The sequence below is a fragment of the Malus domestica genome, chromosome 03, assembly GCF_042453785.1.
Source record: "Malus domestica chromosome 03, GDT2T_hap1".
Taxonomy (NCBI): domain Eukaryota; kingdom Viridiplantae; phylum Streptophyta; class Magnoliopsida; order Rosales; family Rosaceae; genus Malus; species Malus domestica.
Window position 1 is genome coordinate 13,550,008 of NC_091663.1, and position 71,872 is coordinate 13,621,879.

The 71,872-nt window shown below is 36.6% G+C and overlaps 4 protein-coding genes and 1 long non-coding RNA gene across 7 annotated transcripts; 3 read left to right on the top strand and 2 right to left on the bottom strand.

The window, feature by feature from the left end:
* The first annotated feature begins 1,132 nt into the window (after nt 1–1,132).
* On the top strand, nt 1,133–5,994 carry LOC103424100 (uncharacterized). Of its 3 annotated transcripts, none has more exons than XM_008362190.4 (3): nt 1,133–3,220; nt 4,639–4,946; nt 5,166–5,994. In XM_008362190.4, the coding sequence occupies exons 1-3, from the start codon at nt 1,338–1,340 to the stop codon at nt 5,267–5,269; spliced, it is 2,295 nt and encodes a 764-aa protein (XP_008360412.3). In that variant the 5' UTR covers nt 1,133–1,337; the 3' UTR covers nt 5,270–5,994. The 3 variants fall into 3 exon arrangements, with proteins under 3 accessions (XP_008360412.3, XP_008360399.3, XP_008360407.3); XM_008362177.4 differs by having other exon boundaries at nt 5,538–5,994; XM_008362185.4 differs by having other exon boundaries at nt 5,544–5,994.
* Nucleotides 5,995–14,734: 8,740 nt separating this feature from the next.
* LOC103424124 (pleiotropic drug resistance protein 2-like) lies at nt 14,735–22,623 on the bottom strand. Its single transcript, XM_029099887.2, has 20 exons — nt 21,761–22,623; nt 21,524–21,644; nt 21,336–21,424; nt 21,038–21,122; nt 20,629–20,919; nt 20,461–20,551; nt 19,251–20,151; nt 18,970–19,130; nt 18,714–18,817; nt 18,461–18,620; nt 18,284–18,358; nt 17,943–18,049; nt 17,363–17,695; nt 16,908–17,198; nt 16,735–16,818; nt 16,418–16,551; nt 16,094–16,321; nt 15,775–15,946; nt 15,424–15,678; nt 14,735–15,236 (listed from the first exon to the last, which is right to left on the bottom strand). Exons 1-20 carry the CDS (start codon nt 22,126–22,128, stop codon nt 14,967–14,969), a joined length of 4,320 nt encoding a protein of 1,439 aa, XP_028955720.2. The 5' UTR covers nt 22,129–22,623; the 3' UTR covers nt 14,735–14,966.
* Nucleotides 22,624–32,770: 10,147 nt separating this feature from the next.
* On the top strand, nt 32,771–34,414 carry LOC108171733 (uncharacterized). Its single transcript, XR_001788277.3, has 3 exons — nt 32,771–32,858; nt 33,210–33,272; nt 34,056–34,414. It is a non-coding gene; the product is annotated as an uncharacterized lncRNA (long non-coding RNA).
* Nucleotides 34,415–37,278: 2,864 nt separating this feature from the next.
* On the top strand, nt 37,279–39,146 carry LOC103424133 (metacaspase-9). Its single transcript, XM_008362209.4, has 2 exons — nt 37,279–37,802; nt 38,399–39,146. The coding sequence occupies exons 1-2, from the start codon at nt 37,421–37,423 to the stop codon at nt 39,004–39,006; spliced, it is 990 nt and encodes a 329-aa protein (XP_008360431.3). The 5' UTR covers nt 37,279–37,420; the 3' UTR covers nt 39,007–39,146.
* A 90-nt stretch (nt 39,147–39,236) lies between these two features.
* LOC103424138 (pleiotropic drug resistance protein 2) lies at nt 39,237–46,754 on the bottom strand. Its single transcript, XM_008362216.4, has 20 exons — nt 46,035–46,754; nt 45,532–45,652; nt 45,349–45,437; nt 45,083–45,167; nt 44,686–44,976; nt 44,512–44,602; nt 43,333–44,233; nt 43,055–43,215; nt 42,799–42,902; nt 42,524–42,683; nt 42,357–42,434; nt 42,105–42,226; nt 41,665–41,997; nt 41,249–41,539; nt 41,072–41,155; nt 40,812–40,945; nt 40,480–40,707; nt 40,190–40,361; nt 39,838–40,092; nt 39,237–39,727 (listed from the first exon to the last, which is right to left on the bottom strand). The coding sequence occupies exons 1-20, from the start codon at nt 46,409–46,411 to the stop codon at nt 39,458–39,460; spliced, it is 4,347 nt and encodes a 1,448-aa protein (XP_008360438.1). The 5' UTR covers nt 46,412–46,754; the 3' UTR covers nt 39,237–39,457.
* Nucleotides 46,755–71,872: the final 25,118 nt, after the last annotated feature.

The following is a 71,872-nucleotide window of genomic DNA, read 5'->3' on the forward strand; positions in this document are numbered from 1 at the left end:
GTATCGAATTCGTCATCCACGAGATTCGAATATAAGATCTCTCATTTTCAAGCAAAGAAGAATACCACCAAACTGTAATACTGAATGACACAAGTGGACAACCTATTGAACGCCTTGTAAATCACAACCAATTACAATAGAAGGATGCAATTATATAAATATACTTGTATTAGCGCTTTAATATATATATACACTTATGCTCATTTCCTTGTTTTATGTTGTAAGAGTCAACTAATAAATCTTAAATTTGAAATCTGTCACTTAAAAAAAATTCATTGAAATCTGTTACTTAAAAAAACCCATTAAAATTCCCTGAAATCTAAATTGACTACGCCCAAAAAAATCAAATTTTAATGAACGTAGCTTAAAAAATAAAGAAAACTAATGAAAAGAGCTTGAAAACTTTGAATTTTAATAAAAATGACAAAATAAAGGATAAAGTGAATAGTATTAAAATTAATATTTTAATATAAAAATATAATTTTTCGTTAAAATAAATAATACGAGAGCTTTTTATTAATGTTCCTCCAAAAATAATCTGTCGAAAAAGGGAAAAGCTAAAAGGGCACAATCCCACTAACTCAAAAGCATGGCTGCAATCTTCTCGCCATAGGCCCACCCAAACCTCCTGGTCCCCCAACATTCACTGGACAACACTCAAGGCTGGTTTGATATTGCTGTGATTTGAAAAAAAACTGCTTCTGTTGTGCTGTGAGAATAAACAGCTGTGAAATAAAGTAGTAGAGTATTGGGTAAAATTTTTTTAAAAGTTCTTTTGAAAAATAAAAAAACAGTATTATAGTGCTCGGTAAACTTTTATGTAAAACGGATGTGAAAAAATGCTGATTTTTCAAAGCTAGGTTTTGCAGCTTTGTGTTTTTGTTTTTTTTTCATCCAAAACTATGAAAAAAAGCTGAAGCTGAATATTTACCAAACACAAAAAAGTTCTCAGCTTTTTTTATACCCATTTTTTTCCATTTTTTCAGAATCCCTCAGTACCAAACCAGGCTTCAAACTCCCCTTCAAGCAGCCAATAACCATGTGCCACGTCACCAAATCCACCAAACCATCTCCCACCAGATCACCACCTCCTCTACGCAGCCCACAAACATTTAAATCGCGGTGGCAGTCCTTTTTGTTGCCCGACAAGAAGAAAACAACCGCTGCAGCTCGCCATAGTCTCTCTCTCTCTCTCTCTCGTTTCTCTCCGAGCGCCTCTTTCTAGGGTTTCGGTCCCCCTTTTTCGGCCATCAACTGAGAAACTCAGTCGTCTCTCGCTCCGACATCGTTCCGTACGCTAAACCTTTGTCGTCTTAACATTTTAGGGTTTTGTTTTCATGAGTGGGCGGAGGCTCGGGGACTACCCGAGTCGTTCTTTGGCGAACCACTGCGCGAAAGCCGAGGAGAGTCGACGTTCGTACTCGGGTCGGGTTTCGGGTTCGGCAAGAGCAAGACCTGAACCGAATTCCCGGAGAGAGTACGATAACCGTCGTTATTATGATGGAGAAAGAGAGAGAGACAGGCGGCCGCTGGAACCGGCAGGTCTCGGCCCCGGCTTGCCCCTCTCGGAATCGACGTCGATGAAGTTCGAGTGGAACAATCTGCTAGCCCGGAGACCCGCCGTTTCGACCGCGAATCCGGGTTTGAACCGACCCGACTTCGGTTTCAGCTGCGGAAGTGGGAAACTTGGGGTTCCGGACCCTGGTGTGGACCCCACAAGGAAGCTTGCGTATTTTCATGGCGGATTCCCGGCTGCGTTGCCAAAACCCCATGTGGGTATTCAAAAAGTTGAAGACTTTAGGCTCGGTGACCACAATGCATACGTGGGTCCAGAAGATAAGGCCGTGTTTGGCAACGGACCTGCGCGCTCGAGCATTTTGGATCCGGGTTTTCACGGGGTTTCTGATGAATTCAACACAAGTCAAATAACGGGACCACATCAGTCGGTTGATGCCGGTTGGGGATGGTGGAATCCGAAATGGGACTACAATGCCCCTGCATATGGTGTTAGAGAAGTTCCGAGGCCTCCGGTTTACAATGCTTCACTCAGAGCAGGTACTCAGGAGATTAGCCAGTGGAACCAATATCCTAATTTTATGGACCAAACACAACCCACTGTTCTGAATTATCAATCTTTGAGCGAACAATCGATCTCTGGTTATGATGAAGTTTTGGGTTCTAGTCCGCGAACCCGGAGCTTCGGATTTGGAAGAGATGATGGTCTCGAAAGAGGGCGAGAAGCGTTGTCGTATGAAGGTACATTGAAGAAATTGGCTCCGCTTGAGGGTGATCAAAGTTTGGACGAGCTGACCACCCTGCAAATGTGTGCAATGAGGAAACGTGCTCTAGCTAGGAAACTACGTCGGAATGAATCAAATTCTGAATTGTCCAATGATTCGAGTGACGCTTGCGATGTACCTGACTTGAGTTTTGGGTACGATCAGTGGAGTAATGAAGATTTCAAACATTATGGAATCGTTGGTCAGGATCAATTGAACATTGACCAAGCTGTGACCTGTGGTGAGGGTCAATGGAACGTTGACCAAGATGTGAATTTTGGAGTTAATCGCGTGAACATTAACCAAAATTTGAATTTTGGAGAGGATCAATGGTACACCGACCGGGATGCTATCTATGGAGAGGATCACCGTGGTCCGAACCATGTTGTGGACCACTGGAAAGCAGAAGATGTCAACAAACTAAATTCCGACAATTTGTTACCATCTTCTAAACTGCCAGTACCTGTCCAGCAGCGTCATGGAGAACAATTCCAATCTGCCAGGTTGGATGTAAAGAGGCGTTTGGGACCTTTGAAGTCACCTGGCAGTATAAAGAAGCGCTTGGGACCGTTAAAGTCCTCTGTTAGTGTAAAAAGGCGTTTGGGACCATTGCAATCACCGGGCAGTGTAAAGAAGCATCTCAGGCCTGCTCAAGATGTTCCTAATCTCGAATTCTCAGATTACAAACCTCATGATCAGTACAAATCTCAAATAAGAGAAACCGATGATTTTAGTGGAAGCATTCATCCTCAAGGGGATGACATTCCAAAAGTTAAGGCGAAACCTGCGGAGATGGAACTTCCTGAAGATTCTGAGGAGTTCAAGAGACTGGTGGATAGTGCCTTTTTTAAGCACATTAAGCGTTTGCATGAAAACCCAGCTCTAAGAAGACAATTAACGGGAGGAGGAAGTTTTACTACAAAGTGTTGTGTATGTGCCAGGTCTGTCTTCTACGTCGTAGTATGTTTCTGAGTTTATGTTTAAATTTACTCTCTGCTGCAACAGGGGGATTAGAATGATTATAACTTATAGAAATTTAGTATCTGACATAAGTGTAGTTAGGTAAGGTTTAACTTTTAGGTCTCTTCAGATCAAGATAAGTTGATATACTTGAATTTTCCTCGTCTTGGCTGTCTTGGAGGGGCTTCACCAAATCTTGGCTGTCCCGACGCGGACTATGTGGCCCTTAATTGTTTGGGCTTTGGTGACCGAAACTTGTGTTTAGTTTAAATGTTCCTGAACTCTTCCACGGGAAGATGAGGTCAATTGGCCTAGAAGAGATTTCGGGATGTCCATATTTGGTTGAAAGATTCCATATGATTGGCGAGTGCTATTGGGGGAGAAAACCCATTTTAGTTTAGTGTTTGAATATAGGTTTATGGTACTCATGTAACATGACCAAGTGAGATTTCTCCAATCTACAACCTCCTATAATTTGAAAAGGATAAAAATTGTAGATGGAAGGAAAGAGGATGGGAACTCTTCTACCTTTCTTGTTTGTTTTGAAAGAAGTAGTGCAAATGAAATTTATGGTCATGGTGGCAGCGTGACCAGTATCAGGATGATAATTATAGTCTTGGGTAGTGGTGTGTAGTGATGTGAGGACTTGTGCTTAGGTGGCTATGATGGATGGGAGATTGCCTTTTTTTGTTTGTTCTTTTGGTATTCTTTAGTTACGTGTGATCTACTTACCACCATGCTGCTTGAAACCCAGGTGGTGAGTGCCTTGTTTATTAAAGGAATTTAGGGCCTTTCAAAGGAAGAATTTTTCAAGGAAGTAAAGCTTTGAAGTTAGTATTTGATAAATTCTTTTTGCAGACACTCCCTATGCATGTTTGTCAGATGGACTACTTTCATTTGATAATTAGCGGGAGAAGAGCAACAATGATCGTAAAAACTGAGTTAGAAAGATGATAGCTGTAGTTTGCCATGCTTTTAGTAATCTGAAGTTCCTGCGTGCTACTCTATGGAAGAGATCCTTCCATGGAAATCCATGTATGTTTCCTTGAAGATGGCTACTTTTTTTTGTGTCATCTGTGGCATGATACCTATTATCCTGAGTCTTTGGCCCTTGCGCTTTGAGATCTTGTAACCTTGAAAGTCTTCTAAGTCTTCACTTTCCCGGTGGGGGATTAGAAGGTACTTATTTGGTAAAGTAGTTTTTTATTGTATAGGAACTTTATCCATGGACTACTACATGATTCTCACGATATATATGTTTCTGAACCAAGATAATGCCTCTGTTTTTCCCTTTTCACCTCATGTCCTACCAAAATGTTAAAGTGATGCTGTAGTTTGTCCCACGTTGCTTCCTTGGAATTGGTTAATGACAATTGAATCTGCCTGCCTGTTGTATCAGCAACTCGAAAGAGTTTGCAGGTGTGGTGCCCTTGGCAATACATGCCTTCATGTCACGTATGGCTGGTTCCAGAGCAGAGCACTTGGGTTTTCATAAAGCACTTTGTGTGCTAATGGGATGGGACAGTGCATCCGTCTTGAATGGTACATGGGTTCAGCGGTTCTTGCCTGATGCTGAAGCCTTGGCTCTGAAGGAGGACATGGTTATCTTTCCTCCGGTTGTTGTCATTCACAACACTTCCATAGCAAATAAAAATCCGAATAAAAGGGTGATTGTAACTATTGAAGGGCTGGAGGATATTCTTAAAGGTAAGTATACTTTGATGATTTCCGTGACAAATTCCAATGATTTTGTTTTTTTTTTGACTCTAGTAGCAGATATTGTTATGTGATTTCCATCTTCTCCATTATTCATTTAAGATTATGTTTCTGTTCATATTTCTGTTTTATTTTGTGATTTCATTTTCTTTTTTCATTTATTATTTCTTCCAAACTTCGGATTTGACTTGTGTAACTCTCTTTGATCAGTTGCAACATTCACGGGAGGTGGAATGCATTTCCAAATAGGTGGTGCTATCCACACACCCCTTTTACACACCCATCTCAATCTCAATTTTCGGCCGTTGGATTGAATAAATGAAGGACATAAATTAACAGAGGAGCGTGTGAGGGGTAAAAAGAAGTGTGGATAACAGCACCCTTCCAAATTTAAAAATTATAGTTATGGTTCTAATTTAGTAACCAACTTGCTGCATTTCTGCCCTTTTAACATGCTTTCAGTAGTGGACCTTATAGTTGATGGTGTAATGCTTGTTCGGTTTATCTTTTTATGATGCTTTTTTGGTTGGTCTTTTTGTTCATTTCTAGTATTTCGTATTTTTCATCTCAACTTAATCGTAGGTATAGGTTTTGGTGGGGGGAAGGCTAAGGTGTGCCGTGGGAAGCCTGCAAATTACAGCATCTTGGTGGTGACATTTAATGCCACATTTTCTGGTTTTCGGGAAGCAGAAAGGCTTCACAAGCTTTTTGCTGAGAACAAACACGGGAGGGCTGAGTTCCAGCAGATCACCTCAGCTTCCCTCAGCAACAGCAGCAGCGAAGGGAAGCAAAACTCGCTGGAAGACCAAGAAAATTGTTTATATGGCTATGTGGGACTTGCAGAGGATTTTGATAAACTTGAAAGCGAGACCAAGAAGCGGTGTCGGGTGAAGAGCAAGAAGGAAATCCAGGCTACTGCAATTACTTATTTGTGAAATGAATAACAGTTCACTGTGTATATCTAGGAATTTCTGTGACCTCTCAACTTAAGCCTTTTGGTTTTTTGGTGCAGTACAAAATCACAAGTTCAGTTGATTGATATTTTGTTTCTGAGAATGCAACTCCAAATAATTTCCTAAGTCCCGCTTGGGATTGCTTCTGGAGGAAGTACTTTTGTTTATTTGCGTTTTTATTATAAACACGTTAAAAAGGGGCATAAAGCTTTTATTCTATTGTTGACAAAGTCAGTCCTACTAACAACTATATTTGTGAAAAATGAAAAGGGACTAAACAATGACTCATTGCAATTGTTTTTTATTTTTTTATTTTTTTGAATAAGATAGCGACAAAACATCGAGATAGAGAAAACCTACTAGAAGTAAACTACACGTGACAACTTTGAGATAGGGAAAAAAAGCATCACACATGCTTTACGAAAAAGAAAAAACAAAATTAATAGTCAAGTGGTTATTTACCATAGTGGTGAATGTCGAGAAGGAACTAAATCTAAAAGTTAGATGAGTTAAGAATTCAGCGAAGTAAGGTTCGGAATTGAATAGAAGAGAAAGACTCCTCTCAGGGGATGAATCAAGATTCACCTTGAATTGGTCAAAACATGCTGAATTTTTTACTTTTCGTCGAGGATTATATCCAGTAACTTGGAGGTTTATGGCTGACCGATACTCTCGACACCCTGAGGAGGATGGGGCCCTCATTCGCTAACCCCTTGATCCTTTCTTTTCTTATTTCTTTTCTTTATTATCTCATTTTATTCCCTTCAGGTGTTGAACCCTTACATATTTGTTATTTCAATTAAACTATTAGTAGCTTTCTTTTTTTCTGTTGCTAATTTACCATATTCGTTATTTGATAGAAATTGTGATTCATGTACCAGGTTTTGGGAAGCATGTTGTCCAGGGCCGGCTCTGAGATTTTAGGAGCCCTATGCGAAATTTATAAAATCGCCCCTCCTTAAGATAAGTCTTTAAAAAACGTAGGACAATGTATTGACGCTAGAAAATAATCAGTTGAATCAAAACAAAGTTTAGCAATCACTGATTGCAAGTTAAAAAATATCATTAATAATAAGTAAAAAGAGCTACAAACATAACGTTCACTAAATAATCAAAAGCAGTTCAATCTTAAACAATCAAACAAGAAAACAAACTTCAAAAACTCTAACTTTAAAGTTTCACTCTAATATGTAACATTATTATATAATAATATTGAAAAAATACCATCTTTTATGGTGTATTATTGGCATTCAGAATATCTTATTGTACTCAAATTTTTTGTATTTAGAAAGAAAAAAAATTACGCTTATAAGGAGTGTAAGATGAGATTTTAAAGTGCTAACAAAATCAATTTTTGAATATGGAACATTATTTCATAACAAAAGCAATTTTAAATATAGAATATTATTACATATAAATATTAGGTGACAAAAATTTTGGGGGCCCCTTCAAATTTGGGACCCTGTGCGACTACACATTTCGCACCCCCTCAACGCCCCCTCTGATGTTGTTGTCTAAATGTAGAGTTGACGAATGGTTGTCAATCAAAGAAAGTAGAATTTGGGACTTACCGGAAGGAGAAGATCGAATGATTTCACTTTTGAAGTTGAGTTTTGATAATCTAAAATCCTCATCTTTGAAACAGTGTTTTGCATATTGCTCAGTGTTCATGAAAGATTTCAAAATTGAAAGAGATAGCTGGGTTCAACAATGGATGGCTCAAGGATTACTACACCTTTTACCCGAAGAAATTCCCGAAGTAAGTAATCTAGAGATGGAGGATATAGGTAATGAATATTTTGATATTCTACTGAAAAGTTCCTTATTTCAAAATGCTACATTGGATGGCTGACACTATTACCAAATGCAAGATGTCCAATCTTGTGCATGATCTTACTGGTCTTGTATCCAAATCTGAAAGCTTGCGAGAGACTTACATGAGACGAATGATACACTTGAGGATAGACATGTTGCTTGGGTTTCTACTTCCACACTAGGAAAAATTGCAAAACGAAGACTGGGGAGAGTGCGCTCATTGTGGTGTTTATTATTATTATTTTTGGTCAAAGGTAAATTTTATTACCAATAGAACAAATTTATACAAAGGGAGGTCTTAGTGCGCATTGTTTACGAATGGCGAAGTAACATCTTGCCACGGTTTAGAGGTTTACGTGTCTTAAATTTATACAAGTCTAGTATTGAGGAGTTTCCAATATCAATTGGAAATATGAAACGGTTGAGGTATCTTGACATTTCTGAAACAAGATTCAAAACACTTCCTGAATCCATTGGATAACTCTATAACCTGCAGACATTAAGGGCAATGAACTGTGCTCTTGAAGAGTTTCCGAAAGAAGTAAAAAATTTGATCAACTTGAGACATTTTTATTTCAATAAGAGCACGGTGTTTCCTTCTGGAATGGGACGACTGACGTGCCTTCAAACATTACCTTACTTTTCTGTAGGTAAAGAGATGGGTCGTGGAATTGAGGAGTTGGCTGGCTTAAATCATTTGAATGGTGAATTGATCATTTATAATCTTGAAGAAGTAAGGGATGGAAATGAGCAAAGAAGGCCAAATTAGAAGAGAATAGACACTTAGGCTTGGTTTGGTATTGAGGTGATTCTGAAAACAATGGGTATAAAAAAAAGCTGGGATCTTTTTTGTATTTGGTAAACATTCAGCTTCAGTTTTTTTCACAGTTTTGGGTGAAAAAAATCAAAAACACAAAGCTGCAAAACCCAGCTTTGAAAAACCGGTTTTTTTTCACATCTGTTTTACACAAAAGTTTACCAAACACTATAATACTGCTTTTTTTTTTTTCAAAAGCACTTTTACAAAAAAGTTTACCAAACATTTTGCTGCCTTATTTCACATCTGCTTATTTTCATAGCTTCTTATTCTCACAGCACAGCAGAAGCAGTTTTTTTTCAAAGCATGGCAATACCAAATCAACCCTTATGCCATTTGAGATTTGTACGGACTCATTTTAGAATGGAATGGTTGGATCGCAGAGCCCACAATGATGAGGAGGATGTATTGGAAGGCCTCCAACCGCATTTGAGGTTGGAAAAACTAAAGATAAAAAATTACATGGGTGGTAAATTTCCATCATGGATGATGAGTAAGTTGCTACCTCTAGGGATGGGCAACGGTTATGGCGGGCGGGTAATCGCGGTTATTTACCCATAACTGTTTATGTTCATACCCGCATAACCGTTTACCCGTTGGGTAATTGTCTAAACAGTTATACCTATACCCATAACCGCATACCCATTTAACCGTAACCGTTTAATATCCGTTTATCCATTTATCATTTTTAACCCGTTTATCTTTTTTTTTTTACCATTACCCCTTTTTCACCAGTCTACATGTTTTTTAACAACTTGAAAATTTAAAAAAAAATTGTCATAATTTTCTTTTTTTTTTACAATTAAACACCGTTATAGGTACATTCATTATACATTTCCATATTAAGTTTTATACCATTCCAATAATTGAAATAATAGTTTACGGACGATATTTTTAACTGTTATCAATGAAGGTAAATATAATATTTGCCAAGTATTATTGGGTTACAAAAATTGTTTAGAAGACATTTCTGTCAAAGCATTTCTGTTAATTTCACGGTTACCCGCAAGGAATTTAAATTAATTTGGCGAATTCCTTGATGATGAGAATCATCATTCCTGTAACAATGTTATTGAGAGAATGACCGATGAATTCCTTGCTAATTTATTGGGTGCTAAGTATTATTGGATCGAGAACATGGTTTGTGTTAGTTTTACATATATAAAATAAATAGGTAAACGGTTATCCGTTTATAACCGCGATTAATAGCCATAACCGTCTATTTAAATTTTACGGGTAAACGGTTATACCCATAACCGTTTACTTATCTAAACGGTTACCCATAACCGTAACCGTTTAATTTAAATGGGTGGGTAACCGCGGTTATCCATAACCAATGAGTATTTGCCCATCTCTACCTCTCATCAACTTGAAGCAGGTTCAGTTATGCAGCTGCAACAGCTGTGAAGCAGTCCCAACACTCGGCCATCTACCTAATCTTAGGCAGCTTGAGATTGATAGAATGGATAGCCTGAAATTTATTGGAGCTGAGTTTTATGGCTATGACCTTGTTTACGATGCAGCTGCGGAAAGTACGGAGACAATGACTTTATTTCCATCCTTGAAAACATTATGAATTAGTGGGTAACCTGAGCTTAATTGAATGGATGGAAGCACCTGCGATGCCAACAGGAAAAATAGTAGTGTTTCCTTGCCTTGAGGAACTGTATTTTAAAAGCGAAGCTTGATGAGTTGATATTATACTATATATTTTACCATATTTTTAGTATTAATTTATTGGTTATTATGTGTGAATTTTGATACTTTGATTTATATTCTTAATGTAGGATGTTCAACTTCATCTGGAGAAAAAAGTAGTCAAACTAATGAATTTTGGAGTGATTCCAATTGGAGGATGTTTGTGAGTTTGTTGACTTGATCATGTCAAAGTTTCATAATTTTCTATCAAGTGGTTTATTTATGGTGATGAAATAAAGGAGCAGCGTACAATGTTATCAAACTGACGTTTTAGGATTCCTTGGGCTTTTTGGCATCCAAGATAATGTCTTCTGGGTTCGAGGCCTTCTGCAATTATGTTCGAGACATCTCAAGCTTTAATTCTAGCCATTTTGGGCCTGTTTTGGAGCCCTGCAGATCCAGAAAGGTGGCTGTTTTGAGACTATGCAGATTTTGGACGAATTTTACTAGTCAATTTAGGATTATGTTTCCTAATTTATTTGGTATCCTAATTTTATTCTAAGGCCTTTTCTAGGTAGGGTTTTATTTTCTAGTAGTATAAATAAGGCTTTTTTTCCATTAGGGTTTTTTAGAGACAGGGGAGGAAACGCACGCACATGTTAGAGAGCTTTTGGATTTAAGTTTATTTTCATGGTGTTTTCTATCTTTGTTTTTAATAATATTTCGTTGTATGATTGCTAGTAACTAAATTCCGTTTGATAGGTGAGGCCACAAGCTTAGCAAGAATATGCAGTTTCTTTTCTATTTACTTATGATATTATGCATGCAGGTTTGAATTATTAATCACCGGTTTAAACTATCTATTTGTCTTAATGCTTAGTTGTCATTAGGATCTTTAGAAAAGTAATTTGATGCAATTTTGGTTAGAGGTCGGTCCTTAAATTTGACGAAGGCTTCTTGTGGTTAATATGTGCAAGTTCACTTAGGATGAACACCACGTCTTAAGGGTTTGCATGGTTTTTCAAAGGGTTTTCATAAAGCATAATGAGTCTTTCATGTTCATATTTGATTCGAACTGGACGGGTTGCATGTTAGATATACGTTTTATGTTGGAGGTTCCAAGTAGGATATATATTAGGAAAACCTAACCTTCAAACATAAGCATGGGTAATTCATAAGTAATTGAAAGAATTACATATGATTGTTAAGGTGACAGCAGAACCCTAGGCTTTTACAATTTTAATTTTCAAAAACTGTTTTTTTTTTAGTTTATTTTATTTAGGCACTTTATTTAATTATTTTCTATTAAATTCGTTTTTATTATTTTAAATCATAAAATCAACTTTTTTCAATCTTTGTTTTAAATAATTAATTAAGATTTGATTTAACATAAATTATTCATTCAATCCTTATGGAGAACGACTTTGCTAGAGCCGACTATACTACAATTACCTTGTACTCTTGCAAGTATTTAAAATGTTTTTATCCCTTCTTTTGTAGGTGGTAAAATCCCTACCAAAGCTGATTCTACTAATTTCACTTAACTGCATCCATACTTATCTTAAATCGCTACTTTGTATACCAGTTGCAGTAATATACGTAGTTCGTATGCCCTTTCTTGTCGTTGAAGCTTTCACACATTTTGGTTTCAGGTTGTAATCAGCATTGGCTGCCTGCTTGAGTCTCACCACTGGATGCTTTTTCAATTTGTTGTTAGATGGACTAGAATCTTGCAAATCCGTTCGCTCACAGTAACACCTGCTGGAAGGATTTGTGCTATACACTGTCGCATGTCTTGTGAAGTTGATGATCATACTCCTTTCCCCACTGTCAGGGAAATTAGGCGGCAGCGTCCACTCCACTGTCATTTCCCTTCCATCTGGATGGAAAGATTTACCAGAGTGATTATGGAACCTTTCATCGCTTGAAAAATTGTTTATCTTTATGTATGAGAGTGGTATCTAACTGCAGTCGCAGGTTTTCGTGGCCGGGAATGTGTTAATGCAACAAATTTGAGGACCAAAAACATTATGTTTAATTATAAATGAGCATTTTTTTTCTTTAGTTTCTCAAGCACACAAGTTTATACGTCCAAGCTTCAAGGGAAAAATTGATTGTAAAAGGAAGCCAGAAAAATTACAGTGATAATTTACAAATGAAGATATAATTGAACACACACGCATCAATATGTCCAGCCAAAGATCACTACTTTAGCCTAGGATTGCCAATGAAACATGCACACATCCGTCTTATCTGTAATCTGTTCTTGAAGGCATATGGAAAATTCTATCTCCATTGAAAGTTAAGAAACTTGATGCCGTAGGCAAAGACGAAGAAGAAGAGGAGGACCCAACCAAGATGTGCAAAGACTACTGCTAAAAGGAAATCCTAGTCATATCCCAAGTACTCCTTAAGGAATGCATCCACCGGCTTTGGCGCTGAGCCAGGGATTTCAAGTAACGTCTTCTTATCCCCGACTTGAGATGCGAAATGCCAATGATTGGTCAAGCAACTGGGGAACCCCAGTAGTACCACCTCCACCATTTTGGGATCAGCTGCGACAAAAACAGTTAAGTATGAACTATTTTGGTCGTTAATTAGTTTAATTTACCTAACGTAGTAGCTTCTACTTTTAATTTCGATTGTTTTTCAGAGTGCATTCTTATATCGTATCTACTTTTTTTTTTTTAAGATTAGTTGTGATTAAATACCGGCCTGGGAATGAGGAAGGCCTAAACAAGTTCCAGAAACTGATGAAGAATGACATAACAATGGCAGCAATTTGACTGCCGGGTGTCAGTGCAACGACCATCATCCCATACATGGAGAAGTCCGTGAAGCACATGAATATGAAGTAGTAGAAGTAGTACTTTTCCTCCTCCTAGTGGTACCCGATCATGGAATAGAGAAGAGCATAGATGAATGTTTGTATTGCAATGAGCATGCTTGGATGCTTGAAGATAGGTATTGGAAATGAATTCGATAGTATGTTGCTAATTTAGCCTTCTCAAACAATTTACATCGAAATGGCAATATCAAAACTCGTTATATATGATCTTAAATGGTGTTCTTTAAAACCCGCAGCAGAATGCATGCATTCTTGCTTGTAAATATCTAAATTCGAAAAACCGACAAATGAAATGCCACGCTTCCCTTTTGAGGAGTATGATAATTCTATTATAATCGGACGTTCTTGACTGTTGGATGTTTGAATCTAATACTTCAATTTTTAGTTTGAACTTTCTTTTTTATATTTTTCTTTATTTATTTGAATACCTAAACTCAACCATTGATGAGTTTTTAGGTAAAATTACCACACCGTCATGTAGCATTATCAACTTAATATGAAATATCAACTTTGTTTTCTGTTTATTATAACAAGTGGATTAGTGAAGTCACGTCATTTTTAATTACTTGAATTGCAAGCCTACAACCTTAAAAATAATTTATGATTGTCCTAACAAGAATACTAAGTTGTAGACCTGAATTTAGTCAAGTTCGACTCCTCTCCCGATAATTCAGATGAACTCTAAGCTAGTAAAGCATGAAAAGTATAATGTGAGCTCTGTGACAAAAATGAAGTGTGAGCTTTGTGAGCCATTGGACGATGGAAATATCTTGCCAAGCACTATTTAAGACAAATGACAAGTATCTAATCCAATTTTCTTCTAGCAATCGTTGTTTTTTGACCTTGTGAGAGTATAATCGTTATAAGTTACCAAGATAATCACATGATGACTCATGAGAGAATAATTTCTTAACCCAACTTGAGGGATCAAACACGCGCGCACACGCGCGCGACGTTTGTGCCACGTAATTGAAGTGTGAATGGAAGGAGAGAAGATGGGAGAGTATAAGATGAATATTGATCACTTGTCCTGTAAATGTGATTTTCTGCAGTCGGTAATTAGAGAGCTGCAACCATCACTTGTTTCTGAATGGAGTTCAAAGTTTTACCAAAGGATTTGGCAATCTCAACTTGTATGGTTAGGGTAAAGGTAAAAGGTTAATACAGATGATGTTACTGAGTTGGCATGGATATATGCATGTATATACTATTGTTGGCTCAGGTAAATGACAGGATTTGCAGGAAAGATTCATACTGGGGAGCAGAGCAGATGTAGCAAACAATTATGAAGCGGTTTCGCCTGGTATGGTTAATAAACGCTGCGATTTCTAACGAATGTAGACTAAGGTGGTTTGGGAATGAGGTGCTTAAAAAAAAGCATCCATGAAAAAAAACTGAGGGTTTTAGGTATTTGGTAAACTAAAAAAAAATGGCTTATTTTGAAAGCTGCTGTGAGAATAAGCTGAAATCAAGGGAAAAAGCTGAAGCAGCTATTTGCAGCTTTGGAAAACTGGCTTTTTTTCAAAGCGCACGGAGTTACAGTGCTCCTTTTAATGAAAAGACCCACTATTAGACTGCTTTTTTTTTTTCCAAAAGCACTTTTACAAAAAAATTTACCAAACACTCTGCTAATTTAGCCCTAAATCCCATACTACTTTGCTAATACCTTGTCAAAACACAGCACCAGCGTTGTTTTCATACCAACACATTTTTGAAAAAATGCACAACTTTTATTGAGTACTCGAAGAATAAGTAACTATACACATTAATTCAAGGTGAAAATGTATGGAAGCAAAACAAAAATTACATGATAAAAATATCCAAACGAAAAGGCAAACAACAAAACGAGTTTACATGTTTTTGTGATCGCTAACTGACTAGAGTATCTCATACGAATCTATGTAGATGATCTATTTCACATTTCTGCAGAGTGAAGTTGCTTATCTCCTTTGGAAGTTAAGGTACTTGATGCCGTACGCAAACATGAAGAAGAAGAGAAGGACCCAACCAACATGACCAAACACCACGGCGATTAAAAAATCTTCTTCATAACCCAAATAGTCCTTAAGGAACTGATTCACTGCTTTGGGTTTCTCACCAGGAATTTCGATGACCTTCTTAATATCGCCCATTTGAGATGCGAAGATGCCATAGATTGTCCAGGCGACTGGAGAACCCCAGTAGTACCACCTCCACCAGATGGGAATTAGCTGCAATATTGAGATTTAATTGTTAGGATTACAGTAGTAACAGATATGACCCCTAACAAGGTATATAAGATATAAGAAAACTCCGATGAGTAATGACTTCTAATAACAATTTGTTGCATGTTGTCCTTATAATTCATTTGTTCAACATTCTAAGGCATGAAAGTAAGAAGAGTAACTCATGACATACCGTTCGTGGGACGAGGAAACCAGAGAACAAGTTCCAGAAGCTCATGAAGAAGCCCATAACAATTGCAGCAATTTGGGGACCAGGAGTTAGGGCAACTGCCATCATCCCGTACATGGAGAAATATGTGAAGCACATGAATATGAAATAGTAGAAGTACAAAAATTTGTCCACCTTCCAATCGAACCCAATCATGCCATACAAAATAACGGAATACGCAAAGGTTTGGATTAAAACGTAAAGTGTCTCAATAGCCACCTGCAACACCAAAGTAATGAATCAGTAAACATTTGATTTGAACGCCCTGCAAAAGCAACCAAACACATAACCATGAGCATAGTTTCCAAATATTACCTGAGAAAATGCATAAGGCAACTCAGAATACATCCCAGCAGCTCTTTCACGGTAGAAAACTGTTCGTTCAACAGCAACAACCGATTGCACAGCAGAAGCATTGCCCGCTCCAAGGAAAAGAACAGCAGCATATCCTGCCCCCAACAGATTCATGATGTCTTGTTGTGTATCCCTGCTCACAAGTCAATATGCAGTTGAATATTATTTAACTGACAATTCTCAGAAACACAAATTTCTTAATTGGTGAAAACATGCAAGTGGGCCACAAAATCAAATTAAATTAAAGGAATGTAGGTGATCATAAAGTTCTTAAACTTACATTTTCTTTCCTTTGTTCCAGAAGATAATACCAAATATAACTCCAACGGAAATTGTCATGAAAAACCTAATGGCATTGTACTGCGAGTTCCTCCAGTATGACCAATGCTGTTTCCAGAAGCACGCTTTGCACTGAGTTAAAAAGCTTTGGGAGAATTGGGTGGGGAAGTGAAGATCCTTGGAGCCTGGTTGTGGCGTGCTTAGTTCCTTGATAAGTTCCTGGTTTCTCCTGAACATGTGAAGAAAAGACGTAAATTTTTTAACACAAACAGACAAGTGGATGGCTGACAGAAATGAAGAGACGATATGTTTACATGCAACTTACCTATAGAGATCAGAGTTTGCAAATATTTCGGCAAAGTCTACGTCATTTTGAGCCTCAACGGCAGCTGAGCTGACGTCTAACATCCAGGTAGCAGGATTGTAACCATCTTTGATCTTCGGAACCCCTGGAATAGCCTGCAAGATGTTTTGGATTAGTCAAACTTTTAACTATTAATTACCTTGCTATATAACAAGTTTTGCTGATGTTTGAAAATTTTTCTTCCTGAACTTTGCGTTAACCCCAAGTCAGGATTAGATCAAACGGAGCAGTTTGATCATTAAATGGAAATTAAAATGAAAGGTAGTGTAAGCACCTACCTCAAAATATTCAACAAGCTTGTGAGACCGGGCACCTAGAGGTCCAGCATAAATAACTTGTCCTCCTCTTTTCATTAGGAACAGCTGCAACGGAAAACAAAATCGAGGTGAAATATGGCACAAAAAATACTGAACAATGTTACAGATTTGATAGATTCGGGATCATATTATACCTCATCAAAAGCCTCAAAAATGTCAATGCTAGGTTGGTGAATAGTGCAAACAACAGTTCGTCCGGTATCCACGGTGTTTCTAACAGTACGCATAACAATAGCAGCTGCTCTAGCATCAAGACCTGATGTCGGTTCATCCATAAAGATGATGGAAGGATTAGCAACCAATTCTACAGCAATAGTCAGCCTTTTTCTCTGCTCAGTTGAAAGCCCATTAACTCCTGGAAGTCCAACTAAAGCATTCCTCAAGGGATTAAGCTCAACCAAATCTATGACCTCATCAACAAACATCTACAGAAACAGAAAGAAAAATAAAATCTTAGTCAGCTACATCATGTATGTCATCATGTTCTTTACAAGTAGAAAAGACAATTGTAGTAAGATTGAATTCCAAGTGACTGGAAATTGAATGGTAGAACTACTCAGAATCAAATTGATTAAAATAAATGACATACCTTTCGTTTATCCTTCGTGACATCCTTGGCAAGACGTAACCAGGCAGAGTATACGAGAGATTCATAAACAGTAACATATGGTGAATGAATGTCATTTTGTTCACAATAGCCGCTGACCCGAGCAAATGTGGCTTGGTTCTTTGGGTATCCAGAGATGGTAATACTTCCTTCAATATACCCACCAGTCTTTCTTCCGGCTAAAACATCCATCAAGGTTGTCTTTCCAGCACCACTGACACCAACTAATGCAGTCAGAACACCCGGCCTAAATGCACCACTAACATCTCGTAGAAGTTGGAGTCGAGTCTCTTCAATCCCTTGGCTCTTCATTTCCTGGTAAGGAACACAAATATTGTCACCAAGGAAAGTCATATCAATAAATGTAAGGCAAAGAAGAATCATATTAGGCCAATGACATGTGTTTGCCATCGGATGATAGATTGCAAGACTAAAACAGTCACTTCTTGACTAAAGAGCAGAAACTCATTCTTCATTTCGGTTAATGCCTTGTTGATGTATAAGTACTCATTTTGACTTCTTGAAATTATATATCAAAGAAAATAGACACAAAGTTACTTACAGGAGGCATATCCACATAGTAGTTCACATGGTTGAAAGCAAGTGAAAGGGGCTCGAAGGGTAAAACCATTCCTTTTTTGGCTTGATTTCTCACTTGCATATCAGTACCTGTCATTAGTCATTATGTATTAGACAATGAGTATAATTTGATAGCAAAAATGCTGCTCGAGATGTAAGTTTTATGCAGTAGGTTTTGTAGTGCAGCCATGGTTGGTATAATGCTTATCTCGCTAATACATTGTTTTTACAGCCAGGTGTGGTAAATAGATGGATGAGAGTTTGAGTAATCCAATATTTACAATGCATATGCAAATTAAGATCCTCAGGAAATATAACACTTACCTTCTGGATTGGGTTGTCCCTTCCTCTTATTTTCAGAGTCGTCAGTAGCGATTAAGGTTTTATTATCAACAATTGCTGCAATTTAGTTAAAAGAGAAAGCAAATAATCAGAACTTAAACCAATGATCATGGTTTACTAGTACCAACGAGTAACAAAGATTGAACCTAATTCACTTACGGTCTAAGAAGGTCAATGCTGCAACAAAGAGAAGATTAAAAAGAATAGAAAACCCGAAAAGCGCCCCAACACAAATCCAAAACCAAGTCTCCGTGGTAAACAGGCCTCTTCCCGCCAGAAGGACCTTTCCAACTGTGTTTTCAGTGGCGTTGAGGACAGGCTGTGCAAAGGAATCACACAATTTGTTATTTGTTAAGCTCAATGTTAATATTACCGTACAAGAAGAACTCAACTGAGATTTGATAGAACTTACAGTGCTCCATCTTTTGTCAAGAAATTCATTGATGGCAATTGCATTTTGTCCATACATCATAGGTGAAATATAGTAGGTCCATAGCATCCACGACTCGAGGTCATCTGCACACCAAAATGAGAATATTGTGAACATTTCAAATCATCAGAAATAAACTAAAACGTCAACACTTTGTTGATTCAAACATGATAATGATAAAAGTATCAAGCTGATATATGCAATAACTTAGGTTGGCAATTATAGAGAGATTTCATACTTTTAGAAACAACAAAGCCTCCTAGGACAAACACTATTAGCAATGCAAAGGAACCAATAGTGCTTGCTCGAATCTCTGATCTTCCAAGGCCAGCAATGAAACGGAAGAGTCCGAGTGCCATTTGATGTATACCGAAGTAAGCCAAGAGCTGTTTGAAGAACCTGAACATATTGTACATACGTCAAACAAAAGAATAGCTAGGATGTCTATCTTTCATTATTCATGTAGCAAAAGGAAGAAAAAGTTTCCGATAATAATAATAGAGATAAATTAAAGCTTACCTACTGGGCTCAGGTGCAAACCCAACGGTATAGTATGTCAAACAGATCCATATTAAAGATTCCATAAACGAAATGGGAATTCTGGTTAGCCAAATGGGCAAGGCAAAAGCCCATCCAGGGTAGAATAAGGCATCCCTCTGTTTAAAGAACACCGGAAGCCTGAAAACTGTCATTGAAAGCTCTGCCACTCCATTAAACATGACGTTAATGAGACTGAAAAACAATGCTCCCATGAATTTTGCCGAATCCCCTAACTGCCCAGGTTTCATTTCTGTTCTGAAGAATACAGTGAAAGTAATTGTAGCCATGATTGCTATCTGTACAGTCTTGAATATGTACACAAATGAGTTACGCTTCATCAGCAACCATTCCCTTGCAAAGCATGCCTTGAAAAGCTCCATACTGCTTATTCCATACTTTTCCTTCACCAAGGCAGCAGGATGGGCTGTTCTTTTATCATACGGAACTCTTAGGTCCTCAGCAAGACGTTGGCCAACATGAAAAGTGGCGAAAGCCTGTGCAAAATCAGCTACAGAGACATATCTGAATGGTTCGTTCTTCTTAAACCAGTATTGTTCTTGATCCTTCTTTGAGGTCACTTCTTGCAAGAAATCTGCGACACCTTTTCTGTCCGGGCATCTGAACCCCATATATTCGAAGAATTCAAGTACATTCTCTCGTGGGCCTTGGTACACAATCTGACCCTCAGAAATAAGGATAATGTCATCAAAAAGATCATATGTTTCTGGTGCAGGCTGCAAAAGAGAGATGACCATTGTCACATCCAGAATGTGAACCATCTGCCTCATGAACTTGACAATCTGAAAGGTAGTGGAACTGTCCAGCCCCGTTGAAATTTCGTCCATGAAGAACGCTTTCGCTGGTCCAACCAACATTTCTCCTGCATTATGGGAAGCGACTTCCAGTTATAGTTACAGGCAAATGTTTGCAGATGAAATATCATTCCTATTATTCCAATATGGATTAAAGAAAAATTTTGAGAGAAAAAAAAACACCTTTTGAAAATAATGGCATTGGTTCCTAGGTTTCTAGTAAATCAAAGTGAAATACATTTACACACGCATTCAGCCTGAAATATCATGGTCAACATACTATACACATTCATGCTTAGAAACACATTTGAGAGCAAAATCATTGCCTTTTCTTTTAGTTTATTGTTTTCAGAGCAATATGACATAGAATCTCATACCAGTTGTGACGCGTTTCTTTTGTCCACCAGATATGCCCCTTCTCATGTCATCACCAACAACGGTATCAGCACAAATATCTAATCCAAGTATCTGACAGAAGAACAAAAAATATTTAGGCTTGTACAATAAGAGCACAACAACACATTCTTATGATTGAATTTACAAACCTTGAGAACGTAATCTGTGATCAAACTCGTCTCCTGGCCAGCCAAAGATGTTGCTTTCATGAATGCATCGATTTCAGGGTCTGGTTTGATACCAGAATCTTTCTCCCGTCTAGACAGCTCTACCAGCATATCGTACCTGGTTCCAACTCCCAGGCAACGTCCGGAAAAGTCCAACGTTTCACGAACTGTCATCTCACCATAATGAAGATCATGCTGGCTAATGTAAGCAGAGGTTCTCTGAGGCACAAATTCCACAAATTCATGGCCACAGTAGGTCACTTTTCCACTTACCTGTTCATAACCCCAAATTGTCAGCACGTATATATAAAAACAAAAAAGGGAACATGTAAGTGCTCGTCTGCAATAGAAAAACCCAATAAAATGTAAGGAGATAGAGAGGATTACAAACCCTTAGATCCTTATCAAGTTTGCCCGCAAGCGCTTTTAAAAGTGTTGTTTTTCCTGATGAAGGAGGTCCCAGAAGCAGTGTCATCCTGGAAACAAAGAGACCAAGCTCTTAAATGTTGTTGAGCAAAGACTAGTATGTTCCTTTACATCTTTCTTCTGTATGAGCAACTAATTTCTTTTGAAGAAACTACTTTGTGTTATATTTTCACAGGAACTATTGTTTGAGATCTTATTGATGCGGAAAAAAACATCACACTAGTCCAGTAAAGCGATTAAATATGCAAAGATCTTGAGCATACCTCGATGGCCTCACGATGCCGCTCACATCTTTGAGAATCTGAACATTTCTTTTCTTTGATGGTACGAGTTTAAGCTTTCCAATTATTCCCTATTCACATTCATAGAAATTTACAAATCCGTGAGTTCACCATAGAAATTTAGAAATAAACAATGAAACTTTACTATCAATAGATATTATGTAAAATACCTCTATCATGTTCAAGGAAGAATTTAGCAGTGTTGGAAGTGCTCTGCTGCCAACATATGCATCTCCCTCTATTGATAATTTCTCAAATCTAACCTCAACTTTAGGCACATCAATCCCAACCCTGTTTCCAATCAACCAAAAACATTCAAAATCCAACCCGATTTTCGCCAACCAAACAAGCAAAGTATAAATATATCAGAACCCCAATTCAACAAAACCAGAAAACAAATCACAAACCTTTCATTTCTGGCTCTCATTCTCTGCAAGAACTTTTCATTGTCATCCTCCACAACCTTAAGTATGTTTTCCATCAACTGCTTCTTATCTTGCTCCCCAAGATTCGCCGTATCGATTTCTTCAGTCAAAACCCTCCCATTGCTCATGGCCTGCCTCAGCATCCCTCTCCTCATCCTATCATATGTGGGCAGCCTCTCTATGGCCGCCCACTTGAGCTCCTCCTCCTCATCTAACACCTGCTGCCGACCGCTTCGCTGAAAAACGTCCGGCGCGTTCCACATCTCCCTCACACTCGCAGACCGCCAGCTCCCCCGGCTGCTGGTCTGCCGGGATAAGTCCTCCCCGGCAAGCGCTGTCGCTATAGACATGGTTGCTAGCTCGAAAAACCAAACAAATCCCCCTCAGCTCAATATTTCAGAAAATGGGTTGATTCAAACAGCCAAATCCGGCTGACCCAATTCCAGAAACCGATTGAACTCACTACTTTTCTTCCCTCCTAAGAAAACAAAAATTGAATCAATCCACACAAAATGTACACACTTAAATTTCCAACCCTTTATTTTCTTCACCAAGAAAGTATTTTTCCACTCCTGTGAGACTCAAAGAAGAGTGCTTTTGGAGAAGAAAGAGGGGGAGGTGATATTTTCTGGGTTGAGATTTTGGTCTTGGTTTTATAGAAAAAGTGCGCCATCGACGAAGAAAAAGCAGAGGAAGTTCATGCGAACCTGCAAACAGCCACCTTTCGCAAATATTTTTTTAATTATTTTATGCTTTGAAAATTCTTGCCTTCGTTTCACTTTTACAGGAGAAGAGTCGTTGGTCAAATTGTGACTACTTTCCAGAATTTAATCAATAAATTAACATAAAAAGCAAAATATCACACGCTGTCGCTTTATTGCTGTTGAAACTTGAAACAACGAGGCACTTCATATTTGATATTTGATACCCTTCACTTTAAGGTCATTTTCAAAATAAACCCTCGTATTTTAATTATGTTCATTTTGTACCTTACTGCATTTAATTATGTTTGATCATTCATTTAAATTGATAACGTTGTGAGCATTTTATATGGACTATTGTGTCAGTCTCTTGCGCACGATACGATATTTATTAAAATAAATCTTCAATTTTATTAAGCATTATACATCACAAAAATGAATAAGTTGATACAATTTTAAAATCTCAAACGAGAAAATTAAAACTTTATAACTTGTTTTGAAAAATATCAAATTTAATGTGTGAACTAATTGAAAAAAATGAGTGTGCACCTTGGTGGGGAATAGATTATTGCCGATCTCTCTTCCCGATATTTAAAATTCAATAACACTACCGTTTGTAAAAACAATAAAATTACCAAAACTGTGCAATGTTGGGTTGGAAAGGGGATACGTGGCGATTGAGGAAATGGTGTTCAATTATTTAATACGGAAAAGTGTGCAATGTTGTCAAATGCTGACCAGCAAAATGGATGCTTCGATGGACACAATTTCCACGTTTTTAAAATACTTTTTTTGTGGAATTTTCTTACCAACTTTTTCGGAAACGAATCATTTTAAATATATTGGAAAAGAATCATTTTTGGGAAATAAATAAAGTGCATTTATCGAACGTGTAGACATGAAATTCATATTAAAAAGTGAAAACTGGGTTAAGCAAAGCGTGACTGCGTGGGGGCCACTACATAGTTAAACTTCCACTTATATTGGATTCATCAAATAACGAGTAATGCTATACAGACTGAATTTGTATACAAAATTTTATAAATTAAATAGAGTAATGTTAGGAAAATTAAATTTATAAACTAAATTTAGAAAATAAATAACATCAAAGTTGGTGATTGAATTATTACTTAAACGTTGATAAACGTGATCATTTTTTATTGATAACATATCTTTTAGTTTACAAATTTAGTCTTCCTAGCATTACTCAACTAAATGATATGACAATTGATTATTGAATTATTACTTAAGCATTGATAAACTTACTCATTTCCTAATAGTGACACATCATTTGATTTCTAAATTTTGTCTACAAATTTAGTCTTCTTAGCATTACCCTAAAATAAATTAGCAAAATTCAAACATAATGTTAACCTTGGTTTATATTTGTCTCAAATCTTAATCATCTTGTTTGGGCGATCCTCACACTCTAGACTTGCAGAGAAAATCTACCATTTTGAACAAGATGGGCTTTAAAGATCTATGCGAATCTAAAGGGTTGTGAGTTTTAAGGTTGTTTTTTCGACTAGTATTTTGAATAAATCAGTTTCAGTTTGTTGGGTTTGTATTTTAACCTTTTGAAGAAATTTACTGGTGTTAGAGTCATAGGTCTTGTTTTCGCCCACAATTTCATATCAGATCCAAAATCACGATTATCCACCATAGAAACCTCAAACTCACATTGCCTTTTTTTTTTTTTTTTTTTGTGCTTTGATTTTTGGGTGTTTAATAGTTTGGATATGTTCTTCTATATGAGATGAACTTGCCCTCAAATTTTCATGCAAAAAAGTGCCACAATTTAAGAGAAATCACAAAACCAAATTCTATGTATTTCCTAAATCTTAGTTTTTACAGCAGTTTTACGAGATGATTTTGAGGCATCGAGGGTCTCTTTTCCTTTTATTTTTTGCACGGGTTTTTATTTGTAATCTGGACAAGTATCAAAGAACTAGAGTGTAATCAATTGGATTTCAGGTTTTTAAAAGACCTTTTTAAGTGATAGATTTCAAAAGATTGTAGAATCCTTACAACTTTCAAATGGATTTTCAAAGATTCTTATGAACTTTGATGAAAGATTTGAATGAATTTTGAGAGATTTCTTGTTATTTAAAAAATTATTTTTTAAATAGAAAATAAGATTAAAAAATGAAAAAAAAAAATTTGAAGACTTTGCCTAGTTCTCTCTAGTAACCCTAAGCCTCTATGGTCCTCCACGAGTAGAAAAATTTAATTACAAATTAATAAGCTGCCCAAAATTTAACTTCCGCCGTAATCATTCATGAAAGCAAGATTTAGAAGGATTCAAGATGTGGGTAGATAAAATCGTTGGGTTGAGGGCTTCCCTGACAAATCCACCCATTAATGTAAAATGTCTTGCCATCCAAGATGAACTGAGTCTCATTCCTGCCCACAAAACTCTAACTTCGTTTCGTCGCAAAAATTCGACCCCGAGTTACTGAAAGACATATGGATGAAAGCCACACACGACGTGAATCCGATAATTTGGTAGAACATGTCATTTCTTGTCGCCACAATTTTATTCTCCTTTGCAGAGGACAAGATCATCAACAGCCCCAAAGTTTAATAATTTGATTGTGGGTTAGAATTAATCTCACCAGGAAGGATTGAATTTGAAAGTTACATTTGCAGTGGATAATTTGCTTGAGCTAATTACCTTTGCGTCTACAGGGGGTTCTACACCTCCAAAATGCAAGCTAACAAGAAGAAAATAGTACGTTTATGATCTACTTTCATTTGGATGATCATGAAAGTTGCCCTTCTTTTCTTCGTTCAATTCTTAACTTTTTTGAGTTTTATCAAAAACATGAGTATTGAATTTGTGAAATTAACTGGTACTCAGATGAGATTATGATCCTCATAACCCAGTTATGAACACCTAAATCCTTATCTTGCTAAGAAATGTATATTGATGTCCTGATATATATACAAGTGGAAAAGGAAAGAGAGAAGTTTATGCAGCAAGTGTTGAGGAAGGTCTGAGGACATGTGTGGAATGCGGTAGAGAAATCAGAGTAATCATACATATGTTATTAGCTAATCATGCATGCTTATTCCGGTGTTGTACTCGCCTCAGGCCAAGGCCAATTTCACATGTATGTTCACATCGCACCGATACGCACACCTTATATTCATTGTAGATGTCAGTCTGTACTAGACTGCAATAGGCAACGTCTTGTATGTGACATGCTTATCGTCATCTTCACATGATTGTGACACTAGAGTGTAGATAATTTATTACAAACAGCCTGTCTCATGTCAAAATATCTTTGTGTGTCAACATATGTCGATGAGTATTTGATATTTTATGTTTTCATTTCATAGATAATGTGATTTACCGCGTTAGTGAAATATTGCTTTTTACAGTACTTGTTTCCATACTATACGTAGTTTGATATGTTGGAAACTAATACTTGTTTTATAGTTGTTGCATAAATATCAACAATCAATGATAAATTTATATATGCTAATAAATAATTAATGCGATTGAATAATTCAACAGAATATGAACAAACCGAAATAATATTCAAACAGACAAACTGAAGATTGAGGCTTGCATACCACAATGTCCTTGAAACAGAAATTCCGTACCTACTCAGTGCTTGTAGTTCTATAGACGTCTGCTTCACCAGGATTCAACGATCTAAGTCAAGAATCCAACACTGGAAAACTAAACTTCTGGTGAATTTCTTTGTGGTTCTTTCAGTAAGAAGGTTTGGAATTGTAGAAGTAGAATTTGATTTTTCTGTGTACTAAATGTCATGTAGATGGATATATATATATAATATGTTTATGCCTATTCGCAACAGGTATGAGAATGAGATGCGTCTGTTGGGAGATATCTTCTCAGAGAGGTGCTTTGCTCTTTGGCATTCTTTCATCACTTCAGACTTCATCTGAAAAGATGAGTATGTTGATAAAAAAAAAAATTAATGAATTAAATCTGAAATTAATTAAAAATAATTAATTAAAGAATTTAATTATTAGAGCTCGTAAGGCCTATCTTTTGATACTTAATTGTATATTAATTAGCACACCCAAACTCAAGGTTTAAGCCCAATGTTACTCTCCAATGTCCAACACTTCAATCACTTTATACTAGGGAGAAAGCCTTATAAAGTGAGAGAACCTTTTGGTGGTGACCAATGTGGAACAATGTAGAATGAAGATTTCTACTCAAAATTTCCAACAATAGTGAAGGGTTACAACTTTAACGAAAACAATGACTTTGCGAAACTTTGCTTTTTCAGCTCACTCACCTTTGTATTTCGCCCCTCCATGATTTTAGTGGCAGAGCACTTGTGACGACGATGATTTCTGACAACGTTGACGTGTAGGAGGTTACTCTTGATGGTATAATGCTTATTTTACTTTTACTACTATTTGTCTTATGCTCTGACACTCACATGCACACTCTTGTTACAGTAATTTTTAGGTTTTAATTTATTCATATTTTTTCACATCAATATATTTTTTGGCTTCATTGCCTTCGAAGTGTCGGTCTGCACAACTCTATTCGGTGTCCAATTGGACATTCTGAATCAGAGTGTGTCAAGCGGGGTCATTTTGCTTCAACTTCAAGAGGAAAATAATGGCCTTGGCAAGTGAAGTCTAGTTTTTTTATTTTGCAATTAGATTTTTAACATGATGTAACTTTGTGAATGATCTTTATTGGATCGTCATTATGTTCGGGATATTTGGATTTTTATTTAAGAATATTGCGTTGTTGAACTTGAATGGCATGTATTTTGGCTGTTTATTATGCATGAGCGTGGAATTGTTGTTAAATTATATGTTTTGGTGCAAGTACTAATATATATTTTTATTAATCATTATTTTATGCAATGCAAGTCTCGAACATAGCGCGACATCACAAACCAGTACCTCCAACGTAAGTCGATGTAGAAATCAGGGAGAACATATTTTTATTGAAATTCTAATGCAACACGATGCTTATCTTAGACAATGATCTCGATCACATTAATTTGGGCTCTTTCATGTCAACTACCCAAGTAATCACTAATGATTCCACTATTGTAATTTGGAATTTATTTCCTTAAATTACCTTTACATGCTCTAGCAAGATACTACTGAGTCATTTAAAAGAACATTATTTCTCAATTTTAAGGGTTCAAAGATTTATTGTTGTACATTCACGTGTCTCCATGAATAAAACCAATGACATGGATAATGCACTAAGAGAAATACTAAGGAGACTCTACCAAAATGGAACTCTCTGCCATGTCATTGTTTTGAAACAATGTTTTATAATGTTGGTACGAGAATTGTGCCAAAAACATAAAGTGGTGGAAAGTTCCACTTTTAAGAGAATTTCCTTAGCATTTCTCATGCACTAAACAAGCCCTTGGCCATGATGTGTGTCACAAAGTCAATGACCTATTGTTGACCCTAGAAACTACCAAGCCTACGTGGCGCGCAGGCCGAGTAATCTATAAGCTAACTACGTCCTTCGGTGAATGCGGGGCGTGCCAACTCGTCGGCTGAGCTCGGCCGAGGAGTAAATTTTGTTGATGTTGCGTTGGGTGCGCGGCTGACTTCTGCGCCTTGCGATTGCGGCCGAGAAAGGAACACGTCTCGGCCTCTTGGGCTCTCGAACCTGAAGACAAGGTTACTATTCTTACGAAGTTCAATATCAAATTCGGCTTTCAATGTGCCGAATGTAATAACTGTAACACCTCACTTTGCCGAGAAGGCTGATGAGATGACCTCGACCAATAAGGATTCAGAAATCCTTCTCGACCGAGACTTGGATAGGTAATCAACCGTCCTCGCCGCAGTGATGTTGATGCCAACGGAAGATGCTGCGAGACCGGCTGATTCTACGGTGACAGAGCTATCTATGCCGACTTAAGATATCACCCGTTGCTTTCACAGTGCTGTTGATACCAACGGAAGATGTGTTAGCGAAAAAGAAAGAAAAAATCTCAAAGTTGTTGAGTTTGCGCAGGGCAGTTTTGTATTGTTTTTTGCAGGGGGTCCCTTCTTCCGTTGCCATTGCATATGTATTTATAGGACTGATGTACTTGCTTGGCACCGCTTGACTCTTATTTCAAATTCCCATATCTGACGTGACTTGATCTTTAAAGGATTTGATCTTTGGTGACGTGGCTTCACCACTTGCTTTCCTCCATCCATCTTCACGGAACCAACCAAAGAAATAAGCATTAAAAACCTAGCCTACCTTATCATCACATCACCAAAAAGACCTACGTTCCTAGGCTTCCTTTAAATGAATATTAAATTCATTTTATCTCATAATTTCATCCCATCCATGCATCATGCATGCATCTCAACAAACCATCTTGATCGATTCCGAGCTACGTGCTCAACAACATTTATCCACCATTTATTACCCACTTTTAAATGGATAATAGCAATAAAATACTCCGATGCTCTAATCTACCACACGTTTAAATCCCAAGAACCCCAAATTAAATTGAACTGTACTGCTCACTTTGAAGATATAATTTGCACCTCATCTTGTACAAGAAAATATCAAGATAATTTTTTAAACGATAAATATTATGATAAAAATCATAATATTATCCTTTAACAATAAAAATTATCCCCACTTTTCCATCCGACGGTTGAGAACTATGTTTACTTAACGGCCTTGATTACACGGGCCGATGGTGTAAATTTGGATCCAAACACCTATCCACAAGAAAATTGTGATGATCTATTAAGCACCTATGTATCTATTTTAATGTCACCACACAATGATATGAGATGAGTCATCATAAACATATAATACATACTGGTCTTTGCAGTTTATCAACGTTCACTTTACCTATTCTAAAGTTGAGGAGGGATCTACAGTTAAATGATTGACCCTTGATTTTGTTTTATTTACACCACTGCCATCATATATGGCTGGGTTGAAGGGTAATTATAAAAAATTAGGAGGGCAATTTGGGCTCTGTGTTTGGGGTTAGGGGTGATGTCGGTGTCACGGACAAGTTTGAGGTTTGTGGGTGGGTGTAGGATTTCAGGGAGAAAAATGGGGAGAAATTCTGGGAGAAAAAGGGATTGAGCGGTCAATTTGGGGAGAGAGATAAGAGAGCGTGTTTTGGGGATTAGATACCTGTACACAGTTGAACTTTTTGTTTCATCACTTTTTCTGGCGGTTCTTTTCCATTATTTCAGAAATTGAGGATCCATTTGAAAGACAATAGCAACGATTGAAATTAGGGTTTAGGTACTTTTAATCATAATCCATGCCTTATGTTCTCATAATTCATCATTCCAGCGTTGTTTTCTATCTTGATTCTTGCACTAGTTGTTACTCTTGAAAAAATCACGTAGAATTCATATGCTTTGGTATGGTTCAAAATGATATCATGTGAAGAAGTTTCATCACTGCTTTGATATCGTGACTTTCAATGTGCTTAAGAACTTATATGCAGTTGCATTTTTCTCTGCGCACTGCAGTTGATATCATGACTTTCAATGTACAAATTTGATGGTTTTAATTGTGGAAATAGGGTTGAATTGATTTTGTTATCAATTTAGCCCAGAAAAATTGAAGATTTTTTGTTTATGCATACAAGCTTGGTTTTTGAGTGGTTTTTGGTCAGGGAATTTATTTTGTGCTTATAGTTCATGTATTATTAAAGTTTTTGTTTAGTTTTATATTGGGTTGTGGATGCTTTGACAAAAGATGCTGCCTGAGATTTAAAGCATATGTGTGTTGTTTTTAATTCTACCATTAAAACTCATGTTGTCTGTTTTTAATATTTGGTGGTAATTTTAGGTGTTTAATTCTTCATGTAATCTCTGTGATCCCTAAAAGATGAATGTGAACATACAAGCTTGAATAACGCAACAAAAGCAAGATTAAATAATTATCGATGTCGTCAAAATCACTAAAACAATAAAAAAAATATGAAGTCTTACCTCATGTGAAGCTTCCGAAATATCGATTTCGTGTTTCATTCATCAAATTTTTTTTTCTCAATCAACATGTTTGTAGTTTCATTGATTAGAGTTTTGTTCAATAATGGAGGGTCGAAGGGGTTTTGATAGTTGAAGAAGATAAATATGTCGTTAAAAGTGATTTGGGGTGTATTTAGATTTTTTTATTTTAAACCTAATAAGGTCAAAATTGTCATTGCATAGTAGAGTAAATAAGTCATTTAATATTAAATTTTAATGTGGGTTGCATTCAACATTTTGTGGGGTGCTAATATAAAAAGCCAATATCTTTTGATGAATGAAATGATAATGAAATATGGTTAATACATTAAAATTAGGAAGAAAAAGAGAAATAATTAAAACATCAAAATATAATTAATAAATGAGGTGATTAATGTATCAAGAGACTAAAATTAGATTTTGATCTTAATCACGGTTTTAGTCTAAAGGCTAAATTGGATTAATGTCCTCGTGGTAATAGGGTAATCGGAAGATAATCCCCGTGGTTAAAACATTCGGATTTAAACCCAAAATTAACATTCCCATTAACCCACTCCATCTTTTTTCTAGATTACCCTATTAACATTTCCAAATAGTTAATTTAGCCTACAAATTAACTATTAATCCAATCAAGTAAATTAATCATTAATTTGTTGGCTGTTTTTGTTGGATTAACATTTCTTGATTGGTTTTAGAAATGATAAAATCTGAACCAGCCAACAAAATCAATCGATGGTTCAAACTAATTCGTTGAGAATCACACACCAATCAAGCAAAACAAAACCCAAGAAACATGAAAAGAGGAGCAGCAGGCAGACCTCATCATCATCCGCTAAAGAATTATCTTTGTTTGGGGTCTGATTGTTTTATCTGAAAAAGCAAACAATGAAGGGAAGCTGAAGAGAGAGATGAGAGAAAGGAACAGGATTTCTGAGGCATATATGAAGAGAACAAAGTGAACAGTGTTCTAGTAAGCACCATATTTTCAGTCGGCTCCAGAAGAAAGAGAGGCTCTGTACTTCTGTGACTTGAGTCGGTAAAACTATAGCTACAATGCAGGCTTGACGCCATCAGAAATCTTTATTTCTCACACTAATTATTTAAATTTGCTATTAATTTCTTTTATTTTGGAGCAGAAAATTATTAGTTAATTAACATGTTCCCTAACTATAGCTGTAACTGTTTTTTTTTTTTTTTGGGTAACAATAACTGTAACTCTATAATTTGGATGCTGGGATGCAGACAAATATCCATTTGGTTGCTCCAGGCCAAAAGTCTGGAGGGAATGAGAGAGAGACGGGATGCAAAGAAGCAGGCGGGGAGAGGCAGAACCAAAGTAGGAAAAAGACGGGGGTGGGGGTGGAAATGTTAACGGAAGTTGATATTAATGTTAATTTTGGACTTGAATTCTAACCGAACTTCACCATGAAGGTTTAAATCCAAAATTTTTCACCACGGAGCCTAATCTAAAAGTCATCATTGCCAATGATTAGAATGAAGTTTCCTATTATATTTTTTTTTATAAACTATAGTATGTCTCATGTACTATTCAACAAGTCTCACTTTATTCTTCTAACGTAGTGACATATTTGCACAAAATAATGAGCGATTGGGCCAAGCCACAAAATATACCTTTCATAATATATTGGTATGAATTTCATTATTAACGAAATTCAAACCTAATATTTTTCACTTATACCGAATAAATAAATCAAGATCATTGTTGACTTATTACAAAAAATATCTTCATTATTTTCTCGTGGATATCATTGAGTTTTTGTTGGAGATTAACGGACGTTGCAAGTTGGTGGATAAGTTGAGTGCGTAGCAAGACAAAGGCCTGAGAAAAGGATTGTATTGGCATGGTCCCATTGCTTAATTGATTTTGGAAGGTCCTTCATTGAGTGTGGGGGGCCACTACGTGTCCTTGTCTCACACTGCACAAGGGGGAATATGGTCCATTACTTGCAGAAGTTTCGGGTGTCACTGTTTTAGACAATCGTAGAAAATGGATAAGGTGGATTCTCTCCGATCCTCTATGTGAGAATTTTAAGTATCCTTATATATTAATCGTTCATTAAATATTATGTGATCAGTTTTCGTTAAATATTATTTATGTTTACTTTTAAATAAAAATTTAAAATAATTTATGACTGCACAATATACGATAAACGATTAAAATGTGAAGATTTCTAAAATTTTTACTATTTAAATTCGGATATGATCCAAATCCGTGGAAAATTCCACCCCTTCTAGAAACGTTGAAAAAACACCCTTCAGCTGGCCAGCTGTGTGATGTAAAAGGATCTATAAAGTTGCCCTTTTAGTTGCGAGTTTTGAAAGTCAAATCTTAAAAAATTGAGCTAAGCTATAATGGCGTACCTGTTTGCTTCATATTCCGACGTCCATAATTCCGTGTAGGTAAGGTAAGGGAACTGTTTGGTCGTCGAGGAGTACTTGTAATATTCTCTGAAATATTTTTTTGTGTTGATTTTTTCATAATTTTTCGAAAATTCTTGTAGGCTAATTTTGACATTTTGAGTCTGTTTTTTTACATCTATTTAGTAAAATTTCAAAGTTTTAACGTAGTTGATCGGCTCTGCAACTCAGTTGACTTTTTAGAGTTAATCGTTGACCTTCTAGTTGACTTTTTACAAAAATTTAACGAGGACCTTTCTTAGCGTATTTTGACGCCTTAGTTCCAAATCCGCACTCCATTTTCCCGAATTTAATCATTTTAGTTGAGTTTTACTAATGGACCTCAATATTATGTTTAGGTGTGATTACTATTGGAGACTCTGGCCTTCCTAGTTCCACCGGCTATGACTTCGCAAGTATTTGTAAATGGGTCTTTTCTTTTATTTAGTATATATATTATTTGAGTTTCTATACATAGATTAATAATGCATTTTCTAAGTGATTTCATAATTCAATTGACATTATAAGAATTGTTGCAATGATGAAAATTGTGAGATTATTATGAATCCCAAGGGATGCACAGGTATGCATATTATTGCAAGATACGTTATTTATATTACGGAAATGAATAGTATTATGTCAATGTAAATTATTGATTTACTATTGTATGATTTTATTTACGTTATCTGCTCATCGTTGTTGCACCGGTGTAGTACTCGCCCAGGCCAGAGCCAGTCTTTCACATGTATGTTCACATCGCACCATATGCTCACTTTGGATCTATTGTAGGTGCCAGTCCTGTCCTAGATTGCTATAGGCAATTAGGACTCGTATGTGATGTGCATAGCGCCAGTCTTCATGTGATTGTAGTACTAGAGCATAAATCATTATTACACCCAGTCATGTTCATGTCAGAATAGCTCTGCATGAACTCTTGTGTTAGCGTATGTCGATAAGCATTCAATGTGATATGTTTATTTCTGCGAGATATTGTGATTACTGGAAGTTATATGCCTATTTACGAATTTTGTGACGTATTGAATTCTTGAGATATTGCAGGCTACAGTAAGTATTTTCATACTATACGTAGTATGTATATTTTGGAAACTATATTTGTTTTACAGCGAGGGGTTATAATGTTTTCAAAAATGTTTTTATAAAACTTTATCTTTAGGCTCACTCATCCTTGTTTTTTGCCCCTCCAGGTTTAGTAGCTGAGTTTTCGTGTTGACGAGGATTTATGGCAAAACGTTGTTATTGGAATACTCCTGACGGTATAACTCCTCTTTCACCTTTACTGTACTTTACTTATGCTCTGACATCACGTGTGAAATGAGTTCATTCTCGCTCACAAGCGCACTTTTACATTTAGGCACTTTTAGGTTTAAATTTACTCACATTTTCCACATCACTACACTTTATGGCTTCATCGCATTCTTGGTGTCGGTCAGCATAGCTTGATTCGGGGTTCAGATGAACATTCCGGGTCGGGGTGTGTCATTATTTACACTACATATTAATAACACTATGTTTCTCAACCCAAAAACTAATGAAATTACTATTATACCCATTTATACATAATTGAAAGAAAATATTAAATTAAAAAATATTGGTGTTAAAGTAATTTCGCACAAACAATTTTTTCCTTTCCTCACCCACATGTAACCACAGTTTTACAACTCTTACTCATCTACCCTCTCTCCTATTTCCTACTTTTTCCCTCTTATTTTTGTTAATTTTTAATTTTATTTTATTTTGATTCCAATTTCCTTTTCAAATTATCATATATTTAAACACACTCACTATATCTGACTTTATCTAGTGTTATTAAAAATGGTTGTTCTAGCCAATTAGTATTACGGTCTAGTGATATTCTTCTTTACATGTAAGTGAGAAGTCTTAGGTTCGATTTTGCTAAAGATGAATTTGAACCACATTATTACTAGGTCATTACAAGGCTAAGTCCGCTCCCTCATTCTTAGTATAAATAATATCGTTTATTTAAAAAAAAAAAAAGATTCTACAAAATTCAATTCAATTTACTAACCAATTTAAAAAAATAATGGCTCTCTATGGGTGAAACGGTATTAAGAGTAGAGTAAATTGTAGCATTAGTCTCTGAACTTTAATCAAATTGGAGCAATGGTCCCTCAACTAAAAATCCATAACCATTGGTCCCTCAACTTATCAAAATGTGTAGCTATAGTCATTTTCATCAATTTCTTCAAAATTTTGTCAAAATAAGTTATGTTGGGATAACCATTTATATAATTAAGGTCCCTCAACTCATCAAAGTGTGTAATTATGGTCCTTTTCGTCAACTACGTCAAAATTTTTGTCAAAACAAGTTATGTTGGAAGGACCATTGCTACAATTGGGTTAAAGTTAAGGGACCATTTCTCCAGTTGAATTAAACTTGAGGGACCAAAGGTAATGGATTTTTAGTTGAAGAACCATTGCTCCAATTGAGTTAAAGTTAAGGAACTATAGCTACAATTTACTCTTAAGAGTAATATGATGGATATATAAGGACGTCTGATAAGTTTCATGATCAAAATTTAGGTTTTCATCATTTTAGCCAATTGTCAATCAAATTTCCTTAGTAGATGTCTGAAAGATGAAACAGTTTTGGAGAGAACCACTTTAAAATAACAATTAGAAATCCTCAACCGCCAAGACGACCAACCACTAAGTAAAACGTACACTAAGTAGACCTGGAAAGTGGGCAGTGTTTTTCGTATTTGTGTTAAGTTGTTAACATGTTGTCTTAATGACTCATATTGTGTTGACATGTTAAGCTAATGGTGGAAGAATCTTGATCCGATGAGTCATTAAAATAACGTGTGATCCAACTTGATCTGTTAAAATAATAAAAGAAGGCCTACTGACGCTCCAGTTCGAAGATGTGACTACGGGACAGAGGTTCAGGGCCGAATGGGTAGAGGAAGACCTAGGAAAACTTTGGAAGAGACCCTAAGAAAAGACTTAGAGTACTTGGATTTAACGGAGGATATGACACAAAACCAAGCGCAATGGTGTTCTAGGATTCACATAGCCGACCCCATTTAGTGGGAAAAGGCTTTGTTGTTGTTGTTGTTGTTGTTGTATCATGAAACTCACCAAGTCAAAGAAATGTATGGCTACTTACTTACCTAATGGGAAACATATACTTTCAGGCTTGAGCCACTTTAACCGAACGGATCAATAAATTGTAGACACCGGAATACTGAATGCTAGTCATACATTCCATACATGAGTCTCTTAACAAGTTGGAATAGACATGCTCCTGACGAGTATCCATGAGTGACCATTTGGAACCGTTCGTTAACTAATTACTAACGGGTCCGTCAGCTTTAATCCAAACTTACTAAGCGCATCTCCAATAACGTGTCCGCTCTCTTAAATCCAAACATATTAAGGCTCAACTCAAACATTGAAATTTTCGTTTCGTATAAATGGATGGTGTGCTATATTGCCAGGTCTGACTCTAAGGTTGAGGGAAGAAAAATGGTTTAAGTCCACCAAGTAAGAAGTCAACTTTAGGCTTGGGGCGGCTTAAACACACAAGCTTGTTTACCCCCTTTTTTTTTTTTTTTTTTGAACAAAAGCTTGTTTACTTGAATAGAGGGTTACACTCGACTTTTGGTTGATAGATTTTTGTGCATCAATTTACCTAAATTGAAAGAAAAAAAAGTCTTCTCACTTAACATGACGATCTAAGTAGTAATTTTCTGGACTTATAAGTGAGAGATTTTATATTTGACTTGTTAATAGCGAGTTTGATAATACATTATTATATGACTAATTCATTGTGTAACTTAGCTGAAATCTCTCACCTCTCTTAGTGTAAACATACTATTGTATCAAAAACTAAAAGTAAATTGTATCTAGGCCCAATTTTTTTTCATCTCTGAGACCCAACAACCCAATTTTTCCCACCAAACTCCCAAATTTCCTCCCTCTTCTCATTGAGTTTAAATCGTCTGCACACAAAACTCTTTGTGACCTCTCTATGCTCTATCTACTTCAGCGACAGGTGTCATTTTGACTTAATTTACTTTTAGTTTTTGATTTTTTTTTATTGAGGAGATAAATTGAAGAATTAACATTGTTAAATGTGGTTTAAATGACTGATCAGGTGTTAATAAAGGAGATAGATGATAAATCACACAAAAACCGCATAAGATTTTGGGTGCAGATGATTTGAACTCCTTCTCATTAGCCTTGAGAAGAATAAGAACCACCATGCTCTGCCACTTCGGCTTCAAACATAGCTCCACTCTATGCTCCTGTCAACTTCTGTTCAAATTAGCCTTTCTCTTTTCTGATTGGTTGGAGTGAACTCATTCTATTTTTCAGAAGGACGAGACTTTAAAACGCAGAAAGTAATCTTCCCACGCTTGAAAGCCAAGTACATAACGTGAACCAAATGTCAAGCGAGATACCATAACATCCCACGATTACTATAAAACCAAAAGTTTGGAAGAGATCGACCACAAAACAACTGAAAGATACCAAAAAAAAAAAAAAAAAACATTCACATTATTACTGCTTGCAATTATTTCAAATTATGGAGAATATTGAGAGGAAGAGGTTGGCCGTTTTGGTGGGGTGCAATTACCCAAACACCAGAAACGAGCTGCATGGTTGCATAAACGATGTGCTCGCCATGAGAGACACACTTGTGAGTCGGTTTGGGTTCGATCCGAGCGACATTCAGCTGTTGACTGATGCAGCAGCAGCAGATGCTGGTTCTGGTGGTTCCTCATCAGTTTTGCCAACAGGTGCAAACATTAAGAAGGCACTTGGTGAAATGGTTGATCAGGCTAAACCAGGTGATGTCTTGTACTTTCATTACAGTGGCCATGGAACAAGGATTCCTTCATTGAAACCAGGCAACCCCTTCAGGCAGGATGAGGCAATTGTGCCTTGTGATTTCAACCTCATCACTGGTGGGTGTTTAAAATTACTAATATGCACTATATCGTGTCCTTTTAGTCTAGTTATTTAATTGTTCTATTTAATTTCTCTCTTATATGTTATACTTCAGGTAATGATACATGCATATGGATCATATTGTTTAGTCACGTTGTAGTTCACACCACTAACAGGAGTGAGACCCGCTCATACGATTACGACTCACTTTTATTAGAAATGTGGTCTACAATGTGGTGCAAATAGTTTCATACTTTCTAATTTACCGAAAATAGTTATGTATGTTTTTATGGTAAAATTGTGATAGTGAGAGAATTTATATCCTTAAGAGTATATGTAATGATACTTTTAAAATGCTTAAAAACGCTTTTAAATAATTAAAACATTTTCACTTGCGCATTTGGCAGAATAATGTAAAATGTTTTTAATTACAAAAACAATTATAATTCTTTCTAGATAATCACTTGATTTAAAAACCATTTTCTCCTTTCTATAGTTTTTGTTTTTTTGTTTTTTTTTTTAATAATAAGAAAAACGCTCATAAGCGTAAGTGTTTTGGACACCTCCTCTAATTTGAGTAGTCATAATAACACATTGGTAATTCACCATGTAGATGTTGATTTTAGACAATTAGTGAACCGTTTGCCGAAGGGAGCAAGCTTTACAATCCTATCAGACTCATGTCACAGTGGATGCCTCATTGATAAGGAGAAGGAGCAAATTGGACCTTCTCATGTCACTGAAACTAGTAACAAATCATCATCTATTTCCTCCAAGTCCTCCAAGCCGAAGGCCATTCCCTGCGAGACCATATTGCACCACCTCTCATCCTTGACGGGAATAAACACATCCGATATTGCAACCCACTTGCTAGAGTTGTTTGCAGCCGACGCCAGCCTCAAGTTTCGCTTGCCTCCGCTTGAAGTCCTCGACATGTTCGAGTCATCTAAGCCCGATGAAGGAATTCTACTCAGCGGGTGTCAAGCAAATGAGACTTCCGCGGATGTAACGAACGCGGTTATGACTGGTGGCAAGCCGTGTGGAGCATTCAGCAATGCGGTCCAAATGGTGTTGAAGGATCACGAGGTTGAATTAAGCAACAAAAAGCTCGTGTTGCTTGCGCGACAAGTTTTGAAAGAACAAGGGTTTGAGCAGCACCCTTGTCTCTACTGCAATGATGAGAATGCTGATGCTACTTTCTTGTCGCAATCTCAAGAGTAGCTCAAGCTTATGAAACATATATTGGATATGATGTGATTTGTCAAAAAATTAAAGTGTATTATTATTGTTTGATTTTACAAATAAAGAAGCCGCTGATATTGCTATTCCTTTGGCAACTTCAGAGCTCAAGTTTATCAGAATCTCTGTTGCTCTGTTGTTTCTTTGTTCAGCTCAAGTTCCGTTTCCATCGAGTTCTTCGGTAGAATAAGTTCTTATTTGTCGCATCGATCTTAAGAAAAATCACAAAGCTTCTTCCATTCAATATTCAAGAATAAATATTGCTATACACAAGTAATCTGGAAAATGTATCCAAAGCCAAACAAAATTACACAAAATGTATGATACCTATAACAATAACAAGACAGAAAGAGGACAAATTTTGTCTAACTTTGGCTGTAATGTTGTACACTCGACTATCTATTTAACAATTTTGAAGGTACAGTAAAATTCCTTATCTCCTTTGGAAGTTAAGGTACTTGATGCCGTAGGCAAAGACGAAGAAGAAGAGGAGGACCCAACCAAGATGAGCAATGACGACAGGGATCAGAAAGTCGTAGTCAAAACCCAAGTAGTTTTTGAGAAATACATCAATTTTTTGTGGTCCTTGAATAGGAATGTCGATGTTAGTCTTCATGTCACCAACTTGAGATGTGAAGATACCATAGATTGTCCAGGCAACGGGAGAACCCCAGTAGTACCACCTCCACCAGATGGGAATTAGCTGCAGTATTGAGACTTATATTAGGTATATAGTAGTAATAGAGATGATCCGTAGCAAGGTAAATAATATAAAAAGAACTCGAAATGAGAAGAACAATTCAAATGACATACCGGCCTGGGAATGAGGAAGCCCGAGAACAAGTTCCAGAAACTCAAGAAGAACGACATAACAATTGCAGCAATTTGATGGCCAGGAGTCAGGGCAACAACCATCATTCCGTACATAGAGAAGTAGGTAAAGCACATGAAGATGAAGTAGTAGAAGTACAAAAACTTCTCCACCTTGAAATTGTACCCGATCATGAAAAATAGAAGGCAAGAATAGACGAAGGTTTGGATTGCAACGTAAATTGTCTCAATAGCCACCTATAACACCAATATATATGTCAATAAACAAAGATATGAAATTGTAATGACTATACAAAAACAAGCACATAAACGAGTGTGGCTGTCAATATCTTACCTGAGCAAATGCATAAGGCAACTCTGAATACATTCCGGCTGCTCTTTCACGATAGAAGACCGTTCGTTCAACCGCAACCACAGATTGCACAGCAGAAGCATTGCTAGCTCCAAGGAAGAGAATGGCAGAATAGGTAGCTCCCAAAAGATTGATCAGGTCTTGTTGTTTGTGTCTGTATAAAAGTTAAACATTGTATAAGCAGCAATGCTTGCAGAAAACATGCAACGAATCACATGTCAAAGAAAATGTTGTACGAAATAAGTAGCTGATAATAAAGTGCTTGAACTTACATCTTGTCTCCTTTGCCCCAGAAGATAACACCAAATAATACTCCAATGCAGATTGTCATGAAAAACCTAATGGCATTGTATCGTGAGTTCCTCCAGTATGACCAGTGTTGTTTCCAGAAGCATGCCTTGCATTGTGTTGCAAAGCTTTGGGAGTATTGGGTGGGGAAGTAAAGATCGCTGGAGCCTGGTTCTGGAATACTTAGTTCCTTGATAAGTTCTTGATTTCTCCTGGACAAACGAAACAAAAAGCATGAAAAAAAAAAATTAGCACACACAGATGAGTGGAAGGCAACGATGGAAATGAACAGAAAGCACAGCTACATGCAACTTACTTATACAGATCAGAATTTGCAAATATTTCTGCAAAGTCCACATCATTCTGAGCCTCAATGGCAGCCGAGCTGACCTCCAACATCCAGGTAGCTGGATTGTAACCCTCTTTGATCTTTGCAACCCCTGGAATAGCCTGCAAGATGTTTTGTATTAGTCAAACAATTTAAGCTCATAGAGCAAGATGCATTTTGGATTGAATGAGATTGATGTCTGAATTTTTTATTTTTTTTTAACCCAAGTGATTCAAGTATAAACTTACCTCAAAGTATTCAACAAGTTTGTGAGACTGGCGACCTAGAGGACCGGCATAAATCACTTGTCCTCCTCTTTTCATTAAGAAAAGCTACAAGGCAAAACGATATCAAGGTGACAAACTGTACAAGAAATAATGAAAAATTCTAGGAATTAAACAGATTAAAAAAAGATCAGTTTGTACCTCATCAAAAGCTTCAAAAATGTCAATGCTAGGCTGGTGAATTGTACATACAACAGTTCGTCCTGTATCCACGGTGTTTCTTACAGTACGCATAACAATGGCGGCTGCTCTAGCATCAAGTCCTGATGTCGGCTCATCCATGAAGATGATGGAAGGGTTGGCAACCAATTCTACAGCAATAGTGAGCCTCTTTCTCTGCTCAGTCGAAAGTCCATCAACTCCCGGAAGTCCAACTAAAGCATTTCTCAATGGGTTAAGCTCGACCAAATCCATAACCTCATCAACAAACATCTGCATAAAGGAAAGAAAATTGATAATGGGAGTCAGCATTTGTTTATGGGAATGAAACAATTTATGAAGAGAATAAATGCTAGAGTTGCTAAAAGTATTTTTTTTATGGGAAATCAGGAACATACCTTTCTTGTTTCGGTCTTGACATCTTTACCAAGACGCAGCCAGGCAGAGTATAGGAGAGACTCATAGACAGTAACAAATGGTGAATGAATATCATTTTGTTCACAGTAACCGCTGACCCGAGCAAATGTGGCTTGGTTCTTTGGGTAACCAGAGATGGTAATACTTCCTTCAATGTACCCACCGGTCTTTCTTCCAGCTAAGACATCCATCAAGGTTGTCTTTCCAGCACCACTGACACCAACTAATGCAGTCAAAACACCAGGTCTAAATGCACCACTGACATCTCGTAGAAGTTGGAGTCGAGTCTCTTCAATCCCTTGGCTCTTCATTTCCTGGTAAAGACACAAAAAAGGTTAGCATAAACAAAACAAATTTGGAAAATGATTAAATTCTGGCTTTGCTTGTTTAGAACCCCAAACTTCAGTAGAAAAGTACTTACGGCAGGCATATCCACATAGTAATTCACATGGTTGAAAGCGAGTGAGAGGGGCTGGAAGGGTAAAACCATTCCTCGTTTGGCTTGATTATTTCCTTGAGAATTTCTGACTTGCATATCAATACCTGTTATCGATCATTATTTATTAGATGAAGAAAATAATTGATAGCGAAGCTACTAATCAAGATGTAAAGCATACACCATCTTTTAGAAACAAACATCCCGGTTAGGATCCACAAGAAGTAATATTTGTACCTTCTGGACTGGATCGTCGCTTCTTATTCCCTTCAGAGTCTTCATCATTCTCAATTAGAGTTTTAGTTTCACTTAGGGCTGAAATTGAGAAAATAATAAAATAGATAATCAGCACTAGAGCCATTACGGTAACAATACCTCATGACAGTTGAAAATTGTTCACTTACGATCTAAGTAGGTCAGTGCTGCCATAAAAAGAATATTGAAGAGAACAGTAAATCCGAAGAGCGCGGCAATACAAGTCCAATACCAAGTCTCCGTAGTAAACAGTCCTCTTTCCCTCAGAAGTACCTTTCCAACTGTGTTTTCAGAGGCATTGAGAACAGGCTGTGCAAAGGGATTAAAAATATCATTAAGCACAACCAGTTCAATTTAGATATGAAAGTGTTGTGGTAAATATTAAGATATGGTGTGAATTATATAAACACTTCAGTTAACTTACAGCACTCCATCTTTTATCAAGAAACTCATTGATAGCAATTGCATTTTGCCCATACATCATAGGTGACGCATAGTAGCCCCATATCATCCACGGCTTGATGTCATCTGCACAATGAGATGGGATATTGTGAACATTTCATAACATGTGGAAGGAGTATCAGTCATCAGTGCGATCATTTAGAAATCTGTAAGGTGCTGGTGTCAAATTGGTAAATGCACTAGCTTACTTTGACAATGAAATGAGAAAGATTTCTAACCTTTAGCGACGACGAAACCTCCAAGGACAAACACCAGTAGCAACGTAAAGGAACCAATTGTATTCGAAACAACCTCTGTTCTTCCAAGGGCAGCAATGAAACGGAAAAGGGAGAGTGCCATCTGATGTACGCCGAAGAAAGCCAAAAACTGTTTGAAGAACCTGAGCATATATACATATGTCAGATTAAAGAATAATTCAATTGCTCTTTCGTAATTTCTTTAGCAGCACAAAAATAAAACTTTCGAGAATGATACGACTGATAAGATTGAAGCTTACCTACTGGCCGCTGGTGCAAACCCGATGGTGTAGTATGTTAGAACAATCCATATCCCAGATTCCATCAGTGAAATGGGAATTCTGGTTAGCGAAATGGGCAAGCCAAAAGCCCAGCCAGGATAGAACAGGGCATCCCTTTGTTTAAAGAACACAGGAATCCTGAAAACTGTCATTGCAAGCTCTGCCATTCCGTTAAACATGACGTTAATGAGACTGAAAAACAGTGCTCCCCAGAATTTTGCCGAATCTTCTGCTCTTCCGGCTTTCATTTCTGTTCTTAAGAATACCGTCAAAGCAATTGTAGCCATGATTGTTATCTGCGTAGTTTTGAATACGTACACGAAAGAGTTACGCTTCATCAGCAACCATTCCCTTGCAAAGCATGCCTTGAAGAGCTCCATATTGGATATTCCATACTTATCCGTCACCAGAGCAGCAGGATGGACTGATCTTTTATCATAAGGAACTCTTAGTTCCTCCACAAGACGTTGGCCAACATGAAAAGTGGTGAATGCTCGAACAAAATCGGATACTGAAACAAATCTGTAGGGTTGGTTCTTCTTAAACCAGTATTGTTCTTGGTCCTTCTTAGACGTCACTTCTTGCAAGAAGTCTGCAACACCTTTTCTGTCAGGGCATTTGAACCCCATATATTCGAAGAACTCAAGCACATTTTCACGTGGACCATGGTACACAATCTGACCCTCAGAAAGAAGCATAATGTCGTCAAACAGATCATACGTCTCAGGTGCAGGCTGCAAGAGAGAGATGACCATTGAGACTTCCATAATATGAACCATCTGCCTCATGAACTTGACAATCTGAAAGGTTGTGGAACTGTCCAGCCCCGTTGATATTTCATCCATGAAAAATGCTTTCGCTGGTCCAACCAACATTTCTCCTGCATTCAGAATAGACATTGTGAATTAAAATACCAGGAAGTAGTTTTGTATCTTAACTACCATTCCTATCATGCGAACCAAGACTAACAACGGTTTCTTAAAAAAAAATAAAAGCGCCAGTTGCAGAAACCACATTGGTGCATAAGTTTATAGAAAATCTTAGAAATATTTTATAACTAAACAGGCAAAAATAACACGGTTGTTATCTTAAACACGTTCAGATACAAATATAAAGCGTAACATCATGGAATAACTCAAATGACATACAGTAACGTACCAGTAGTTACACGTTTCTTCTGTCCACCGGATATGCCCCTTCTCATGTCATCACCCACCATAATATCAGCACAGATATCAAGTCCAAGTATCTATCAGAATAATTAAAAGACGTTAGCCTTGTACGATAAGAATGATGGAACAAGAATACAATCTTATGATTGAATCAACAAACCTTGAGAACGTAATCTGTGATCAAACTAGTTTCCTGGCCAACCATAGATGTGGCTTTCATGAATGCGTCGATTTCAGGATCGGGTTTGATACCTGAATCTTTCTCCCGTCTAGACAACTCTACCAGCATATCGTACCTGGTTCCAACTCCCAGGCAACGTCCGGAGAAATCCAATGTTTCACGAACTGTCATCTCACCATAATGAAGATCATGCTGGCTAATATAAGCAGAAGTTCTCTGAGGCACAAATTCGTGGAATTCATGGCCACAATAGGTCACGTTCCCAGTTACCTGTTTATAACACATCTCGTCAATACATACGAAAATGTATAGATGTACACGCATTAATCAATTGATAACTCTAATAAAACGTAATGAGAGAGAGAAGATTACAGACCCTTAGATCTTTATCGAGTTTGCCAGCAAGTGCTTTTAGCAGTGTTGTTTTTCCTGACGATGGAGGTCCAAGAAGCAGTGTCATCCTGAAAAACAAAGCAATAACTTATGGATGAAATTTGGAAACAAAACTACTTCACATGACCAGCATACCAAAAGATTAGTTTCTGTCTTCTTTCCGGAGGAACATGAGTTTGTTTATGATGATTGACTAATTTTTTTCTCATTGATGCAACAAAATGTTAAACTGGTAAACTATGAGCATACCTTGACGGTTTAACAATACCGCTCACATCTTGGAGTATCTTGACAACTCTTTTCTTTGATTTTGAGAGTCCAATCAATCCAACTAGTCCCTGTTCACAGGTACAGATTTAGAAATCTAAGATCCGCTAGCGAAATGCTCGATTAAGAAGCAAGGTTCGGTATTAAGAGATGTCGAAACAATACCTCAAGTTGGTTCAAGGTGGAATTCAGCAGAGTTGGAAGTGCTCTGGTGCCAACATAAGCATCTCCTTCTATTGACAAATTCTGGAATCTGACCTCAACCTTAGGAACCTCAATTCCAACCCTGTTTCCAAATTAAAACACAAATTTAGCAACAAAACCAAGGAAAAACAAATCTTTGATTCATCTGTTTTCATGATTTCAAAGTTTATGTTTACTCAAACCCCAACTCAAAAAGATTCAAATATTCGCTACTTAGTACTTCGGTCTAGTACTACTCTTCACTTGTACGCGTGAGATTTTAGTTCGAATCTCTGTTGAGTTCGATATCAATTTAGTCCTTAACCCTTAGTGTAAATATATTGTTGTATCAAAATATAAAAAGTTTCAAATTGAAATCTTAGTTCTTTTCCTTTTCCCCAAAATTTCAATCCAACTCTTTTTTTTTTCCTACTGATTTTCTCACCAACCAAACAAACTACGCAGAGCAGAAGCAAAAGACAAACCTGTCGTTTCTGGCTCTGAGCCTCTGCAAGAACCTTTCATTATCATCCTCCACGACCTTAAGTATGCTCTCCATCAACTGCTTCTTGTCTTGCGCCCCAAGATTCGCAACGTCGACTTCTTCAGTTACAAATCTCCCATTGCTCATGGCCTGTCTCAGCATCCCCCTCCGCATCCTATCATAAGTGGGCAGCCTCTCTATGGCGGCCCACTTGAGCTCCTCCTCCTCATCCACCGCCTGCTGCCGCCCGCTCCGCTGGAACACATCCGGTGCGTTCCACATTTCCCGAACACTAGTCGACCGCCAGCTCCGCCGGCTGCTCGACTGCCTGGCTACACTGGACTGCCTAGATAGATCATCTCCGGCTAAAGCCGCCATTTTTTAAACTCCCAAACCACCAAATCACTCAAAAATCGAGATTTCAAGTATTGGATTTGACAAACACAACCAAATCAGACGAACCCAGTTTCAGAAAAACCGATTGAACTCCTATGTTCGAGTTGAAAATTGACGATCAACAAAAGAATGGTTTTTTGCTTTGCTTCTTGGTTTTTCGTGAAGAGTGAGAAAATGTGAAGAGAGAGAGAGAGAGAGAGAGAAAGAGATATTTCTGCCATTGATTTGGTTCAGCATTATATAGACTAACAAAGTCTGAGCAGGACAAAGAAGAAGAGTCTCCGAAAGAGAGAGAGAGAGAGAGTGAGTCGTCTCTGCCCAACTGGCTTTTGTTTTGCTTTTATTTTTTTATTAATATTTTAATTTCTCGTGTATGATGGGAACCATGGGGTGCTTAGTCAAAATCGTACTAATCCATCTGTTCATACCGCGGCTGGGTTCGGAATTTCGGATTACGATTCTCCCCCTTCTTAATTTCTTTTTTCTTTCCTCTCCTTCTATTTAAGCCGTTACAATTAAACCTTCTCAACATCTTATATTAGTTTTTTATAGAAAGGTAAAGACAAAGAGAAGTCATTCAATACTATTGCTTGATGATATTCCTCTTAACATTGAAGTGAGAGATCTTAGGTTCGAATTTCGTCGATAACGAATTTAATACCAAATTAGATTGTTTATTATGTGGCTTAGCTGAACTCCCCCTGCTCTTGATGTAAAAATATCAACAAAAACAAAAAATGGTCATGTGAATTGGACGACTACATCTAAGAATTTCTTCTTATGAAAATTTCTAAACATAAGCATGTTGTTGTAGTGTCAATAATATCATGTCGTATAAAAAGAAACTTACATATAAATTATACAATTAACAGAAAACACCATGATGTCATAGAAGTCTGTCCATAACAAAAAAAAAAATATCTCTCTGCATATGGTAAGGGTGGTTTGGTCCTTGCGTACAGCTAATCGTGTCATAAATAAGTCTTTCTATAAATTTTGACCGCTGCTGTATTTTGGTGACCAATTGTAGGCCGTGTTGTAATCAATAACATTTCCCCTCTTATTTTCAAGAAAATAAATTAATACAATAAATACTCTTTCCTGTCTTTTTCTCTTCTTTTTGTTTCTTTTATAATAATATGATTATGAAATGCTATTTCTTGTGATGGTGGGAAAATGTTAGGATATTGGATCCACGGGTATGTACTGATTCAGATCGTGAGAATATTCTGTTATGTTGCTGTCAAGTTTCAACGGTGACCTGCACCGTGCTTATCATGTCATTAATTACTACCTCATTAGTAACAGAAAATCTCTTACTTAGTGATTACTGCCAGTTATCCTTTTAATAATGTATTTTCTAGACATTCCAGCCATCGCCATTTCTTTAATATGGCTTAAATCAGTAATATCACTAAAATACAAATAAAGGTTTCAATTGTTGAAATTCAAAGTTAAGCGTGACCGACATGCGACAACTAATATCCATTTTACTGCAAAATAAGAATACCTTCAGAGAGAATGGGCCCATTATTGTATATATGACTTTGACTCTAATTTTATCAAACATCAACATTGTATATTCCTCAAAATATTACATTAGTTGAACTAATCCTAACTGATGTTTGGTTCTTGTAGTATGATGAAAATATGGTGTTAGTGATACTTAAGTTCAAGGTCTGGAGTTCATAGCACTCCAGACCTTAGGTTTTAGGGCTCGAGACCAAGACTAAGCAAACCATTTCAGGGCTCCAGTCCAAAAACTTAGGTTAATTGCTCCACCTTTGAGCTTCATGTTCGGAGCATGGGAGATCATGGTACGGAGTCAAATAAGATTTAACGCTTGGGGGTTTGATGAGGTTATTCCTTCCTAGTGCTACAAACATGTTGAGTATAAGAACACAAGTAAGGGTGTCGAATCCACAGGGACTAATTAGACCTATATAACCACTTGTTTTGCAAGAACCCTAACAGAAAGTAGAACTAAACAATTTAGGCAGTTTTGAGGTTGTAACTTGAAATACACGGAAATGAAATGAATACAAGTAAATGAATCACAAGTAATGTAATGAGGTAGAACCAAGGGAGTTGAGGTTAGGGATTGTAACAATATGGAGAAGGCTAGGGATTCGATTTCACCTTTTCTAATCAATTCCATATTGTTAATTCAGATTATGCTCATCAATCTATCTATTTCTTGAGTTTGTTTCACTTAGATATGATCATCCATATGATGTGTGGTTTTGATCAAATATTCCTAGTCATGAACCTAATTGTGATGTGCAACTTTGGTTCCTAAACAAGAATGTATTAAGCATAAGAAACTTTCACAAAACCAAAGGAAACACTTGGCATGATGTTTGCCAAACATTCCCTTCAATCATTCCCATATCTGCCAAGGTTATGCATGATGTGTGCTCTAAGATTGGCTAAACAACTTATGGTTAATTCAAATGGTGATCAAGCATTAAAATCAACACACAAAGTCACAATTAAATTAGAGAATGAAACAAGAAATAGAATGATAAACTGAGCATTCCAAATTAACTACATGGCAATCTTTCTAGGCTACATCGAATCCCTATAGAGAGATTAGTTACACTTCATGTTTACAAAGATTTGACATATAAATATAACACATGAGTGTACATAAAATTGAGAAGAAAAACCCCTTGAAGCAAAACTGGAATCGAAGATCACTTGAGAATGGCCTTCGGTGCTAGCTCTCCAAGTGTGGTGTAACTCCTCCAAGAATGATGTATAAATGAAGGTGGTACGGTTGTGGTGAAATGGTTGGTGTAATATGGTGAAGAGGATGGACAGAAAATGGAGAGGTTGTGTGTAAGAAGAATAGAATGAATGTGTAAGGAATGTCGAATCTGGAGTGGGATAGATAGAATGTAGGTTATGGAATGTAGTGTATATAATGGAATGTAGAGTTGGTGTCCAATTGAAGATGGAATTCCGAGAGTTTCAGATTTCTTGAAGGAGCTCACTTAAAGGGAATGGATGGAATAGCTTTTGGATTCAGATCCAAGATTGGATCTTAACAATTGTAAAATATGGAGTGCTAGTGTGTGTAATGATGGGGTAATTCCTTTCTGAAATGGATAGTGCACGGCATGGGGTTGAATGGGCAAGCATGTGGTCATTTAAATGGAGGAGCATGTGAAATCTGCAAGGACAGGCTGTCAAGGATTAACAATGCACGGCATGGGTGAATTAGTGGGTGAAATGTGGCTGAATGGTGTAACTAATGGGGGGGGTGAATGTTCTAGGTGAAAAAAAAGGGGGTTGAAAGGGTAACCAAATGCATGGCAAGGTGTGTTAAACCTCCCAATCTGAATCCAATGCATGTGCCATGCATAAAATCACCCAATCTGGCCGAATTGCACCCTTTGTCAATTCCTGAAATTCTAGCAACCAACTTGTCCTCAATTCTTCACTTGGACTTCAAGTTAACTCACAAGATGTTCTCCATGCTTGAACTAGCTCTCGGTCACAAAATGTGGTGTTTTTGCTTCATTGCCTTCCAATTGATCCTAAAATAAACTTAACTACACACTAACACCAAATAATGTAAAATGCAACAAGTTTGATCAAAAACATCACAAAGACACAAAATATGAATGCTATAAATGCATATGAAATGTGAACTAACAGGGTTCAATATGAAGTTTGAAGGATAATAATCGAGGTACCATTAAGGATTCATAGTAAAGAGAGTTCTTGACTACTGACCTTTCAAAGGCTTCAATGACATTTTCTTAACCGGCATTAAAGCATCTTGAAATGCTTTTTTGACGAAACTCTAAGCTATGAATGAGTTGATGAAAAAGAGTTACATGCCTTGAATTTTCCGACTTAACAACCGATAAAGAAAATATGTTATATAACTGGAAATATATGTCATTGCTTCTACTACACTCATCAAGGGACCATCTCATTCTCTACCACATTGACGAAGCCAGTTGTTGCCCAGCCACAAGAATTTGATATGCATGCATACGTAATAGGTCTTATTAGCTTTTGTTTTACCTACTTTTTCTTTACTTGCTAGTCTTTTACCAAATGATCGTGTGATTCTAATTACTGTTTATCGCCTTTCGATATCATATGCGGTCAGCCACTTTAAAATACTAAAAGCCAAGAACTCTATATATATAAATACATAAAAAAAGGTTATATAGTAATTTCTCTCTCTCTCTCTCTCTCTTTTATGCGTCACCTATAGTAAATGAGTTTACTTACATTGCTAGTAATTTTCTTACTTACTTTTTTATTTTAATTTTTTCACTTCTATGTATACCATATGTATTCCACAAGCATGCAAAATTAAATTTTTAATTATACTAACAATGGAAGAAAAATAGTGGGATTTTAATTAATTAAAATGGAGTGTTACTATGTTTACTTCATAGTCTTATTTCCCCACTGACGTTATATTTTCACCCACCATAACAAAATTTTAAAAACTAAACACTCTCTTCCCATCCACTTGTAATCCTAAAATATCCTAAACAGTTTTAAGTTCTAAATAAAACAAATATAAATAAAGAATTATTGTAACTTGGAAATTTTAGAAAAGTGGAATAACCACGGAAAGTCCCCGCCAACCCAGCCAAAAGCAAACCACAACCAGGCACCACATGTGACAACTTTAGCTCATTTTCTCTTTGTTGCTGGGAAAGTTACCTTCCTTTTTTTCTCCTCCTTTCTCTATTCCTCTCTATCTCTTTCTTGCTCCCCTTACCAGATATAAATTTAAGATTCATATTCATACTTATTCCTAAATTAAGGGTTGAAAAGTAAGGAGAAAAGAAGAGATAAAATTTGGGGTGAGTGGGGAGGACGGAAGATATAGAAGATGGAGGGGATCTGAAGAGTTAAAAAGGGGAGAGGGATGAAGAGATAAAATGGGGATGTTTGATTCGTTTGTCATTTTAAGTTTTTAATTTTTTCTATTCCTATTTTTCTTTGACTACAAAGAGTATATAAGATGATTAATTTTAACAAGGCTTTTGAAGTCTTCACTTAAACGAGCTCTTAGTCTGTTTTAAAAGTTGGCTTCAAAGCCCTTACTAAATTGGATAGGGGTAGCGGCATATCATACAAAATATGTAACCTATACCATCATTCATAGAGCTAGCGGTAGATTATTTAGAACTCGTGCTTTCATTATGGATTAACTAGCACAAGTATCAGGGGTGAAAGAAAAAAGATGATGATGCGGTGGTATATCAACACTCTTAAAATTTTAGTTTTGTTTGTACCATATGTAGGGCCTCCGTATTTAGATCTCGTATAAATTCTCGGGAGACTTAAATATAATTATGTAATAAAGGAAGGGGCAAATATGTAATAAGTGAGGAGCCCTTATTCTATAAAAAGACCCCTCACTCTCCTCATTGAGATAGGCCAATTCTTAGGCCTGAGATCCCCAAACTCCCTCACATTCAGAGAACCTCATTCTCACATTACAGAGGCTCTCTCCATCACAATCTTCTCAGAGAAATACAATAATTAGTGTGGATGTAGCCCAAACATTGGGGTGAACCATGATACATCTTGTGTTATTTGCTTTCTTGCAGATTCACGGTCGGATTTACGTTGTTCCAAGATATCCGGTTTTGTGCATCAATATTTGGCGCCGTTTGTGGGAATCGACACGAAAAGTTATGTCGATTCTCTCTCAAATTTTCACCTCCTTCGTGGATCTGTAAAACCCAAGAGACAACCAAAACTCTCTCTGCCATCAAAAAGCATCGCCTCTTCTTCAGCCCCCGTCATCCCTCTCGCCTGCCATCACCCATATCTTTCAGAGAGATCAGAACAAGGATTTTTAGAGAGATCATAACCTTTAGCTTCACAAGAGAGGCCACAACCTTCCATGCTGAAGCAAAGGAACAGCAAGGATCAGAGCAGTTTTGGTTGCCTACAGAAGACGACACAACCTTAACTCTCCAACTACCCAAAAACCCACTTCGTTTTCCATTTTCTAGTGAGAGAAAGAAACAGAGAGAAAAACCAGAAGAGAGAGATAGCAGTTTCCGCCATTAATGTTTCTCGGCAACAAAGCGTGAGCACTCTCACACTCTTAACGCTCTCACTTGTCGCAAAGCATTCAATTAATCACAAAATACAGCTGAGCATGGGAACCTTAGAGATCTTCACGAATCTGGAGTAGAAGTGGCTCTCGTCATCTTCCTCCCTCACTATATCGACTTCCCCATCAACTCCGTCCATCTTGCTCCAACCTCAGCCGCCGCGTCCTTCTCTTGATCCCCTGCGTCTCGTCCCCGATGGACACCATCACGGAGTCCCACATGGCTCCCCCTAAATCATCCATGCTGCCAATCCCTACGTCCTGGTTACCAAGAGTGGCAGCCCCAGTCCGAAGACCTCGAGGACAATCTCTCACTCTCTCACACTTGTTTATCTCCCGAGGGTCAAAATCTACTGCATCAATTCTCCTAATTGTTAATCTTGTTCTGTATTTCATTGTGATTGTCATTGCTTCTTGGGCTATCAACCATGGAATCCAAAGGTCACGCGAAACCGCATCTGGGTTGTCGATTCTTGCCCGGATATTTCCAATATATTTTCCGTTTGGGAATACGGCTATTGGATTCTTTGTGATCTTCTTTCTTCTTCAGCTCAAATGGGTTCTCAGATTTGCAGCTGTTGAAGCGAAGTACGAGTGCAAATTCAGAGTTTGAGAGCTCAATCGAGGGGGTAATTGCTCATTGCAAACAGTCTCAACAGCTATTAAATTCAAGAAAGTAGTTTGTGGGGGTGAAGATATCTCACCAGGGTTCATCTAATAAATCCTATGAAAGACGCACACATGAATAAAAGGGAAGAGTATTGAGGACCGAAGCATAAACTTGGTGCTGGTGGTCGTCTTCAAGCTTCAGCTTGCTGCAAGCATTTCGCAGTGTACCCTTCTCCCCAGGTTTCTACATCTGTTGTGTAGCCTTACAACAGTGTTCTCTCAACCCATTCTCTGTGAAAGCACATGGGAAAGCAAAAGCAAAGCAGAAAAGATGCAGAGGAAAGGCAAAAGCAATCAAGTGAGCTGCGGGAAACAAAAGCAAAAGCAAGGAATAAAAAGAGAAAGGAAAAGATTATACTTTTTCTTTTGTCGACCACCAAAGCAGAAGATGCCATCAACTTTTGAAAAAGAAAACTTTCATCATGCATGTTCTCACTTTTCTGAAGAAGCCACTGGAATACGCACATGGAAAAAGATCTGCAACAACCCAGTATGCAGTAGGTGTAGTACGCACCAACAATTTGCAACTGTCGAAACCTTTGTTTTGAATGATGTAATTTATTTTTCATATGTTTCGAAGACATCTGTATAACCTCATCAGACGGTAATCATAAAATAAAAAAATAAAAAAATAAAAATAAACGGCAAGCCCAAAATAATGGGCTGAAATGTTATGTGGAGAGCGAATGCCCCTATGCCCAAAAGAGCCAGGCCTTCTATTATCACCAACCAGGTGATCAAAAGTACGTCAAATACTACAAAAAATTATTCGGCAGCCTGCCGCTATTACCACCAACCAGGTGATCAAAAATACGCTCAGTACTCCAAAATTATTCGGCAACCTGCCGCTATTATCATCAACCAGGTGATTAAAAGTACGCCCAGTACTTCCAAAATTATTCGGCAACCTACCACTATTATCACTAACCAGATGATCAAAAGTACGTCTAGTACTTCCAAAATTATTCGGCGGCCTGCCGCTATTATCACCAACCAGATGATCAAAAGTACGTCCAGTACTCCCAAAATTATTCGGCAGGCTGTCGCTATTATCACCAACTAGGTGATCAAAAGTACGTCCAGTAGTCCAAAATTATACATGAGCATCACTCATGTCAATCATACATAAACATTCATGAGCATCACTCATGTCAATCATATATAAACATTCATGACCATCATTCATGTCAACATTCATGAGCATCACTCATGTCAACATCCATGAGCATCACTCATGTCAATCAACATAAACATTCATGAGCATCACTCATGTCAATCTAGTTTCGAAAGCTTCATTTACAGAGCTCTAGCTTCGAAAAGCTTCATTTACAGAGCTCTAGCTTCAAAAGCTTTATTTACAAAAGCTCCAGCTTCGAAAGCTTCATTTACAGAGCTCTAGCTTCAAAGCTTCACTTGCAAAGCTTCACCTACAAAGCTTCAGTACAAGGTATACAAATACCACATCCGAACAACTGCCACTTCGGCCCATACATGGATTCAATTTAAAGTCTCCAGCCAACATACTCTATTGACTGAAGACTTGGGGGACTACATTATGTACCATATATTGGGCCTCAACTGGGCCTCATGAAAAATACTCGGGGGACTTAACGCATTATTCATGTATTGAGGAGTGGGCCCTTATTTTATAAAAGGGACTCCCTCACTTTCATTAGAGAGCACGCATTATTCATGTACTGAGGAGCGAGCCCTTATTTTATAAAAGGGACTCCCTCACCTTCATTAGAGAGCATCGCCGCCAGCTGAGCAACCGCCTTACCACGAGCATCGACTCTAGCCCATCATTTATGTATTGAGGAGCGAACCCTTATTCTATAAAAGGGACTCCCTCACCATCAACGCCATAAGCCGAGCCAACCAAGGAAACATAAGCCACAAGCAGAGCAGCCTCGCAACATGAGCTACTTCTAGTTGAGCATCATTTCACTTTGAGCACCGCCTTATATCAAGTATCAGTTCAAGATGACATCTAATTACTTCGGCCCACACATGGGCTGAATTTCAAGTCTCTAACCAAAAGACTCTCTTGACTGAAGACTTGAGGAACTACTGTATGTACCATTTTTAGGGCCTCCGTATTTAGATCTCGTATAAATACTCGGGAGACTTAAATGTAATTATGTAATAAAGGAAGGGGCAAATATGTAATAAGTGATGAGCCTTTATTCTATAAAATGACCCCTCACTCTCCTCATTAGGAGAGGCCAATTCTTAGGCATGAGATCCCCAAACTCCCTCACCTTCAGAGAGCCTCATTCTCACATTACAGAGGCTCTCTCCCTCACAATATTCTCAGAGAAATACAATAATCAGTGTGGACGTAGCCCAAACATTGGGGTGAACCACGATACATCTTGTGTTATTTGCTTTCTTGCAGATTTACGGTCGGATTTACGTTGTTCCAAGACCTTCGGTTTTGTGCATCAACAAGTTTTAAGTGCAAGTGAAGTACACATGACATGTGAAGAGTTGAGAAAGTTGAAATGAGAAAGTTGCTAGTATTTCCCAACTTACATTTGCTACATTTTATAATCACATTTGTATCATTTTTTCTGATTATAGCTCAACAATATAAGTATATCTCACATCTATTAAAGAGTTGTTATATAAGTGATATAAATGTGATAAATGTAACATTTTAAATTGTAAATAGAGTGATCTCAGTGGTGGACTATGGAAATTCGAGTGAGAAGGAGCACCTAAGAAACTCAAATTCCTTTTTTTAGGACAAATGACAAGAACAAAACTTTCAGTATTCCCTAATTTGGTAACACATTCATACTAACAAAATAAATCTTAAGAGGAATTTTGACATCATGATGAAAGAGAAAAAGAGAAGTATATGGGTCACTTCATTATCTTTTACATAATTTTATAATATGTGTTCAAGTTTTATATAATAAAAAGGAAAATTAATGAAAAATAATTGAAAACTTTGAGTTTTAACGATAAGGACAAAATAAAAGATAAAGTGAATAGTACCATGATTGAATTTTTAGTGTTAAAATGTGGTTTCTTTAAAGTAAACAATACCAGGAGTTTTTTGTTAAAGTTCCCTAAAAAAAATGTTTAAGAGGAAGTACTTCCCCTCATTCCTCTTACAAACCAATCACAATTCCATAGGTGTGTGTATAATATTGTGTATAAGCTCTCATTTAGTACTATGGTTTAGTGATATTCTTCTTCACTTGTAAGTGAGAGGTCTTAGGTTCAATTCTCGCTAAAGACAAATTTAAATCACATTATTGCTAGTCCATTGTGAGGCTAAGCCCATCCCTCCCTCTTAGTGTAGATAATATCGTATGTTTAAAAAAAATGGGTATAAGCCAAAAGTCGTACGTTTATGCAAATGTCCCGGTCTTTGTTATTTATTTGTAATTAAGAACGACTTCTTTAACGGTAAGGAGCCAACTAGTAAAAAGAAATGAAAGTATCATTTTAGTAAAGTCACGAAGAAAATACCAAAACTTCATACTTAAGACCATCTCCAATGGAGAGGACTAAAAGTCCAAAATCCCAAAAATGCTCTGATTTGCTTAAAAACTTAACTCCAATCGATGGTTGGACTATAGTTCTGTGGAGCCTACCAGAGCATTATTTGACCAAAGGAGCATCAAAATGACCAAATGTAGCCCCCATCTTAACCTCTTTTTGAAGCTGAACTCTTTAGTTGCAATAATTGATTCAAATTTAATGGTTAAATTTGAAAACATCCAAATAGTTTAATTAAATTAACCAATAAATTTGAAGTATGAACTTAAAACTAATAAATTATTAAGGGAGCTATGTTTAGCCCATTCGGTTGAAGATGATATATGAGTATGACATATGAGTATGACATGATCCTGGTCATTTAATTTTTTTTTAATTTTTTTGGAGAGCTTTAATTTTGGACAGAATGGTATTTAGCCATTTTAATTGGAGATGGAATAATATTTTACAGCAAGAACAATATTAATCCTAATTACCATGTACCATGTAAAAAACAAGTAGACAAAAAGTCATCCACCGTTCATATATATTTTCCTCTTGGATTTGAACGAATGAAAGGGAACCGGATTCCCTTCTGAGCTTAGGAGCCTCCTAAGCAAATAATATGAGTCGTTGAAATTTGATCTAACGGCTACAAACAGAGGATCTCATTAAAAGTTATAATAATTACAGCTGTTTGATCAAATTTTAATGGTCCAGATATTTTGCTCAGGAAGCTCAACCTCCTAAGCTCAGGAGAGAATCCGGTTCTGAAAGAAAGGAAGGTGGCCAGCTAGATAAAGTTTCAACGCCTTCTAGAAAGAAGGGAAGGAAGGAGAGCTGGCATTGGCAATGGCAAGGGAGAAGAATACCTAGATTTCAACAGCCACTTGTGCATGGGGTCCTTTTGTCCACATTGTCTTGACAAATACAAAAATAATTCAATTATATCAATAAACAAACAAACAAATGGACGAATCCAAGGCTGCGTGAATGGCTTGATTGAGAGAGGATTCTTGTCGGATTCTTTTAGTGAGGATCTTGATGATTTTTAAATCTTATTCGTTCATAGTACATTGTACGGTCATAAATCATTGTAAATTTTTTTATTTAAAATTGAATATAAATAATATCTGACGAAAACTGGTAACACGATGTATGATGAACATATATGATTTGAGGATCCTGGGATCGAGGATCCTCACTCAGCTTGATTAATTAACACATCTTAATCAAATTATTTGTGGGCCCTAATCCTTCCTTCTTATCCCTTAGGAAAATAAGATCATTTCGAACCGATCCGGCCAAATGGTTATATGCCAAAATATAACCCGTTTTGACACGAAAATTGTCTCTAACCAAGAATTAAGCCAAAAAACTTGTGGACCCCACCCGACCACAAATAAGACACCAAGCCAACGTGTTGGTCGAAATGAACCAACCAACCAGCCCGATGCAGCAGCCCAACCAGCGCCTTCTGGTCCCATAAACCAGACAAGTTCCATACTTGATCACATGTGGATTGAAAGAAACAATATTGCAGCAGAATCTCTTCTTAAGTGATGCATCAACTTAATTAATTAAAGCAGCTTTAGCAAAAAGTTAATTACTTATCTCTTCCTTTCGTACACAAAATAAACATTTTAATTGCATATTTTGCAACTAATCCCATTCCCGGTATTGACTATTAAAATTTCATAATAATATTTATATAATTTTCTTCGATTATGTACTTTTTTTGGTATATTATCTTATGTAGTTTTGCAAAAAGAACCATGCATGTGGACATACTAATAATTAAACCTTAATTTGGGCTTAAAAAAAATAATAATACAACCAGGACGCATACAAGAGCCAAAATATCGTTGGGGTTGGTCCAGTGGAATGTTGCATATATACGTAATTATATTTAATTTATTTGATAAATCTAACATTAAACTATTTAGTGACGTTGATTTAGGTACAACCTTTTTTATTATTAGTTGGTTATTGTTCGTAGGTTCTTTTCGTTATAGAACATATTAAAAAATGTGAACTTTAACGAAAAACTCATGTACTATTCACTTTAACGAAAAATCATATTTTTACACTAAGAAGTCAATCATGGTACTATTCACTTTCCCCTTTATTTTGTTGTTTTCGTTAAAACTCAAAGTTTTCAAATCATTTTCATTAGTTTTCCTTTTAAAAAATAGCCCCATTCGGTTGGAGATGAGTTTTTTTTTTGTCAAAGAGTTATGTTTTGGCCTATGGCCCTTTGACCCTTCGGTTGTAAATGGTATAAAATACGGTCTGACGTTGTTCATTAAAAAATAATTTCTTGCAGAACTTTATGGCTAAACATGACCATTTGGCTCTCTTTCGATTGGAGATGGCCTAAGATTCGTCCAGCAACTTGTTACCCTTAGTTGGTACCGTATTTGTCCAGGTGCAGATTTTCCCTGCAGCTTGCTTTGTTTTCAAGTTGCAAGTGGTGGCTTCAACGTTCCCCATTCAAATATGGCATGCATGCACGGGTTTTAGGGACAGAGACTGTTTGAGAGCATTAATCTCACATTGAGAAAAGAAGAAATATTATACGTGCTTAAAGATAATTAGATTATTTTTCATGTTGCCAATTTATTTATGGTGAAGCTTTAACTTCTTTAAGAATGTCATATTTAAAAAAAAATACATGTTAATTAAAAATGTGATTGCCACTCTAAATATATTTTCTCTCGTACATTTTATCTGTTTGTAATACAAAATAATATTTAGTATTTAGAATATATAACTGGTATGAAACAGTGTTTGCATTCACATGCATGCATGGTTGAAGTCCCCGCAAGTCCAAATCTCTAGATATAGTCAAATCCACGTTTTTCGTACTGTTAAATACTGCTAAATAATTAATTTTTTTTTAACTCAAATAATTAAATTATTATTTATTTAAGTTAATGTATCCACATATTTTTTTGGGGGTCAAAATATGTTGTTAAAGAACTGAAAAAGTTAGGAAATGCATGGCCGTCAAAGTTGAGTCCAAGGCCGTTCCGACTGATGATGTTTGACAGTCACACGCAAAATTTAGCTTGGTCCCAATCCGACGACTCTGCTATCTATAGTTTGGGGTGACTATTTCTTTGTTATCATGCGTTCACGTACGCGTTCGTGGTCAACATTAGTTAACCACCACTATGCTAATCATGCTGTGTACCGACAAATATTGCTTTTATGAGAGGGGAATTAACTTGCATGTTTTATTTATTTATTAAAAAAAACTTAAAATACTAAATTTTTTTTAGTACAAGCGATATTTATACCTCAAACTATACTCAAAGGAGTGGGAGAACTTGGACGTGGAACACCTTGTGTTGGACTTGCTCCCCCGTACCATCCCAATGTGATTAAGATCAATCTGAAGCCTAGACGTTTCGAGCTTTGTCTTGATCAAATGCATCAGAGGCGCCAAAGGCATGAGGGAAGGCTTGAAAAACTGTCAGAATGGTCTGTGTTGGGATGCAAAGACGATGGTTTTTAGATTCGGCAAACATGAAATGTGTCCCACACTTGAAGAAGTACATCAAATTTCGGAAATTATTTCTAATTCAAAATTTATAATGCTTGTTCGTGTTGATTATAGTTAAACCTATAATTATACAAGAGTTCAAAGTAAAAGCATTTAGAAAAAAATAAATTAAAAAATAAGTCAAACTTTTTAAGTTATGACACAAAATAAAATAAAGTCACTTTCACGATTTACAAATTTGTCGTGTCAAATTCTCAAACATTGCTAGCTTACTTGTGTATGACATAACAAATTCTACACGTTTATTATTTACGCTAGAAAAATTCTTATGTAAACATTCATGTCAAATATATAGTTAATCCAAATCCAATATATTCATTCATGTAATGTACAATCGAGTCGCTTTTATTTTACAATTTGTACAAGGAAGAATGCAAATGGACAATCTTCAACACGATTAGTGTATTCCCCACACCCCCTTTCCGTATCAGTGACAGATCGTTTTTACATCCTCTGCAAAAATGTTGAATAAAAATTCAGGGACAATACCCTTTTGAACGAGTAGGACACAACTGCATGTGTAGCCTTGTTAATCCGACTAAATAAAGCATCACGTGCTACTATTAAATATTATTCACTGACCATAATTGAAACTGTAATGGATTTATCGCTTATGATAGGAAGAACCAGGTCATCATGTAATAATTCAGTTATATTATAATAATTAATATAATTCAAGTTGATACATAGGTAATACTAAAAATCAGTTTTAAATAATTCATTACCTGTCAATGGGTCACATGTCATATATATGATTTGTATATTCAACTACAGAGAATCTATAATTTCTTATTAGCCTCGTTACACACGCATGATACGGTTTTAATTTGCATGTGTTTAATCTCGCATCGCAAAGCCGACAATCTTCATCACCAAAAGTATCGCACAAACCACATGGTTGCTACCTAACTATCTTCAATCAAACCAATACAAAACGATCAGCCTCTATATCATAAAATATTTGTAAACGGAAAGATGTATTAGAGCATCTCTACCTGTTAGTAAAGGGCAAAGGTGCACTTTATTTTAGTACAACGATATATTTTACGTCAAGGGAGGGAGAGTTCGACTAAGCCACACAATGGACAACCTAATTTGGTATAGAATTCATTATCCACGAGATTCGAATCTATGACCTCTCACTTATAAGTGAAGAAGAATACCACCAGACCGAAGTATTGAGTGGTATGAAATTGCACTTACCATCACTCTAAACAGTAATTATCTTTGTGCAAATCCATTTGTAAGGAAGGAGAAAGGGCAAGGACAAGAATGAATACTACTCAAAAATGTATATTTGTTTATGTTTTATACCTTGTGTACTTAGTAAGTTTGTTTTTTGAAGAAGATGGTTAAACTTTTTAAGTTACTCAAGTGTACCTAATTTTAAGTGCGTTGTTAAAAAACATTTGTATTTTTTTCAAATTTTATGGTATTTTTTTATTTTCTTTTTGTATTTTTAATTTTTTTAACGTTGAAAATCCAACAGTTCAAATGAAAAGACTGTTGGAAACCCAACGGTCTGCAAGCATTACAATTATGCTGTCATGTGGGTGGGCTATCACATGGGTGGGGCCCTTCCTCACCCCCGTGCTGATTGAAAAGGCCGCAAGCTCGTGTAATTGTTGCAAGGGCACAAGCCCTTGCCCCATTTGCCTCTCCAATTTTAAGACCGGTGGCGGAGGTTTTTCTGGGTTGGAGGCAGTTTAACCCAATTGCAAGAGCAATAAAGAGACTGGTGGAGATACTCTTGTCTTATATAGCCATATTTAACCATGTACATTAATGCTAAAGCTAAGCGACCCACTTAATTATTGTCAAATGATAATTAAAGCCATGGTGATCGGTATCAAAATTTTCTACCTGTTTCGGGTTTTGAACCAAATGACAAGGGAAAGTTAAACTAACTCTTAGCCTTGTTTAGTATAGAGATTGTATTGAAATAGATAATTCTCTACATTCAAGGTATTTTGAAAGTAAAAGAGAATGATTTTTCTTTTGAAGGGGATTAAAAAAGGATTAGACATGAAGTAAACTTGTCACTTCTAATTCTCCCATTTTGGAGAGGATGAGTAATTCATCTCATACCTCTAACTTTGCCACAAAATTGTCATTTCTTCTTTTGGCGTAACTTAAATATAATGAAATATCAATCCCAAATCCAATCTTCAATACCAAATCAGCCCTTAAAATAAATCTAGTAAGAATGGATTGGGAATTAACTTAAAATTGTGTTTTTAATTAAGGTTCACTTCTTAGTAAGGGATGACAATAATACGCAAAACATGATTGTTAATCCAAGTTTCAACTGAATTTTTTTTATTCATTCTTGAAATTAGAGTACTTGTTTGAATTATAAGTTTACATTCATGTCAGGTGTTGACAGTGTGGTAATGAACAGACACATGAGAAAGGGATATACTAAGAAACTCTTACAGATCAATGAGCAAAATTCAATATTATTAATCTAAAAGTACACTTAAACTCTAAAATATATTGTGCTTAAGTAGATAACTTAGAGCCCTAGAGTACTTAATTTATAATTAATCATTTATAGAAAATAAAATAAATAACATAATTTTTATACAGTAAAACCTTTCTATAGTGATACGATCTATAAAGGAATAATCTTTATGTAATAATAAAAAATTCCTGTTCAAACGTAGATCAATTACATGCTTATAAAAGAAGAATAAACTTCATGTTATAATAAGTTATAATTGTTATAAGTCCCGCCTTAAGAAAACTTGCCTTTGCATAGTAACTAATAATCATAAATAAATAAATAAATAAATAAATAAATAATGCAAAGTCACATATTGATTGAAAATTGCATTGGTTGTATTGTATGTATTTATAAAATTCACTTAGGGTTATTGCACTAATAGCTACTAATATGTGCACAATTTTCAATTGGTCCCTATAGGGATATTGCATTTGTGATGGGCTTCCATTTTCAGCGCAAAGCAGCCGAATATTTTGATGGTTTTCAATTGTTGGCTAATGAACAATATTTGGAGAGGGCGGTCGTCGATCAGAGAGAGGGATAGTATAGTTTTTGGTTTGTTGCTACCCAATATCGGAACCCATGCCTCAATAGTCATTTCATGATAGTGAAATATTTTTTTTTTTCAAATTAAAATTTTGATCGGGGGTATATATATCCAATAGATTGGGGAGTGACAATATCGATGAGAAAACCTTACGAAATAGTGAAGCCCTTTCTCATTCCAAAAAGGAAAAGTTTCCCTAGCCTTCTCATTCATTCTTTATCCTTCTAAAATTCAACTTCACTATTGTTACATGTGCCAATAGTTTAAATTTTCTATTTTGACGAGCACATATGTCCTAAAAGCAACATATAGAAAAGCCAAAACAGTGTACATCATACGTGTGCAATTGAGCTAGAACTACTCCATACGACATGGGGTCTATATGAGTTTCATTGCGGAAGCTAGCATTTTTCAATCCTCCTGAAATCAAGCAATACTTTCTTCAAAAATTCTAACCCTAACGAGACGCATGCAGCTCGATCTATCTCTCCAGTACAAATTCATCTTTCTTCACGAAGTAAGAGTTAAGGTACGCACCTAGTTTTTTCGTTCTAAACCCTATATGTGTATATATAGCTAACCTATGCAACTCTTTGCTTTTTAAAAATTTTGAAGCTTTTTGATGACTTGTTGATTGTCAGAGAGCCGGCTGTTGGCAAACACCAAGCTAGCTGATGCATGCATGCATGCCTACTTTCTTTGATACTCTCTTTTTTGGGGCCGGCCGATTATAGAGCTAGCTGATGCATGCATGCATGCCTACTTTCTTTGATACTCTCTTTTTTGGGGCCGGCCGATTATAGAGCTAGCTGATGCATGCATGCATGCATGCCTACTTTCTTTGATACTCTCTTTTTTGGGGCCGGCCGATTATAGCCTTTTTCAAGCTTTTAGGAAATTTCCACTCCAACGTTTATTTGATAGTTCTATCAGCAGATCGATTGCTAATCCTCAGTTCTCAGAACTTGGTTTATTATATACAACACATTCTCACTTGAACTCTTTATGTTTTGATTAGATGCATGCATGCCCGTAATTAACTCTTTACGTTCTGATCAGATGCATGTTGGACGTTGGATCATAATCCAATGACTATTAGGTTTACACAGTTAATTTAAAAATCGTTTGGAATATAAATAAGATTAAAATTTAGTTAATAGCCATAGCTTGTACCCCAAGTAAAGTTAATATATTCCGGATTTCCTTGAAGAATAAGGGCTCCTAATTCTTTCCTATTTGGGATGAGATTTGGTGTATCAATTATCCTTGGACTGCAAGGAATCCTAATAACATTATTATGGGAAGATTCATTAGGGTTAAGTCCATATAAATACAAGGGTAATGTCTCTGCTTACATAAACTCATATGAATGCCCCATTAGTTCGAGTTTAAAGGAGTGTTGGGTGTGCAGAAGGCTTTGGTCAACCAACAAATTATTCTGCAAGATTCCAATATGATTTCCACTATAGGAGAAGTCCGTTCATGGTTTAGCCTATTTCACACAGTTCTGTCAAGATGATTTGTCTTTACCATCCATGCATGGATTCTTTCAAGTTAGTGTTTTTAGTTGTTTATGAAATATATAAAGTCTAACAATGCATGCATGCCCATAATTAGATCTGCAATGTTTTCATGATTATCATGCATATTGCCGTAACAAGGTCTAACACAATGGTATGTCACGGACATTGTTTTATTCCACATTTAAGTATTCATCATTTGCATCCTCCGAATTCTTTAATCTACGTACTGTAATAATTCTATTGCTCGATTTGCATAGAAAATTTAAGAGTATTAAGAATTGTAATATAATATTAGGTTTTAAAGTTCTAAAATTTGTAAAAAAATATTTCTTGGATGACTTATCACGGGCTACACATTGTCTTGTATTAAAATGTGTTATATATTTTGTTAATTTCACAAATAAATTAGGTCGAGACCGTGATGCCAACAAAGTCCACAAGTCACGGATAAGGTAACACCTTATGCAGATATTTTATATGAAAAGTTGGCCGACCGATTCTTTTGTTTGATTGCTTTCCAAGGACCAATTATTTAATTTTGTGGTCAAACTTGGCGTTAAAATTTAATGGCGACTTCCTATTCCTAACAGAAACAGAAGCTTCCAAGAAATAAGTAAGGGACAAAGAAAAATTAAAGAATAAAACATGAAAGCCGCCGGTATAGAAAAAGACTACAAAAATGTTATTTTATTCCTCTGCTCTATTGTGTGTACTATAATATGTTCAATATCCTATTAATGTACAATAATCATTAATTTGAGTATGATTAAACTGGCTTTATCTAGTTGGGTGAATTGTAAATTAAGGAACCAAGATATATATATTGATGATTAAGAATGATTGTGATGATTAAGAAACCAACAACATGGAAAAATTAGTGACTAGAATGATGATTAAGTGTTGGATAAGAGGAACAAACTAATGATTCATTTAGATGTGCTTTTAAAATTGTTAAAAACGCTTTTAGATAAAATGATTTTACTCCACAAGCTGGGGCTTCTTGCAGGAATGCCGGAAGCACTTCTAGTGCTTTTATTTGTATTTTTGCTAAGAATTGATTTCAAAAACCTTTTTACCAAAATCACTTTTAGTTATTAAAAAAAAACATTTCTAAATGAGCCTTAATCAGGTTGCAGTCTAGTTTAGAGATCAATAATTAAGCATTACTAGTCCGAAAACTCATTAATTTACAAACATAAATGTATGGCAATCATTTTAATCATACGAGGTTTCTCTCTCTATCTATCTCCAAAATCCCAAACCCAAAAGCCTCCCCCCCTCCGTTCAAGTTTTAGCAACCGTCCTTTACTCTTGCTCGGGGAAGGCGGTAGCCCACTACCCCTCATTTTCCTCCTCATTCATTCCTTTCTTCTTTGCCTCTTCCTTCTTTTCCTCCCCTCTCATCTCCTTTGCCACATTCCCCCTCCTTGCATTCACCTCTTATTCCTTCCCCCTTTCTAGTCTCCTTCATGTGATTTCATTCTTAGTTCTCCCTGAGTTTTATCCCACCATGTTCTTGGATCGGCAGGCTGCAATTAGAAATTAAATATCACTTCCCTCTCTCACTTTCCTTCCCCCAACCGGCAACCTTGACCCCTATCGAGACCAAGTGTTGGGTGTTTTATATACTTCCTTAGCCTCACTCTCTACCCATAAGATACTTTGTTTGTAGATATTGCAGGAGTTCGTGAAGGGGACTTGGATCTAGTGTCTACTCTCGGTTTGAAATTTGACTTCCTCTGAGGACGTGACGGTTGCGGCGGTGTGGTGTATGTTGCTGGAGATTAGAGTTTTTTGTTGTTTGTTTTTTCATCATTCGGGTCCAAGCCTGTGTGGGCCTCCAATTGTATCTTAGGTTGTAGCTCTCATTTTGCTTGAACCTTGTACTTTATCTATAGTTGTTTACCTGGTTCCCTTTGGATCTTGTACTAATTCTTAATGTAATAAAATATATCTTACTTGACAAGAAAAAAAAACGTATGGCAGTCAGTCACTGCTAATACTGAAATACTAGAGCTAATTAAATGACTAAATACCGTATTCAAACTAACAAAGAAGGATAAGTAAATGAAATGGTGTAGGGTCAAACCTTTACCTGAAGGGTTTCACTTTCAATAATTATTGGAGTAGGATAACGGTCCACCGAGGGAAGCCATGCAAATTTTTTGTAGACTTTTGCACCTAATCAAGTTGCATTGATTGATACCACTAATTATTCAAACTCTCATGTGGCGGTTGTTGAGTGTTAACTAACTTGAATTAATTTCTTTCATTTTCTATGCACGTCAATACTCATTGATATTAGTTGCATATCGATATTATTAGCCATTGATATGTCTTTTACTCACCATCTAATTGAGTTCAACTAAAATTAATGACGATCGTTCCGATTTTCTTAGAATGCCACTCGTTTAAAAAAATTATACCAGCTTTCAATATAGAAATTAAATTGAACCTAGATTGGTTTTAAAGCAATATCATAAATTAAAGGTCTTTAATTACTTTATTTTATGGTAGTCAATATTTAGTTATTATACACAGTATATTGGTGTATAGAGCCTTTATCTTTTTATTTTCTTCTTTCAACCTCTACTTGGTCATAACAGCTGTGTCCTGTATTTCTTATTAGGGAAGGGTTTGAAAAATTGAAAACCGAAAAACCAAACCGAACACCAAATGGAAGCAAAAAAAAAAAAAAAAACTGAATTAAATTACAAAAATCAAATCGAATCTTCTTTTGGTTCAATTTGGTTTTAGTGGTCAGGAAACCGAACCAAATCGAATTAAATATATATTAATTTTATTTATTTATTTATGTTAAGTATTTATTTTTGAAGTCCCATTTCAAGCTAACTTTAGGCCCAAATTGAAAGCCGAACTTCAAGCCAGTTTCTCCTTATTGCATCTTTCTTCTCTCCCACTTCTTTCTTCTTCTTTTCCTTCCTTTTCTTTCTTCCCTTTTCTTTCTTCCTTTTCTTTCTTCCCTTTTTTCTCCCCAATGCTATTGATAATGCTATTGATAACTCTGTTAAGATGAGAAGACAAACCCAAGAAAAGAAAAATCCAGTAAAAGAGAGCAAAAGCCACCCCAACTTTCAACAAAAAGGGCTTAATGTCCCTGTTCCTTCCCCCCGCCATGATTAAAAACCCCTTATTGCAAATCACTAATCACATAATTTAGAAACACGATCATGGGTCCTCTTCTTCATCATCTTCAATCTACATCACCATCCCATGTTAGATTAATCCACACAAATGAATGATATCAAAACTTTTGAGGAAGTTTTGCAGCAGATAACAATATTATGGCAATTTATGCAAAATGCCTATGCTTTCTCTCCACTAATTCATACTGTTGATGAGGTGTGTGTGAACAAGAGATAAAGTGCATAATTTCATGAGTAGCTACATAATCTTTAAAAGCACTGCTAAAATATTCACCACCACCTTTGGACTCCAAAATTTTATTTCTAGTTTGAAATAGATTATCGATATAAGCACAAAATTTCACAAATACACCAAAAATTTCTGACTTATTTATCAGAGGAAACATCCATATTCCATACAAATCGTGTTGCTTCATCTACAAAAGACACATAATAATTGAATCCTTCAATTGACACAATTGGTAAAGGTCTCCAACATCGTTGCTAACCTTAAGAAAAGGAATATCAATCCTATCTAATCTCTCTTGAAAAAGCAATCTAACTCATTTTTGGAAGGACGAGAAAATTCTTCTCCAGTTAAAATTCTATCTGATTTTATAAACTTCAAAATCGTACTTATTCATGGACGTAATCATGGTGTGCTTCAGGCAATGTCTTTCATGATTAAACGGTCTGTAAGAGTGGGCCAATGGACGTAATCATGGTGTGCTTCAGGCAATGTCTTTCATGATTAAACGGTCTGTAGGAGTGGGCCAAAAAGCCATGTAATCCTTGTTTGGGAAGTAATTCCATTTGTAATGCTTCGAGCATAAGTCTTCGAATAAAGATCATGGCGGAGGCTTATTTAGCTCTTCCATGCCTTTGTTGGCTTCAATGGTTTCTCAGCTTCTTGATAGTCAAGTGGAGATTCATGTCTTATATCCACATAAAGTGGTTTCAGTCAAGAAACGTCCAAATCAGTGAATTGAAACTTATTACGGTTCGACAATCCATTGAATTGAGGGAACAAGATTGTGATTGGTGCTATGGGAAATAAAATATCCATAAGCATCAAAGAAGAACATTTGGGTTCTAAGACATGGTTTACATGAAAAATTCGAGTTTTCATGGGCGTATTGTTTTATGAAAACTTTGGCTTTCAAAGACACTAAATTTGAAACTATAGGCTCAAGTTTAGTTATGAACTTCATGTTCATAAAAAGGAGGCACTTGTTAGAACACATAATACAATATACACCTAAGTGTAGTGGATTTTGGTTGCTTTAGGAACTCAAGTATGAGTGTTTCGGGATTACGAAAGGGAGTTAGTGGTCCAAAGAAAAGAAATAAAATATTGAATCGTAATGTCTAAAAGTGGGCTTCAGGCTAATAATTTTAGATGTCTTGTCAAATTAATTAACTGTTGATCACGTTTAATTAATTTAATAGATAGAGACCATGCGGGATCGATCGTAGAAGCAAAATAATGACTTTGGACCAAATAATTAAGAAAATATAGCCTAAATGAAGCTTAATCGTATCGTAGGCACCTCAACCTAGTTGGGTGCGGGCTAGAAGCAGAAGGGGCCAAAAAAATGATTTGGGACGTGAGGATCAGGGCAGCCCAACAAAGAATTGATGGCTGCTGTCCAGAAAAAGAGGGGGCCTGCAGCAAGCTGCAGGTTGGGCTCGGGTCATAGTTGTAAGTGGTAGCGGGTCGAGTGGGATCGAGGCTCAGCAAGCATCCAGCTTGCTGGTTGGCTGAGGCGTGAAAAAAGGGAGCCCAGCAGCGCGTGCTGCAATCTGCAGCAGAGCACAAGCCGACTGATGGAAGGCGGGCCATTCAAGGGATGGAGCCCATCAAGCTTTTGCTGGCTTCTGGTGTGGGCTAAGGGCTGCAAGCCTAGCTTGCAGAAAATTTACACAGGTCTTATACTTGGTGGTCTCGCACACCCGCAGCAAAGCCTATGGGGCTGCTGTGGTTCAGGGGAAGCAGGCATGAGCTGTTGCCTCGGCTTGGCGGTGGTGCAGCTTCAGGCTGCAACTCAGCCACAAAACATCCTTTTTTTTTTTGGGAGTTTTAACGAAAAGGGTCTTGAATTATTCATTCTTAATTATAAGGACATTTTGTATATGAAAGGTCCATAATGGATCAAGTACTTTTCTTTATTTACTCTTATGCCATTACAGCGGGGTCCACAAAGATGTTGACATTTCTGTCTGGGAATACATCATTTTATATTATGCTATTAAACTTATGCTAATTTTATAGCTAGCTCTTCAGGCTTTCATCATGTTGTCGATGTTATGCAGCTCTTATTCTGACAAATTATTCCAATATTGTTCATCGCCTTCTACTAGCTCCGCATCTCTTTCTCTATCTTCTTTCACCTTGTAATATATTTCTGCTGTTTCTTCTTTGAAATTTTGGGGCTTCCAATAAGGCTGATGACTGATTCTTGTCTTGCTGTAAATATACATCTCTTCTTCTTCTACTACTAGTACCATGTCATACCTAAAATCTTCAAACTCATCTAAAGCAAACATTTGGATCCCTCTAAATTTTAAAATATCTTTGTATGAAGCACCTATGTGAGGAGATAGGGTTTAGTCTAAAGGACTCTTCATTGATCATAACTATATGCCTAGCTTTCTCCTTATGCATATGTACATACCAATCTGGAGGACTACTAATAAAACTTATGCAAATTTCCTTCCACCTTTCTAGACAATCTTCTGCCACTTTTATAAGTTTTTCAGGAAATGATTCTAGTTGAGAAATATGGTTAATAAATATTTTATCGAGATAATCAAACTCTAATAGTAAGGCAGGGGTAACTTCTACCACATTATGCTTTTCCTGATGCTCATAACTAAAATGCCATGATTTAAAATCTCTCATGTTAATCCTGGCCACAGTTACGCTAATCTCTGGTTTACAAATACAATTCTCTATACTATCACAAAGACATGGAGGATACATTTTTGTAATAATATCCATCCCTGATTTTGGATCAAAGATGGACTGATACAAGGCGCATTGTAATTGTAATTGTAACTCTTTCATGGACTGTGATGCTCTGCTCAGGATCTCATTTTGCATATCTGTTGGCATTATTCTTAGTTTCGTCTTTGAAATTTCTTCTAATAAGACATCATCTAATATTAAGTCTGAAGATATATTCCTAAGAAAACTTTTATATTTTTCTTGTTTTTCTTTGTCACTCAGAACCCGATGCTGATCATTACTTTGATGTTGCTCCATTTCAACGTCTTCTTCTAAGAGCTCAATTTTAATTTCTTCTATAGGCTCATTAGCCTCTTGTTTTATGGGTTCAATAACCTCTTTTCCTTTATTCTTATGATGATCAGTTTCTAAACCTATTTTTAATTCTCTTTTCAAGGTGGCACTTGCCTTTTGCTGCATTCTAAGAGATTGGAGTTCTTGGTTCATTTTGGTAAACTTACCAAGTAATGACTCATGATCCCTAGAAATGGCTTGAAGGTTGTGCTCAAGAGAATGAATATGCTGCTGGTTTTGATGGAAATTAAAATTAAAGCTATCAAACTCTTGTTCCAAGGTTCTAATTAATTTTTCATGACCTAACCTCATGCTTGGCTGCTTAATTTGGATATTCCAGAAATTATCTAAGAGAACATGCTGCCTATCAGAAAGCCCTGGTACCCTTGACCTATATCTCAGAGTTGGATTTCTGATTCCTTCAACAATATTGCCATTAAAACTGAACGTAGGTACTGGTGGTGATACTGGTCTGCTCATGCTATTTTGAAATCCACTGAATGGTGGGTGTTGGTGGTGCATCATCATGCCATTGAAAGAAACTCTTCTGCCTTGCAGCCTTGTGCTATTTGCTGATGATGGTCC

Excerpts from the sequence above, each read along its gene's own strand:
- LOC103424100 (XM_008362177.4), top strand. The coding sequence starts at position 1,338 with ATGAGTGGGCGGAGGCTCGGGGACTACCCGAGTCGTTCTTTGGCGAAC. Across the intron at positions 3,221-4,638 it reads AAGTGTTGTGTATGTGCCAG|CAACTCGAAAGAGTTTGCAG; the intron begins GTCTGTCTTCTA and ends CTGTTGTATCAG. Across the intron at positions 4,947-5,537 it reads GCTGGAGGATATTCTTAAAG|GTATAGGTTTTGGTGGGGGG; the intron begins GTAAGTATACTT and ends ACTTAATCGTAG.
- LOC103424124 (XM_029099887.2), bottom strand. The coding sequence starts at position 22,128 with ATGTCTATAGCGACAGCGCTTGCCGGGGAGGACTTATCCCGGCAGACC. Across the intron at positions 20,552-20,628 it reads TCACAGATTACGTTCTCAAG|ATACTTGGATTAGATATTTG; the intron begins GTTTGTAAATTC and ends TTCTTCTGTCAG. Across the intron at positions 19,131-19,250 it reads TTTGCACCTGAGCCCAGTAG|GTTCTTCAAACAGCTCTTGG; the intron begins GTAAGCTTTAAT and ends CAATATGTTCAG.
- LOC103424133 (XM_008362209.4), top strand. The coding sequence starts at position 37,421 with ATGGAGAATATTGAGAGGAAGAGGTTGGCCGTTTTGGTGGGGTGCAAT. Across the intron at positions 37,803-38,398 it reads TGATTTCAACCTCATCACTG|ATGTTGATTTTAGACAATTA; the intron begins GTGGGTGTTTAA and ends TTCACCATGTAG.
- LOC103424138 (XM_008362216.4), bottom strand. The coding sequence starts at position 46,411 with ATGGCGGCTTTAGCCGGAGATGATCTATCTAGGCAGTCCAGTGTAGCC. Across the intron at positions 44,234-44,511 it reads GAAGAAACGTGTAACTACTG|GAGAAATGTTGGTTGGACCA; the intron begins GTACGTTACTGT and ends TTCTGAATGCAG. Across the intron at positions 41,156-41,248 it reads TTTTTGAAGCTTTTGATGAG|CTTTTCTTAATGAAAAGAGG; the intron begins GTACAAACTGAT and ends TTTGCCTTGTAG.